This window comes from Erinaceus europaeus, chromosome 12 (genome assembly GCF_950295315.1).
Source record: "Erinaceus europaeus chromosome 12, mEriEur2.1, whole genome shotgun sequence".
In the NCBI taxonomy this organism is placed as follows: Eukaryota; Metazoa; Chordata; class Mammalia; order Eulipotyphla; family Erinaceidae; genus Erinaceus; species Erinaceus europaeus.
The window spans coordinates 41,493,850-41,564,864 of NC_080173.1; the positions used below are offsets into that span (position 1 = coordinate 41,493,850).

Consider the following 71,015-nt stretch of genomic DNA (forward strand, 5'->3'; position numbering starts at 1 on the left):
TCCTTACCACCTTCCTATCTAAAATGTCTGCTAGATTTTTAAAAATATTTATTTATTTGTTGCCTTTGGTTGCTCTTGTTGTTTTATTGTTGTTGTTGTTTATGTCATCATTGTTGGATAGGACAGAGAAATGAAGAGAGGAAGGGAAGACAGAGAAGGGGAGAGAAAGATAGACACCTGCAGACTTGCTTCACCGATTGTGAAGCAACTCCCCTGCAGGTGGGGAGCTGGGGGCTCGAACCAGGATCCTTACACTGGTCCTTGCACTTCTTGCCACCTGCGCTTAACCAGCTGCACTACCACCCAACTCCCAGATTTAAAAAAAATTCTATTCATTTATTTTTGCCAAAACCCTACTTAGCTCTGACTTATGATGGTGTGGGGCTTGAACCTGAGACCTCAGAGCCTCAGGCATGAAAGTCTTGAGATCCCTATATATTTAAAATATTTGTCTATTTTTTTCTTTTTTATTGGTGATTTAATAATGATTAATAAGATTGTAAGATAATAGGGGTACAATTCCACAGTTCCCACCACTAGAGTTCTGTGTTCCATCCCTTCCATTGGAAGCTTCCTATTTGTTATCCTTCTTGTCACTGGCACTCAGTGTCTGCACATTAGTCCACTACTCTTGGCAGTCACTTTCCCCCATTTTTCTTCCTTTTGTTGAAAGAAACAGAGAGATTAAGAGGAAAAGGGTAGATGGACAAGAGGAAAGAGCTTCACCATTCATGAAGCTTTCCCCCTGCAGGTGGGAACTGGGGGCTTGAACCCTGATCCTTACACATGTACACTAAACCTGGTGAGCTAAGAATTGAAACTGACTCTTTTCCGGTGACAGCGGTGCTAAGCACCATGAGCAGCAAAGTGTTCCGTGACACCCTGTATGAGGCAGTGCGGGAAGTCCTGTATGGGAACCAGCGCAAGCGCCGGAAGTTCTTAGAGACGGTGGAGCTACAGATCAGCTTGAAGAACTATGACCCCCAGAAGGACAAGCATTTCTCGGGCACTGTCAGGCTTAAGTCCACCCCCCGCACCAAGTTCTCTGTGTGTGTTCTGGGGGACCAGCAGCACTGCGATGAGGCCAAGTGTCGGGCTGAGCTTCACTGACGGGAGACAGACGACCAGGGACTCATGGTTGAGCTGTACGCAGTATCTCTTTATTCATGCAGGACACAGCGCAATCTATACCAAGCTAGACTAAACTAACAGCTAACTAAAATGAACAATGTTGTCTTTATATATACTTCCCAAGTAGGGTGTGAAAAGGAGGTGATGCAGAGAGGGTAGAGAGAAAAGTGACTGGTGAAAATCCGGGGTGTGACAAGGAGAGGATCAGGGTGTGACAAGGAGAGGGGGTGGAGCAGGTGAGAATTCTACCACTAAACCACCAATGCCCTGGAGGGAAGGTGGTGCTTTATGTAAATGTAAAAGTGATTTATGTAAATAGATGGCAGTGGTTATGTAAATAGAATACAGTGGTTATGTAAATAGAATGCAGTGTTAAGCAGGGGGGATTTAAACCAAATGAAACAGAAGGGTTTTTTTTTTTTTTTTAGAAGGGGTTTTTAAAAGCATACCAACAGCCAAGGCCATGGACATCCCCCACATGGACATCGAAGCACTGAAGAAACTCAACAAGAACAAGAAGCTAGTCAAGAAGCTGGCCAAGAAGTATGATGCCTTTTTGGCTTCAGAGACCTTGATCAAGCAGATCCCCAGAATCCTGGGTCCAGGCCTGAATAAGGCTGGCAAGTTTCCTTCCTTGGTGACCCACAATGAGAACATGGTGGCCAAAGTTGATGAAGTAAAGTCTATAATCAAGTTCCAAATGAAGAAGGTGCTGTGTCTGGCAGTGGCTGTTGGCCATGTGAAAATGACAGATGACAAGCTTGTGTAGAACATCCACTTAGCTGTTAATTTCCTGGTGTCATTGCTCAAGAAGGATTGGCAGAACGTGCGGGCTTTATACATCAAGAGCACCATGGGCAAACCCCAGCGTCTGTACTAAATGACAATTTAATAAAAGCGAGTACTGCCATTAAAAAAAAAAAGAATTGAAAGAATTGAAACTGAGACCTCTGGACTTGTATCTGAACCAGCCTCTTTCCAGAGCTCCACTTTCTCCTTCTCCTTCTCCTTCTCCTTATTCTTCTTCATTTATAAAATGGAAACATTGATAAGACCAATAGGATAAGAGGGGTACATTTCCATAAGTGCCCACCTTCAGAGCTCCATATCCAATTTCCTCCCTTGATAGCTTCCCTATTCTTTATCTCTCTGGGATTATGGACCCAGGATCATTGTGGGGTGCAGAAGGTTTAAGGTCTGGTTTCAGCTTCTGACATCAAGCTTGGCTGCCTCCCCCTGAGTCCTTGGTCCCACCCAGAGTGCCCTACAGTGACCTTCCTACTCTTGAGAACAGAACTAGGTAGGGCTGGTATTGTGAGATCACATAGGCCCATTTAAGATTAAACCAATAAAGGGATTTATTTAGAAAGTTACAATAATCATGAAGAAATTGTTCTAGTTAAGAGAACAGGCAAAGTCTAAAATCTGCAATCAAACCACCCAAGACCACCATGTGTGAAGATAAATCCGAAATCCAAACCAACAGGAGCGTGCTGAAGTGAAGGTAGTGAAGGTGACTGGGCCAAGCTCTGAGCCCAGGCTGCTCTGAGCCCCTCTTTTTATGCATTCCCCTCTGTGTTTCCTCCTCTGGCTGATGTCACTCGTATGCTAATAGTCCCAAACTCCTGTTGGGGTCACAACAGGCTGGGCTTGAATCTGACTGCATACTACCTGCCAGCTGTGTAATCACTGGTCACATGAGACACCTTAAAAAAAATTTAAAGGCTTTTAAAATCATTTTTATTTATTAGATAGAGACAGAACGAAATTAAGAGGAGGAGATAGAGAGGGAGACACCTTTTATGCAGCACCTCCAAGCACTAAGCATGCCACCACATGTTGAAAGAGCACAAGAGCACAAGTCCCCTGCTCTCATCACCCCTCCAAATACAGCCCTCAAGGGAGGTGGGTGGGGGTGGAGGTGGGGGAGGGTCCCTCATGACAGATGCCATTTCACCAAGTTCCACAGAAGGTGGAGACAGCAGAAGACTGGTGGGTGAGACACCCAGGGGAACAGCGAAGGCTGCAGCTGAAGGAAGGAAGTAGGAAGCCATATGCTGATCAAGTCCACTCAGAAAACGCACCAGGAAAGATGTCACTATTGTGACATCTTATACAGGAGTGTGTGGTGTGTTAAAAGGAACACAGGGAGCCAGAAGGATGAGCAAACCATTTCATAATTTAGTTGTGGTGTTAGTTGCATGAGAGTATTTGTCAAAACTCCCCACCAAGAGGGAGCATTTTTATTGCACCAATGACCCTGGTGGGGAAAAAAAAATTTCCTCAGGGGCCAGGCAGTGGCATACCTGGTTAAATGTTCACATTATAGACCCAGGTTCAAGCCTCTGGTCCCTATCTGCAGGGGGAAAGCTTCACAAGTGGTGAAGCAGGGCTGCAAGTGTCATCTGCCCAGGGAAGTCCGGTTGGCATCATGGTAGCATCTGGAGCCTGGTGGCTGAAAAAGAGTTAAGATATAAAGCAGTGTGGTCCGGGAGGTGTCACAGTGATAAAACTCTGGACTTTCAAGCATGAGGTCCTGCAACATCACCTGGCCCTTCCCTTTTGCCTTTAATACCTTCTGTGTTCTTCCTTCCAATTAGAAGCACGAGTAGAGCTCATTTAAGAACTTCAGAAAAGGCAGCAGAAGTTGTGGCTCATCTAGCAAAGCATGCGACTTTTGTGCTTGAGGTTTCTGGTTTAATCCCTGACACAATGTGTGCTAAGGTGTTGCTCTGGTTTTTTTTCTTTCTTCCTCTTTCTCCCCTCTCTCCCTTATGTGAGTCTCACTCTCTTATGTAATAAAATGAATCTTTAAAAATAATAAAAACTCAGGCTCCATCCAAGAGGAGGTGAAGAAAGAGAAATCACCATTTTAAAAATAATCTTTATTTATTTGTTGGGTAGAGACAGCCAGAAATTGAGGGGAAAACAGAGATACAGAGGAGAAGAAAGACAGACACCTGCAGCCCTGCTTCACCACTAGTGAAGCTTCCCCCTCTGCAGGTGGTGGGGACTGGGGGCTTGAACCCAGGTCCTTGCACACTGTGACGTGTGCTCAACCAGATGCATCACCACCCAACCCTGGAATCACTTTTTTTTTTAACATTTATTTTCCCTTTTGTTGCCCTTGTTTTTTATTGTAGTTATTGTTGTCATTGTTAGGACAGAAAGAAATGTAGAGAGGAGGGGAAGTCAGAGGGGGGACAGAAAGACAGACACCTGCAGACCTGCTTCATGGCTTGTGAAGTGACTCCCTTGCAGATGCATAGCCAGGGTCTCGAACTGGGACTTTACACAGGTCCTTGAGCTACTGCCTGGCTCCTGGAATCACCATTTTTAACGGAGCTTGAGAGGAATTATGTTAAGTGAAATAAGTCAGAAAGAGAAGGGTGAAAACAAGTTGAAAAATACTGTGATGACTCCAACCTGACTTCCCTGGGCAGACAACCTCACCAGTGTACCCTGGAACCATAGCCTCTGGGACCTCAGCTCTGCTAGGCCTGTGCGGAATGAGTGTGCGCTGGGGGGGGCATGTGGGCCTTGTTACCACCCAGCATTCTTCCCAGTGGCCCTTGGTCCACCTCCTGCTCCATCAGAATCCTGACCCAGAGAGCCTTCCTGTCCCTTTCACCTTTTTAAATTTTTTAAATATTTATTTATTCTCTTTTGTTGCCCTTGTGGTTTTTCATTGTTGTTGTAGTTATTGTTGTTGTTATTGATGCCGTTGTTGTTGGATAGGACAGAGAGAAACAGAGAGAGGAGGGGAAGACAGAGGGGGGAGAGAAAGATAGACACCTGAAGACCTGCTTCACTGCCTGTGAAGCGACTCCCTTGCAGGTGGGGAGCTGGGGGCTTGAACCGGGATCCTTACTTTAATACTACCATTTGTCATCAAAGCAACTTAAGATGTGAAGCATGTATAGGATTTGACACTCTCAAACCAAGTTCCCTTGCACTCTATGCCCAGATTTCCTTGTCCACTTTTCCGAAGTGTCTTCAATGAGCATTTTCCACTAAGAATAACACTTGCAAAGGCTTTTTAAAAAGCTTTTCTGTTTGTAAAGTAATACATCTCTATTGCATGAAAAAAAACCACGTGCGGCCTTTTTAAATTTTAATTTATTTATTATTGGATAGAGATAGAAATTGAGAGAAGAGGGAGATATAGAGAGGGAAAGAGACAAACACATTACAGTTGACCCATTACACATTATATTACACATTACACATTACATTGACCCAGGTTCAAGCCCCTGGTCCCTACCTGTAGGAGGAAAGCTTCACGAGTGGTGAAACAGAGCACTTTACCAGATGCAACATCATGAAAAAAAAACTCAGAATAAAGAGAAAATATGAAGAAGTCAAGTCTCTTCCCAATTTGCCACTGAGCCGCCACTGTCCACAGTGTCCAGTGGATTGACACCTCCTTGTCATAGCCTTTTGCTCATTTCCTTGCACCAGTCAGGCAGTTCATGGTATCAAAGATGGGACCTCATACTGACAACTCTGTCACTCTTTGATGGGGTCATCACAGAAGCAGTCTTTTATTTTATTTATAAAAAGGAAACACTGAAAAAACCATAGAATAAGGGGGGGGGGTACAACTCCACATATTTTCCCACCACCAGACCTCTGTATCCCATCCCCTCCCCTGATAGCTTTTCTATTCTTTAACCCTCTGGGAATATGGACCCAAGGCCATTGTGGGATGCAGAAGGTGGAAGGTTTGGCTTCTGTAATTGCTTCCCCACTGAACATGGGCATTGACAGGTTGATTCATACTACCAGTCTGCCTCTCTCTTTCCCTAGTAGGGTGGGGCTCTGAGGAATTGGAGCTCCAGGACACATTGGTGGCGTTGTCTGTCCAGAGAAGTCTGGTTGGCATCATGCTAGCATCTGGAACCTGGTGGCTGAAAAAAGAGTTAACATATAAAGCCAAATAGTTGACTAATCATGAACCTAAAGGCTAGAGTAGTGCAGATGATGAGTTGGGGGGTCTCCGTTTTGTAGATAGCTAGTAGGCATATTTTAGTTAAATTCCAAAGGGCCTGTGACTATACTAGTTGTTTTTTTCCCCTGTGCCTGAAATCTGATATGCAGGTGGATCCAAGTTATTATCTGGGGAGATGATGTCATGGCTGGACAAAGGACCAGAAAACTGGATCAGAAAAGAGAGTAGCTCCCAAATATGGGAATGGTGCATGAATATTGTTGACTTCAAACCTCATAGATTTGATGTGATCTGGGGCCCATATTCAGCTTAGGAGCCTATGTGACCTCTGCATCCCTGTAGATCTGAACTCACATTCTGTGGTCATCAGTAGGAACGTTCCAAGCTGCTCCAGTTTCAGGACCCATTTTCCTCAGGTGTAGCATAGATTATGTTGTCCAGCCTCCCTTTGGAGGATGGAACATTCTCTACTGTTGTTGATCCAAGCTAAGGGCAAGGTCCTATGGGGTCCACAAAGGGGTCTAGTGTGTTGTTCCTGATAGAGATGACCAGTAACAATAGAGAGAGGGATTTATTCAAGTCTGGTTGGGAATCTCAGAACTTCCCGAATAGGGTCCCAGCTGATAGGGTAGCCTGATAGTGACTAAAGAGTCATCGTTAAAGTATGCCAGTCTCTTGCCCTTATTCAGCTTTTGCAGTCCTTGCTTTGATAAGGATAGCTTGGGAGTGAGTGAGGGAAGTATAATAGGAAATAGGCGAAGAGGGTATCTAAGTCTAAGTAGACACTTTCCTTATGAACTTCATACTGACTCACTGCAGACTATTGTGTACTTTTGCTTTCAGGTATATATTTTGCCCTAATTTATGGATACATGTGAATATATACCCTATCTCACGGGACCTGGCGTATATCTAGGTTTTGGGACTTTGTTAGGAAGTGAACCACCTGAAATGGAATTAGAGAATCCTATGAAAGGAAAGGTCTCACCTGAGTAATGAGGCTGAAGAGTTGACATTCCATGCCTGACGTCTCTAGACACAGTCTGAAGTGAAGCATGCTGAGGTGGTACTTGTGTTGATTATGTTGGGATCAGCAGATGCGATATCATTTGGTATGAATTGAGAGAAGCATGCAGGAAAGTGAGCCCCACCCTAGAGATTCCAGCACTGGGAAATACAGGCTCTGTAGAGGAAGTGGTTTAAACCTGCTGTTTAGGTTTTAAAAAGGCAATAGATAGTTATTGCTATAATCACATTATTTGGCAATTGGGTTAACTTTGAAATATCCCTTTGTTAGGATTTGCTGTATTGTATACAACATCACCATAGTTTATGTCCTTTGATATTATTTTATATAGCTGTGCCACCAGTTGCTTCTGTTCTCCCTGGTCTAAGCTTTTATTTTATTTTATTTTTTTATTTAAAATTATTTATAGTTTTATTTCATAATAAAAAACATATTTTGTAAGATTTAAACAAGTGCTTTAGGAGGACAGGTGATGGCACATCCAGTTAAGTGCACTTATTATTATTATTATTTTTATTTAATAAAGGATTAATTAACAAAACTATAAGGTAGGAGGGGTACGACTCCACACAATTCCCACCACCCAATCTCCATAACCCACCCCCTCCCCTGATAGCTTTCCCATTCTCTAGCCCTCTGGGAGCATGGACCCAGGGTCCTTGTGGGTTGCAGAAGGTGGAAGGTCTGGCTTCTGTAATTGCTTCCCTACTGAACATGGGCGTTGACTGGTCGGTCCATGCTCCCAGTCTGCCTCTCTCTTTCCCTATTAGGGTGAGTCTCTGGGGAAGCGGAGCTCCAGGACATATTGGTGGGGTCTTCAGTCCAGGGAAGCCTGGCCAACATCCTGGTGGCATCTGGAACCTGGTGATTGAAAAGAGAGTCAACATACGAAGCCAAACAAATTGTTGAGCATGGTCTAAGTTTTTAAGAGAGTCAACATGTCAGAGACTCAGCCTATGGTCTGTGCATTAAAAAGTTTGAGACATTCAATCAATTTTCCCCCTCTCATATTAATTAAATAGTGATTTATATGACTACAAATTAATAGGAGAGTACATAAACACCATTCCCACCACCAAAGACTATGTCCAATCCCATCCTCCCCACCTACTCCACCCCCACCCCCACCCCAGCCCCATGAAGCCGAACATCCACCCTCACTCTCAACCCAGGGTTTTTACTTTGGTGCCTTACTCCAAATTCAGTCAAATCCAGAAGCAATCTTTTAAGAATATTGTTAGCAGGGCTGTGGAGATAGCAATGCATCACCATTATGCTATGTTTATGTAGAGACTCTCATGCCTGAGGCTTCAAGGTCCCAGGTTCAGTCCCTGCACCATCATAAGCCAGAGCTGAGCAGTACTATGGTAAAAATGAAACACAAACAACACACACACACACACACACACCCCTCCAGGTGGCTAAAGTATTGCACTTTCAGACATGAAGTCCTTTGTTTGATCCCCGGCATTGAAAGTACCAGAGTGATGCTATGGTTCTCCTCTCTATCATAAATACATGTCAAGCTTGAAAAATGAAAACAAGGGGTCAGCTGGTGGCTCACTTAGTAAAGCACACACATTACTATGTTTGAGGACTTGGGTTCGAGTCCCCCATGGGAACACCTGTAGGGGGAACCTCATGAGCAGTAAAGTGGTGCTGCAATGTTTCCTCTTCTGTCTGTCTTTATTTTCATTTGACAGGACAGAGAGAAATTGAGAAGGAAGGGGATATGGAGAGGGAGAAGGAAAGACACCTCCGATCTGCTTTACCACTCAAGAAGCATCCTTACTACAGGTGGGAAGTGGGGGCTTGATCCTGGATCCTTGTGCATGATGATGTGTGTGCTACTGCCTGGCCCACTTCTCTGTGTTTCTTGCCTTCTATCTAGAGGAAAGAAAAAAATGGCTTCCAGGAGCATGCAGGTACTGAGCCCCACTGGTAACCTTGGTAGCAAAATGAGTAAATAGGTGGCCTGGGAGATGGTGCAGTGGGTAAAGCACTGGACTGTCATACTTGAGGTCCTCAGCTCAATCCCTGGCATCATCATATACTGCTCTGGTTCTCTCTTTCTGCTCTTCTCTCTCATTAATAAATAAATCTTAAAAATAAATAAGGGCCGGGGAGATAGCATAATGGTGACACAAAAAGATTTTCATGCATAACGCTCTGAAGTCCTAAGTTCGATCTCCAGCATCACCATATGCCAGAGTTGAGCAGTGCTCTGGTAAATCTAATATATATATATACATATATATATATATATATATATATATACAAATGAAATGAACATGTGTACTAACCCCATGGAACCATCTGCCTTATGTTCTGCTTTCTCTCTCCCTAGGCCTCCTGATGCACCCAGGACTTACTTCTTATGAACTTGCCCACATTTTCCACACAGAACCTCAAGCCAACACAAATATCTCTGGGTATAAATAATTTCTTCCCCTTTCAACCCAGGGCTAGTATTCAATCCAGTATTCAGTGTACCACCGAACAGTGTGTCCTGGGCACAGCCTGTGCCCTTATAGGAGCAGCTGTGTTCTCTTCAGCCCTGAGCATGAGTGATGTCACCAACAGACAGCGAGACCCCAGCCATTCCCTCTGATACAGCCCTTTATTGAGGGCTCTCTGGGTCATTTCTAATTATAGATCTTCTTCTCAGCTTCAGATTCATCCATCTTCAGGCTCTAAGAATAGTCTCACCAGTTCCCTGTTGCCAGACACTCAGGCCAGTGTTTGTCTTGTCTCTGCATTGATGTTTTTGCCCATCTTTGTGACAGCCTCCTCAGAATAGTTCAATCAACAGTAAGACCAAATGAGTGCTCTGTGGTCCAGGGTGCTGAGCATGCCCCATGGGGACCAGGCTTGGAAAGGCTGAGAACTTTTGGAAATTCTCCTCTGTGGGAGGTGATAGGGGAAAGATGGGAACCTGGGTGAGGTCCCAAGCTACCAGAACCAGCCTGGCCACTGAAGGATGTGTGTGTGTGTGTGTTGGGGGGGAAGGGGGGGTTGTCACCCTGTAGCTAGGCAACATCCTCCTGAGGAGGCCTGGGGACCCTCCAGTATTGCCTGAGGGATACGGGTTACAGGTGCAAAGCCCGCACAGGGCCCCAGCAGGTGGTGTGACTCTGGGGACAGGCTGGTTGTTAGACAAGGGAGCAGAATGCATGGTGGCAAAGAAGAGATACCCCCGCTCTCACAGGGCAGCCATTGCCCACCCTTCACCTTTGGGGAGTGCCTCTGCTTTTCAATAAGATGTGAAAAATCAGGTGATCAAACAAGGTCTCCTGATGTCTGACTTAAAAACACAACTCTGTGTGTCAACTACTAGGTCTCAAATGGGTGATAGGTGGGGTGAAATAGCTTACTTGGATAGTGTACTGCTTTGCCATATGCATGACCCAGGTTCAAGTCTGACCCCCACTGCATTGAAGGAAGGTTTAGTTCTCTCTCTCTCTCTCTGTCTATCTCTATAAAATAAGATAAAATAAAATAATTGGAAAAAATTGTTTAACCAGAGCACTGCCCAGTTCTGGCTTAGAGTGGTGAGTGAGATTGAACTCAGAACTTTAGAGTCTCAGACATGAAGTTCTTTTGCATAACTTTTATGCTGTCTCCCCTCCCCCTACAAGTAAATAAACAAATAAATAACAAATGAGTGAGGGGGAGAGAAAGAGGTCTTCCTTCCAGAACAAAACATCAGCCTCATCAACCTGGCTCTGCCACCAGCTTCCCTCTGTGATCTGGATCACTCACCTGGCCTCTCTGAGTCACAGCCTGGGGTGAGACATTCCCGGAGTGATGGAGAGAAGGCCCCTGCTCCACTGCACTGAGCATGTATCCCTCTGCCCCTGTGGTCCCTAGGGGCTCCTGCAGGCTGTTGCACTGCTATGCCCTTGCAGGCTGCCCTGAGGCACTGCTCCCACAGGCTGCCCTGAACCCTGCTCTTTCCCAGGCCCCACACTTCCTGCTAGTTTTCCCCTGCAGTTTCACTGAAAGTTTGTGCATTCCTTCTGGTCAGGGTTTGTCACAAGCCTGGGGCCTACTGAGTTTCCCTTTCAGCTTTAGTGTCCAGACTGCTCAGGATCTCTCTATCTTGAATGGATTTCTTCCTGCTTAGGAAAAAAAAAAGATTTATTTATTAATGGTGGGTTGGTGGGTGGAGGAGAGGAGAACCAGAGTATCACATTGGCATATGCTATGACAGGTACTGAAATGTTCATCCACTGTGTCACCTCCTCCAGCTTTATTTTTTATTTTATTTTATTTTTTATATAGAGGTAGAGAGGTGGAGAAGGAGAGAGAGTATGTGAAAGAGACTATGGGCCAGGCACATGGCAAAGTAGTGCACTAACCACCTCCAGCTTTTATAAGTTCATGTTACATTTCAAATTCACCCTGGATCAGAGATGACTCAGTAGCTACTGGTGTGTGCTTTGCCATCTGAGTGAGACCCGGGTTCGGATGCTGAAATCACATAAGTATGTATCTGTGGTTTCTTTGCCTCTTTCTGCTTATTTATTTTCACAGAGTACTGCTCAGCTCTGGCTGATGGCAGTACTAGGGATTGAAACTGGGGCCTTGGAGCCTCAGGCATGAGTCTTTTTGCACAACCACTCTCTCATCTCCCTGGAAGTGGTGGATGTTAAATTTTCTTTTTTTTTTCTTTAAATATTTTTATTTATTTATTTATTTATTTATTTTTTCCTTCTTTTCCTCCTCCAGGGTTATTGCTGGGCTCGGTGCCTGCACCATGAATCCACCGCTCCTGGAGGCCATTTTTTCCCCCCTTTTGTTGCCCTTGTTGTAGCTTCGTTGTGGTTATTATTATTGCCCTTGGTGACGCAATTCGTTGTTGGATAGGACAGAGAGAAATGGAGAGAGGAGGGGAAGACAGAGAGCGGGAGAGAAAGACACCTGCAGACCTGCTTCACTGCTTGTGAAGCGACTCCCCTGCAGGTGGGGAACCAGGGGCTCAAACCCGGATCCTTACACCAGTCCTTTCGCTTCGCGCCACGTGTGCTTAACCCACTGCGCTACCGCTTGACCCGCCCTTATTTACTGAGAGGGATAGGAGGAGAGAGAAAGACCAGTCATCACTCTGGTAAATATGCTGCTGGGGCTGGAACGTCTTTCTTGAGAGTCCAACCCTTTATCCACTGCACCAGTTCCCAGACCATTATATTACATTTTCTTCTTTTTAATTTTTAATATTTATTTATTTTCCCTTTTGTTGTCCTTGTTTTTTTATTGTCGTTGCAGTTATTATTGTTGTTATTGATGCCGTCGTTGTTGGATAGGACAGAGAGAAATGGAGAGAGGAGGGGAAGACAGAGAGGAGGAGAGAAAGAGAGACACCTGCAGACCTGCTTCGCCGCCTGTGAAGCGACCGCCCCCCTGCAGGTGGGGAGCCCAGGACTCGAACCGGAATCCCTATGCTGGTCCTTGCGCTTCACACTATGTGCGCTTATTCCGGTGCCCTACCACCCGACTCCCCCATTATATTACATTTTTCTAAGAGATTTCCAAGCTATTTTCCAGAATGGTGGTGCAATTCCACATTCCACGTTCTGAAGATCCTGGCCAGTACTGGGTGTTGTCTGGCTCTTGCCTTGCAGCCATTCTAGTAGAGGTGTGGCTAGAGTCCACTGTGGGCTTTAATTTGCATTTCCGTGTGATTGATGGTAGTGGTTTCTTTTTTCCGGGGCTTGTTGGCCCTCTGTGTCTTTGGTGAACTGTCTGACTCTGCACATGTTTTATTGGGTTGTTTTCTTATGTTTGAGTGCTAAAACATCTTTCTGTGTTCTAGGTTACCTGCCCCCCCCCATGTTTTGTAAACATATTCTCTCAGAGTTTTTTTGAGGGTTCAACAACATCACAAACTCTCAGTAGGTGGGTATGCTTATCAGTGTTATTCTTATGACTGCTGTTGTGTTTTACTCTGTTTTTGTCATTGTGGATGGCACAAGCCTTCAGGCCTCTGGCTCAGGACTCCCAACCAAGTTCCTGGGTGCCCAAACCAGGTCTCCTTTGCATGGAACCCACTCCCAGCCCCACACCCAGAAAGACACACAGCCTCCCTTGGGCCCCAAGCAGTACTGACTTGTTTGCATGTTACATTCATTTATCAAAACCAACCAGCTGGCTCACTCCTGGGAGGGGAAAGTGTCCAGAGAAGCCAAGAGCTGGCTTCACCCTCCCTGCCTGGCCCAGCCCTGCCCTGCCCAGCCCAGCCCAGGGCAAATCCACACCCTCTTCAGCACAAACTTGTACCCTGTCCCAGACTCACCACCCTCCCCCACTCCAATTTGACTCCCAATGCCAGGTTAGAGATGGAAATTAATTAATTTTTATTGCCACCAGGCTTATTGCTGGGGCTTGGTGCTGGCACTATGAATCTTGTGGCTATTTTTCCTTTTTTTTAGATAGGACAGAGAGAAATTGAGAGAGAGGGAAAGATAGACACCTGCAGACCTGCTTTACTGCTAGTGAAGTGGACTCCCTGAAGGTGGAGAGTAGGGGCTTGAACCTGGGTCCTTTTGACTGGTAATATGTGTGCTTCATCAGGGGAGCCACCGCCCAGCCTCCTATTTTGAATTATTTTGTTATCACCAGGATGTTGCTGCTCTGGGATAATTTTTTCAGATAGACACAAAGACAAAAAGGCAAGTGAAAGAGACCACAGCACCAAATCTTCATTCAATGCAATGAGGGCTAAATTTGAACCTGGGCTTTGAACAGAGCCAAGCAGCATACTGTCCAAATGAGTTGTTTCACTAGTCCTGAGACGTGGAGATTTAGAGAAGCAACATGGCTGCCCAAGCCCTATGCTGGAGCAGGCTCCCTCACTGAGCTGTCATTCACCCCCCATCTCCATTCAGCCAGCATTCCCAATTCACACACATTTCCAGGCTAGCAGAGAACTAGAGATAAACAAAATGACTGTTTACTCAGTCCCTAGTCACCAGCAAGCACCTGGCTTGTGTGCATAAACTCACTCAAGGGAGTAGCCATTATAGCTCCTTTTTACCTATCAGGAACTGAAGACTCCAAACTTAGGAGTGATTTTATTCCTTCAGTTAGTGGGAGAGCTCACTTGAACCCTGGCAGACCAACTCCTCAGCCTGGGTGCTCCATTATTGGGATAAAATGACCCTGGCCTGACATGTGGGGCCAAACAGTTTTGAAGGTGCCCAGGCATAGTTTGTGAACCTCCACTGACCCTGCTGATGAGGTGCTTTAGAAGCCAGTCCTGCCACCCCCATTTTGCTGATGGTGCCCTGATCAAGCTCAGGATGATGTCCCAGCTCTGCTAACCACTCCCTCCCACAGCAGTACCATGTCCAGTACAGTCCACTCTGTGGACACAGGAATCTCACACACTGTCCCTGGACCCTGTTAGGAGACCATGTGTCAGGAGCTGCTGATCTGAAGACATGGTGCCCTAAGGCTGCCAGGTCCCTTGAGACACACCTATGGGCAATGCTGTTTGCACAAGGGTGTTAACTGCAAAGGCAGTAGACCAGACACAATGAGTACCTGCCAGCTGGATAGATGCAGAGTGATAGGGTCCCTCAAGGGAGCCCAGGAAGCTGAAAATGACGCTGTGCTGTGCATGGGCAGCCCTGGAGCTTCTGGCATGGTCTCAGCTTGGTGGGGAGTCACAGAGAGATGTGCCAGCAGATGGGACCTTGTCCTTTCCAGGACACACAGGAAGCTGAATCCTGGGAGACTGGCCCCAGGACAGAGGTGGAGACACTTTGTACTCTACATTTTAACTTTTGACATTTTCAACTGAAATGTCCCCTCTTCACTTTTCTCTGACCTGAGGACCCCAAAGTGGGATTATTCTGAATAAGCAATAGATAGGTGACAGACTCACCCTTCCCTCCTTCCCTTCCCTTCCTCCTTCCTTCCTTCCTTCCTTCCTGCTTCCTTCCTTCCTTCCTTTCTTCAATCTTCCTTCACTTAATCTTCCTTTCTTTTTAAAAATTTTTTATTTATAAAAAGGAAACATTGACAAAACCATAGGAAAAGAGGGGTACAACTTTGCACAATTCCCACCACCAGAACTCTGTATACCATTCCCTCCCCTGATAGCTTTCCTGTTCTTTAACCCTCTGGGAGTATGGACCCAAGGTCATTGTGGGATGCAGAAGGTTGAAGGTCTGGCTTCTGTAATTGCTTCCCCACTGAACATGGGTGTTGACAGGTCAATCCATACTCCCAGCCTGTCTCTCTTTCCCTAGTGGGCAAGGCTTCTGGGGAAGTGGAGCTCCAAGGCACATTGGTGGGGTCATCTGTCCAGGGAAATCTGGTCACATCCTGCTGGCATCTGGGACCTGGTGGCTGAAAAGACAGTTAACATACAAAGCCAAATAAATTGTTGAACAATCATGGACCTAGAGGCTGGAATAGTGCAGATGAAGTGTTGGGGGGTCGTCCATTTTGTAGATAGCTAGTAGGCATATTTCAGTTATATTTCAAAAGGCCTATAGCTATACTAGTGTTTTTTTTTTTTTTTTTGACTGAGCCTGAAATTCGATATGCAAGTGGATCCTAATTATTGTCTGGGGAGATGATGTCATGGCTGGACAAAGGACCAGAAAACTGGATCAGAGAAGAGAGTAGCTCCCAAATATGGGAAAGGTACATAAATATTGTTGACTGTAAACCCCATCGATTTGATGTGATCTGGGGCCCATATTCAGCTTAGGAGCCTATGTGACCTCTGCATCCCTATAGATCTGAGCTCACATTCTGTGGTCATGAGTAAGAACATTCCAAGCTGCCCCAATTTCAGGACCCATTTTCCTTAGGTGTAGCATAGAGTATGTTGTCCAGCATCCCTTCAGAGGATGGAATATTCTCTACCATTGTTGATCCAAGTTATGGGCAAGGTCCTATGGGGGCCCACAAAGGGGTCTATTTTGTTGTTCCTGTCACTGTTAATGCAAATAAAGACAACATTGAGATACCACCTCACTCCTGTGAGAATGGCATACATCAAAAAGGACAGCAGCAACAAATGTTGGAGAGGCTGTGGGGACAGAAGAACCCTTCTGCACTGCTGGTGGGAATGTAAATTGGTCCAGCCTCTGTGGAGAGCAGTCTGGAGAACTCTCACAAGGCTAGAAATAAACCTTCCATATGACCCAATAACTCCTCTCCTGGGGATGTACCCCAAGGATTCCATAATGCCCAATCAAAAAGATATGTGTACACAAATGTTCATAGCAGCACAATTCATAATAGCTAAAACCTGGAAGCAACCCAGGTGCCCAACAACAGATGAGTGGCTGAGAAAGCTGTGGTATATATACACTATGCAGCTATTAAGAACAATGAACCCACCTTATCTGACCCATCTTGGTCGGAGCTAGAAGGAATTATGTTAAGTGAACTAAGTCAGAAAGACAAAGATGAGTATGGGATGATCCCACTCATCAACATAAGTTGAGAAAGAAGAACAGAAAGGGAAAATAAACAGGATCTGATTAAATCGAGAGTAGGGCAACAAAGTAAAAACCCTGTGGTGAGGGGGAGGGTGGACATTCAGCTTCCTGGGTGGTGGTGGGGGGTGGGGTGGGGAAGTGGGATGGGACACAGTCTTTTGGTGGTGGGAATGGTGTTTATGTACACTCCTATCAAAGTGTAATCATATAAGCCACTATTCAATTAATAAAAGAGGGGAAAAATTGATCATATGTCTAGAACTTCTTAAAACTGGACTGAGTCTTTTTAATACATAGGCTGAGTCTTTGATATGTTGACTCTTTCAAAAGCCTAGACCAGGGAGAACAGAAGCAACTGGTGGCACCGCTATATACAAGATGCTGGGTATTATACAGCAAACCCTAACAAAGGGACTTTTCAAAGTTAACCCAATTACCAAATAATGTGATGATAACAATAACTATCCATTGTCTTCTTGAACCCTAAGACAGCAGGAACCTCACATTTCCACTATAGAGCCTATATTTCCCCCAGTCCTGGAACCTTAGGGTGGGGCCCACTTTTGTGCATGCTACTTTCAATTCATATCAAATAATATTGCATCCACCGATAGCAACCTAATCAATACAATGAGTGCCACCCCAGCATGCTTCACTTCAGACTGTGTCCAGAGACTTCAGGTGTGGAAATGACAACCCTTCAGCTTCATCACTTGGGTGAGACCTTTCCTTTCATAGGATTCTCTAATTCCATTCCAGGACGTTCACTTCCTAACAAAGTCCCCAAACCTAGATATAGACCAGGTGCCCTGACATAAAGCATATGTTCACACGTGTCCATAAACCAGGGAAAAATATATACCTGAAAGCAGAAGTACACAAAAAGTCTGCAGAGACTCCCCTCTCCCCTGCCCAACACTTCATCTGCACTATTCCAGCCTTTAGGTCCATGATTGTTCAACAATTTGTTTGGCTTTGTATGTTAACTCTCTTTTTAGCCACCAGGTTCTGGATGTCAGCATGATGCCGACCAGACTTCCCTGGACTGACCTCACCAATGTGTCCTGGAGCTCCGCTTCCCCAGAGACCCACCCTACCAGGGAAAGACAGAGGCAGACTGGGAGTATGGATTGACCAGTCAATGCCCATGTTCAGCAGGGAAGCAATTACAGAAGCCAGACCTTCTACCTTCTGCAACATGCAATGACCCTGGGTCCATAATCCCAGGGGGATAGAGAATGGGAAAGCTATCAGGGGAGGGCATGGGATATGGAGACCGGGTGGTGGGAATTGTGTGGAGTTGTACCCCTCCTACCCTACGATTTTGTTAATGTCTCCTTTCTTAAATAAATAAATAAATAAATACATAAATAAAAGAAATCACTGTTAACAATGAAGAGAGGGATTTATTCGAGTTCTAGGCCCATCAAGTCTATTTGGGAATCTCAGGACTCCCCGATTAGGGCCTCAGCTGGTCTAATCTTCCTTTCTTTGTCTTTTTTCTTTCTTCTCTCTTCTTTACTCTTTCTCTCTTTATCCCTCTCTTTTGCTTGCTCCCTGCCTCCTTTTCTTTCCTCCTTCTCCTCTTCTTTTTTGCCTCCAGGGTTATTGCTGGGGCTCAGTGCCTGCACTATGAGTCTACTGCTCCTGGAGGCTATTTTTTCCCTTTTGTTGCCCTTGTTGTTTATCATTGTTCTTGTTATTGCTGTTGTTGTTGTTGGATAGGACAGAAAGAAGTTGAGAGAGGAGGGGAAAAAAGAGAGGGGGAGAGAAAGATAGACACCTGAAGACCTGCTTCACCACTTGTGAAGTGAACCCCCTGTAGGTGGGGAGCCAGGGACCCAATTTAGGGTCCTTACAACCTGGTCCTTGTGCTTTGTGCCATGTGTACTTAACTAACTGTGCTACTGCCTGACCCCCTGCTTCTCTCTTTCTTTCACAAATAAATAAGTAAATATTTTAAAATAAGTGGTGTAAAGGAGTTATCATTAGAACTTCATAAATTCCAGTTGATAAATGATTAACTCGGGGCTGCTAAGGAGTTCTAGAATGTAGCCTGGGTCACACAGGAGTACATAGAATGGCTAGGATTTCATCCCAGAGCCTCTCACCTGCTCTCTGAGGGGATTTTGACATCCTGGTCATGCTTCCCACTTGGATATGCCTCAGCCTGGAGGAGCCTTCCTCTTGCCCTGGATGTCCAAAGATGCACACCCCACACACACACACACCATGAGGCCAGTCTAGAGATTTCAGGAACAATAATAGTTCCATCTAGTGAAGTATGGAAGACTTCCTTGGGGAGGTGGTGCTGTCATTTGGCCTAGAAAGATGACATAGCCATCAGACCTCTCCAGCAAACTCAGTATCTTCTCCCGCATACCTCCAGCTTATCTTTGTGATTGCCACCCTGCTCCTTAGGCTGGAGGCAGCTGCAAGGCGTATGTCTCACCCTGGCCTCCTCTTGGGGAGCCACCCCTTTCCAACAGCCTCTGAATCCTTCTCATATTCTGCCTCTCCACACCCACACCTGTCTTATGGAGACTACAGTCTCCCTGCTACCCTAGGAGACAATGCAGACACACTGGGAAATGCTTCATGTGGCTCTGTGAATGGACATTGTTCATGACAGATCATAGAAGGAGTGTGGAGGACCTATAAAAGGGTGGGGGGATTCTCTATTCTTTACATTGTAGGACAGTGTCTGTGTGTCCTTTCTTTAAACATGATGAGAAGACAGCATAATGACACAAAAAGACTTTTCTGCCTGAGGCTCTGAGGTCCCAGGTCCAGTCCCTAGCACCACCATGAGCCAGAGCTGAGCAGTGCTCTAGGCTTTCTCTGTATCACTATCTCTCATTAAAATAAAATATAAAAAATCCTGTTGCTTTCAAACCTCCTACACAAGTGTCTTTCTTGACCCCTTTTATTTTTTATTTATTGGGTAGAAACAGAGAGAAATCAAGAGGGAAGGGGGAGACAGAGAGAGTGAGAGACAGAGAGACACCTGCAGCATTGTTTCACTGCTAAGGAAGCTTTCCCCCTCAGGTGGGGACTGGGGGTTTGAATCAAGGTTTTTGTGCATGGTAACATACACACTCAACCAAATGTGTCATTGCCCCCTTTAAAGGTTTTCATGACTCTATGCTATGCTACAAGGTTGATCTATTTCTTGTCCCCCAATGCAAATAACTTCTGCAGCTCCTCTCTAGCAGAGAGCAGAACTTTCTCAGATAAAGAGAGAAAGGAGACAGATTATTTATCTGGATAGAAAGAGTGGAACAGAGCAGCCCAGGAGGTGGCACAGTGGATTTAGCATTGGACCCTCAAGAATGAGGTCCATCCCTTGCATCAAACCCTCAACTACTGTTGGTATGCTTCTAAAAACCCCTTCTGTTTCATTAGTTTAATCCCCCCTGCTTAACACTATTCTATTTACATAGCCACTTCATTCTATTTACATAACCGCTGTTAACAAGCACCACCCTCCCTCCAGGGCATTGGTGGTTCAGTGATAGAATTCTTGCCTGCTCCGCCCCCTCTCCTTGTCATACCCTGATTTTCACCAGTCACTTTTCTCTCCACCCTCTCTGCGTCGCATCCTGTTCCCACCCTACTGGGCTAGTATATTTATAAGGACAAGATTGTAGTTTTTAGTTTAGCTTAGCTTGGTATAGATTGCGCTGCGTCCTGCATGAATAAAGAGATACTGCGTACAACCCAGCCATGAGTCCCCGAGTCTCTGTTACCCACCCGTGAAGCCAGCCCGTTGAAAACAACAAACTACCACATGAAAGCACCTGCAGGGAGGAGGTTCCTGAGAGGTGCTGCAGGTGTCTCTCCTCTCTCTAGCTCTCTTTCCTTCTGTATCTCTCTCTGTCTCTCATCTTCTATCTAGAGAAGAGAAAAAAATGGCTACCAGAAGTAGTGGTATTGTGTAGGCACCAAACGCCAGTGGTTACCCTAGAGGCAAAAAATTTTTTAAATAGGGGACTGGGTGGTAGCACAGTGGGTTAAGCACACATGGTACAAAGTGCAAGGACCAGTGTGTAAGGGTCCCTGTTCAAGCTCCTGGCTCCCCACCTGCAGGGGGGTCGCTTCATAAGTGGTGAAGCAGATCTGCAGGTGTCTGTCTTTCTCTGTCTTCCCCATCTCTCTTGATTTCTGTCTGTCCTATCCAACAATAATGGCAGCAATAACAACAATAATGACAACAATGATAAACAACAAGGGCAACAAAAGGGAAAAAAAAGCCTCCAAGAAGTTGAAAAACAAGATCAGAAGAGAAAACACAAGTAGAACCTGAACTGGAGTTGGTGTATTGCATCAAAGCAAAAGACTCTGGGGTGGTGGGGCGGGGTGTGGGGGGAGTACAGGTCCAAAAAGGATGACAGAGGACCTAGTGGGGGTTGTATTGTTATGTGGAAAACTGAGAAGTGTTATGCATGTACAAACTATTATCTTTATTGTTGAATATAAAACATTAATCCCCTAATAAATAAAAATATATTTTTAAAAATCCTTCAGGAGTAGCGGATTTGTAGTGCAGGCACCAAGCCCCAGCAATAACTCTGGAGGCAAAAAAAAATTTAAATATACAGTATTTTTTTGTATTAACCAAATCAATTAATATGATCCATGCATATATTTTTCCCACCAAATATCTTCAATGGAGTCTTTGCCTACATAACTCCACTACTCCTGGTGGACTTTTTTTTTCTCATCAAATAGAATGTAAAAGAGAAGAAGAGAGAGACAGAAAGAAGGAGAGAGATCACAGCATCCTTTCTGTGTATCCCTCCTGTCTTGGGCCTGGGCCTCCTCCACCTGTTTAGCTCTGGGCCAGAACTTCAGAGCTGTATGTCATGTGGCTGGGATCACATGGCCTCCCTAGACTTGAATAGACACCGGCTGTGAGACAAATGGTGTCACCAGCCCTAGAGCATGCACTGGGTTGGTGGGTACCTGTGCAGGGGGACATGATGGCAGTCTCAGTAATATTTTTGTCTTTACTGCTCTGGAGGATTTATGGTTGTTTCCCTGCCTGTGGGCCAGTGAAATAGCTCACTTGGATAGTGTGCTGCTTTGCCATGTGAACAACCCAGGTTTGAGCCTGGCCCTATGGCACTGAAGAAAGCTTTACTACTGTGGTATTTTTCATTCTCTTTCTCTGCCTCTCTGTCTCCTTCTGAAGAGAAAAAGAAAAAAGAGAAGAGGAAGAGGGGGAGAAGGTGAAGATGGAAGAAGAAGAGAAAAGGAAAACTCCACTTTACCCGCTAGAATCTTCTTCTTTGACCTGGACCTTCTTATACTATGTATATTCTAGGTGCACTATTTTTATTTATTTATTTTTTTAACTGAAAGTTAATTTTTTCATTTTAGTTAAAACAGTTTATGCAAACAGTGTTAATGCCAAACAGATCTACAAGGTTTATAAGAACTGTTACAATACAGGCTGGGGAAATAGCTCAGTTGGTAGAGCATGGATTTGTAAATGTGTGAGGCTCTGGATTCGATCCCTGGTGACACACCTGCCGAAACAGTGCTATGGTTTCTCTCATGTTAAACTCTCCCAGTCACCTATGAAATGAACAAAAGAAGTCTGTTATTTGAAATAAGAATAAGACAGCAGACCTTATCTTTCATCAATAGCCAAATGGGAATGTACTGGGGTCTGTTCTTTGTGCTATGACAGACCAAGTCTCTTCTCTCTCACAGATGACCTTCTAATGTAACTGCCTCTAGCCCTCTGAGCTCTTCCTTCTTTATTTCTCAACCACATACTTAAATTGCAATTTCTCTCTTTTCCAGTTGAGACAGTATCTGATGGCTTCCCATGACAGATAAGGAGAATTTGATTTTTTTAAAAAAAATTTTAATTAGCTAATTAATTAATACAAAAAATGTGAGACAGAGAAGCCTGGGAGATGGCACAATGGATTAAGCATTGGATCATCAAGCACGAGGTTCCAAATTCTGTCCCTGGTATCCTGTGTGCCAGAGTGGTGCTCTGGTCCATTCTCTCTCTTTCTCTCTTTCTCTCTCTCTCTCTTTTCTCCTTACCCTCTACTTTCTCTCATAGACAAACACTGAAGAATAAAAAGGAGAGAGGCAGAGTGAGAGAGAGAGAGAGAGAGGCAGCAATGCAGTGGGAACTAGTTTTAAACTTGAGTCATACACATGACAAAGCAGCACGTTATCCATGTACATCTTACTAGTCCTTGACATACTTTAATATATATATATATATATATATATATATATATATATATATATATATATATATATATATATACCAGAACACTGCTCAGCTCCGGCTTATGGTGGTGCAGGGGATTGAACCTGGGACTTTGAGCTCCAGGCATGAGAGTCTGTTTGCATAACCATTATGCTACCTACTCCTGCCCTAAAAGATATTTTAATTTACTTTTTAATGAGAGAGAGAGAGAAAGAGATTGAGAGAGAATGAAGGAGAACTTGGAAACTCATGAGTCCAGAAGTTCTGTGCACCACTTCCAGAACCACTACAGATTCTTTAATTGTTTTATATTTATGTATTTATTGCATAAGATAGAGAAATTAAGAGGGGCAAGGGAGAAAGGGGAGAGACACCTGCAGCACTGCTCTACTGCTTGTGAAGCCTCTGCATGTGGGGCTTGGGGCCATGAACCCAGGTCCTGAAGCATTCTAACATGTGAGCCACTGCCCAGCTGCAATGCTACAAATTCTTTTTTAAAAAATAAGTTTTCATTTTTATTTATTTTTTGACCAGAGTCTAGATCCTCATTATGAGAGGGGGCTTGGGGATGGATGAAAGGGAGCAGAGCACTGATGAGAATGGGTGCAGTGACCTTGAAGACCTGGTTGAGATAGTGACTCAAGGTCGTGCAACCCTGCAAACTGCAAGATGGTCCTTAGTAGGCAGATGCTGGGCTGCTCCTGAGCTGTAACAGCAGCCTGACCCAGGAACAACCTCGATTCTCCCACTCACGTGACCATGGGCAAGACAGTGTTTGCATAGTGCTCTGCCCCAGGACCCTGGTGATAAGAGCAACCATGAGGGCCTGGGTTCTAGATAACAAGCTGGAATCTTTTTACAGACTGACACACACAGCAGGCTGATGAGCTGGGTGAATGGCCTGTGTAACCCCCTTCCTGGAAGTGGGACTTGGGCAAGCTGCTCAGACCTGTTTCCTTTTCTGTGAGATGAAGGGTTTGCCATTTTGGCCTCACCAGGTCCACAACCCAGTCATGGGCTTGGGGTGCAGCAGCTGTTTCTTAATACCTGGCCCTACCTGCAGGCCAGGCAGTGTCCTATGTGAGTACTTGGGGACAGATACCTTAGGCTGGGCTCCAGAGGCACTCAGAGCTGCTGGGCTCCTGGACAGAGGCCCAAGGTGGTCAGGGCATGCCTGGATCACCCCACAGGGTGTTAAGTGGGACAGAGTGTGTCTCCACCAGTAGCAAAGATCATCTTTCTAGAAAGCACAGTAAGTGTGCAGGGTGACTGGTTTTTATTAGAAAGATGTTACAAAACACTTGAATGAAGTTTGGACTGGAAAAGGCAGGGGATGGGGCCAGGTGGTGGTGTATCTGGTTGAGCACATATGTCACAATGTGAAAAGACCCAGGTTTGAGCTCCCAGTCCCCACCTGCAAGGGGAAAGCTTTGCAAGTGGTGAAGCAGGGCTGCAGGTGTCTCTTAGTCTCTCTCCCACTCTATCTCCACCTTCCTTTTCAATTTCTGGCTGTCTCTGTCCAATAAATAAAGATAATAAAAAGTAAATCATTTATTTAAATAAATTGTTATTTCTTTAAAAAAGAAAGGCAGAGGAAACTTTCTATTCCACAGTGATGCAAGGCTCCTTACCTCTCTGAGCCTTAGTTGTCTCCTCCATTAGAGATGATAGAGCCTATGAACAAGCTCTTTTAGATAGTGGGCTGCTTTGCTATGTGCGCAACCCAGGTTCCAGCCTGACTCTCCACTGCATTAAAGGAAACTTTGGTGCTGTCAGCTCTAGCTTATGGTGATGCAGGGGACTGAACCTGGGACTTTGGGGCCTCAGCTATGACAGTCTCTTTGCATAACCATTATGCTATCTACTCCTGCTCGTTAAATTTTTTATTATCTCTATTTATTAGAAATGGGGAGGGGAAAACACCTAGAATTGCCAAAACCATCTATCTTAAGGAAAAGAAACAGAAATGGAGGCATCACACTCCCAGACCTTAAACTATATTATAAAGCCATCATCATCAAAACAGCATGGTACTGGAACAAAAATAGGCACACAGACCAGTGGAACAGAATTGAAAGCCCAGAAGTAAATCCCAACACCTATGGGCATCTAATCTTTGATAAGGGGGCCCAAAGTATTAAATGGAAAAAGGAGGCTCTCTTCAATAAATGGTGCTGGGAAAACTGGGTTGAAACATGCAGAAGAATGAAATTGAACCACTTTATCTCACCAGAAACAAAAATCAACTGCAAATGGATCAAAGACCTAGATGTCAGACCAGAAACAATCAAATACTTAGAGGAAAACATTGGTAAAACACTTTCCCACATACACCTCAAGGACATCTTTGATGAATCAAACCCAATTGCAAGGAAGACCAAAGCAGAAACAAACCAATGGGACTACATCAAATTGAAAAGCTTCTGCACATCCAAAGAAACTATTAAACAAACAGAGAGACCCCTCACAGAATGGGAGAAGATCTTCACATGCCAGACATCAGACAAGAAACTAATCACCAAAATATATAAAGAGCTCAGCAAACTTAGCCGCAAAAAAGCAAATGACCCCATCCAAAAATGGGCAGAGGAAATAAACAAAACATTCACCACAGAGGAGATCCAAAAGACTAACAAACATATGAAAAACTGCTCTAGGTCACTGATTGTCAGAGAAATGCAAATTAAGACAACACTAAGATACCACCTCACTCCTGTAAGAATGGCATACATCAAATAGGACAGCAGCAACAAATGCTGGAGAGGATGTGGGGACAGAGGAACCCTTTTACATTGCTGGTGGGTAAATTGGTACAGCCTCTGTGGAGAGCAGTCTGGAAAACTCTCAGAAGGCTAGACATGGGCCTTCCATATGACCCAATAATTCCTCTCCTGGGGTTATACCCCAAGGACTCCATAACACCCAACCAAAAAGAGGTGTGTACTCCTATGTTCATAGCAGCACAATCCATAATAGCTAAAACCTGGAAGCAACCCAGGTGCCCAACAACAGATGAGTGGCTGAGAAAGCTGTGGTATATATACACAATGGAATACTATGCAGCTATCAAGAACAATGAACCCACCTTCTCTGACCCATCTTAGACAGAGCTAGAAGGAATTATGTTAAGTGAACTAAGTCAGAAAGATAAAGATGAGTATGGGATGATCCCACTCATCAACAGAAGCTGAAAGGGAAACTAAAAGCAGGACCTGATCAAATTGTAAGTAGGGCACCAAAGTAAAAACCCAGTGGTGAGGGGTAGACATGTAGCTTCCTGGGCCAGTGGGGGGTGGGAGTGGGCAGGAGGGATGGGTCACAGTCCTTTGGTGGTGGGAATGGTGTTTATGTACACTCCTAGCAAAATGTAGACATATAAATCAGTAGTTAATTAATATGAGAGGGGGAAGTCAATTGTATGTCTCAAAGTTTCTCAAAAGACAAACTGAATCTTTTTAATATATAGGCTACGTATTTGATATGCGGACTCTCTCAAAAGCCTAGACCAAGTAGATTAGAAGCTTCCAATAGCAGCTATATACAAGATACTGGGTACTGTACAGCAAACCATAACAAAGGGACTTTTCAAAGTTAACCTAACTAACAAATAATGTGATAATAATATTAACTATTGATTGTCTTTTTGAACCCTAAGACAGCAGGAACCTCACATCTTCACTATAGAGCCCCTACTTCCCCCAGTCCTGGCACCCTTGGATAGGGCCCACTTTCCCGTATGCATCTCCCAATCCAAACCAAATAATATTGCATCCGCCGATCACAACCTAACCAAAGCAACGATTGCCATCTCAACATGCTTCACCTCAGACTGTATCCAGAGACTTCACGTGTGGAATGACAACCCTTCAGCTTCATTACTCAGGTGAGACCTTTCCTTTAATAGTACACTCTAATTTCATCTCAGGTAGTTCACTTTCTAACAAAGTCCCATAACCTAGATATACACCAGTTTCTGTGAGAGAGAGCTTATGTGCACACGTATCCATAAACTACTGCAAAATATATACCTGAAAGCAGAAGTACACTAGAGTTTGCAGTGAGTACCTCCCTAACACTTCCTCTCCACTATTCCAAGCTTGGGATCCATGATTGCTCAACAAATTGTTTGGCTTCATATGTTAACTCTCTTTTCAATCACCAGGTTCCAGATGCCACCAGGATGCTGGCTAGGCTTCCCTGGATTGAAGACCCCACCAATGTGTCCTGGAGCTCAGCTTCCCCAGAGACACACCATACTAGGGAAAGAGAGAGGCAGACTGGGGGTATGGACCGACCAGTCAACGCCCATGTTCAGCGAGGAAGCAATTACAGAAGCCAGACCTTCTACCTTCTGCAACCCTCAATGACCCTGGGTCCATGCTCCCAGAGGGATAGAGAATGGGAAAGCTACCATGGGAGGGGGTGGGTTATGGGGATTGGGTGGTGGGAATTGTGTGGAGTTGTACCCCTCCTACCTTATGCTTTTGTTCACTAATCCTTTCTTAAATAAAAAATTAAAAAAAAAAGAAATAGGGAGGGGAGAGGTAGAGAGACAACTGTAGACCTGCTTCACCACTCGTGAATCTTTCCCCCTACAGGGGCTTAAACCCAGGTCCTTGCAAGTGGTAATGTGTGCACTCTCTCTCTCTCCATCCCTTCCTCCTTCCTTCTCTCCCTCCTTCTCTGTCTCTATCAAATATATATATATATATATATATATATATATATATTTGAAAGCACCTTGCTGGGATATGACAAGCATCTTCTATTCCTCCACTGTTCAGTGAGCACCTGCTGTGGGGACACAATGATCAAAATGGTATCACTGCCCTCTGAAGTTTGCAACTGCAAGATGAGGTGCTTCAAGGGATTAACACATTGTAGGTGCTTCAGTAATGGGCTGGTACAGCCTGGGAGGTGATGCAGTGGGTTAGCATTAGACTTTCAAGCACAAGATCCTGAGTTTGCTCTCCAGCATTGTATGTGCTAAAATGATGGACTTATTTTCTCTTCCTTTCTCTCCCCCCCATAACTAAATCTTTAAAAAATGGGACTTGAAGGGGGTGAGTGGTGGCACACCTAGTTCAGTGCACATGTTACCATGTGCAAGGACCCGGGTTTGACCTCCTGCTTTCCACTTGCAGGGGGAAGTTTCATGAGTAGTGAAGCAGGTCTGGAGGTGCTTTTCTTTCTCTCACCCTCTCTATCTCCCTCTCCCCTCTTAATTTCTCTCTGTCCTATCAAGAAAAAGAAAAAAGAAAAAAATGGCCACCAGGAGTGGTAGATTTGTAATGCTGGCACTGAGTCCTTGATATAACTCAGGTGGCAATAAAAAATGGGACTTGATGCTTTTCTAGTGACCACTTAACTTGTTGGAATCCATCCTTTGACACTGGAGAATGATAACAATGCAACCAAATCACCCTCCTGCACCCTAGTCTCCTCTGTTCACTGTACCTTCAGAGCCTGATCAAGTTAAGGGAGGCCTTGTCATCCTCCAGGCTTCCCAAGGGGGACTCTACTATTCTCAATATGCCACCTCAAACCGACCCAAAGCTGAACCAGAAGAAGGCAGGCCTGCTCTTGCTAAGAATCCGTGTGAGTCTGGTGGGAAGGCAGGTAGAGTGTTGGAAGGTTGGGGGAATTGTCAAGGAGAGCCTCCCTCCTAGTGTCAGATTTGGGTTTTGAGAAGCTGGGAATAAATCAGGTGGAGAAGGCAGGAATGACATCCCTGGTAAGGGACCAGTCTTTGCACAGAAAGGTCCAGAAAGCAAACCTTGAAACAGAAGAGGCTGTGCTGGGATGATGTCTGCAGAAGTCCCTGATAGGGGAGCCCTGAGAGGACTTGGGGATGGCCAGCCTGTATTTTGGAAGAGTCTGGGGCAGGAAACACAGAAGAGGAGCAGAGGGCGTGGGGCATTGCACACACACAGGACCTTGGAGGGACCTTACCAGTTTACGTCCGGCTGCCATTCTAGGTCTGGCCACCAGAGGGAGACACAACTGAGCAAGCTTTGGAGGTCCTTGCTGTGGCCAGGGCTGGCCAGTCTTCTTCTTCTAGCGTTTGCCCTTCTTCGGTAGCCAGTCAACAGCGTCAGGTTGAAAGCTGTCAGGAGCTGCTTGTTGCTGGCTTTGAAAGTGACTGGGATCCATGTGGATTCAGTTGGCTAGGAAGGATCGTCAGTTTCCCCAATGAATGGGTACTCACGGGGCCAGTGTGTGGGCACAGCTCAGAGCTTGGGCACCTGCGAGGTCACCCCACGTTTGCATGTGTTGACGATCATCACTGTGTGTGTAAGTGTGTGCATGTACGTTCTGGAGATGCTGGCAGAAAGAGCTTCTGGGGCCACAGTTTGTGAATAAGGACAATTGAGGTGGAGGTAGGTGGAGTCTCTCATCCCTCAAGACCCCAGCCAGCCCTTTGGTGGTTACTCATCAGTTAGTTATCCATCTCACAGCCCTTCTTTTTTATTTTTAATTTCTTTATTGGGGAATTAATGTTTTACATTCAACAGTAAATACAATAGTTTGTACATGCATAGCATTTCCCAGTTTTCCATATAACAATACAACCCCCACTAGGTCTTCTGTCATCCTTCATGGATCTGTATTCTCTCACCCCCACCCCAGAGTCTTTTACTTTGGTGCAATATGCCAATTTCAGTTCAGGTTCTACTTGTGTTTTCTCTTCTGATCTTGTTTTTCCACTTCTGCTCAGGGCCTTTCAATGTGCTGTCCCCTTTGCCTAGTGTGTTCCTCCCCCAGACATCCTGGTGATACTCTGATCCCAGTTTACAGGTCACCTTCCCTAAAGGGTTTTCCCTACTGCAGTGTCAAGTTACAGCCCCCATCTCACCTTGTCCCTTTACCTCTCCCTGTGGCATTTGTTATCTGTCCTCTGATGGACTATAATTTGATGCAGGTATTTTGCTTATCTGGGTGGCTCAGGGGAGCATCATCTCCCCGAAGGCAAGGAGTGGTGGCTCTTAGTGACAGACACCCACCGAGTGCTCAATAAATAGTTGTTGGATGAGTGAATGAAGAATGAGCTCCCCAACTTGGGTTCAACCTAGGGTCCACTCAGCCTCAGCCCACACTCACATTCTGACTACATCATACCTCCTTCCTCCCCATGCCTCAGTTTCCTTGAGTGGATAGGGGAGGTCGGCCTTTATTTATTTATTTATTAGTAGCCAGAGTAAGAAGAGCCTTCTGTGAACCAGTCAAATGCCTCTTCTGGTTATTTAGCAATGGTGGTGTTCTCCCTGATCCCCTTACTGTACTCAATAAAAAAATTATTTGTTAACATGAGAGAAAGAAAGGAGAAAGAGAGAACCAAAGCATCACTCTGGTATGTACAATGCCAGGGATCAAACTTGGGACCTCTTGCTCCCAAGTCCAGTCTTTTAACACCATTCTATGTCCTTGGGCTGCCCCTTACTATACTTCTTAGAGTCAGAGGGAGCAGCAACTGGCCAGCTGGGAGGAGGAACTGCAGCTGCCTTATGGTATCTCTACCCTGGCAGCAGCACAGCTCAGCAGCTCAGCCCATTCCACACATGGTTCTTTTTGCACCTCAATCTTTTCCAGGGACTCTCACTTCTCTGCCTGGAAAGGTCCTTCCTACTGGACTTTCAAAATTCAGTCTCTGGGGCTGGCTCACCCAGTAGGGCACATATGTTGTCATGTTTGAGGGCCCAGCTTTGAACTCCTGACCACCACATGGGAGCACTTTCAGGGAGGGAGCTTCATGAATGGTAGAGCAGTGCTGTGGTGTCTCTTTCTGTTGTATCTCAAGCTCTAAAGAAAAAAAATGTTGCCAGGAATGGTGAGGTTGTATAGACATGGAGCCCCAGTGATAACCCTGGTGGCAAATAAATAAATCTATAAATATGTAAATTTAGTCTCTATCTCATCTTCCCCCGCCTCTCCCAGGTAGAGTCTGGAACCTGCTCAGGACTCTCACTCCTCTCTATTTATAGCACTGCACATGGAATGTTGTGGTTCCCAGGTGGCCTGTGAAGCTCCCTGACTACCTGTCGGCCCTTTCAACTGGAGGGCCTTGTCTGAGTCATGGGGTGCCTGGAGAACTGGGATGCAGCCAGAGGCACTTCTCCCCTGCTGGCAGCATGGCCTTCTTGTACTCATTCCTCAAATATTTAGCAGGTGCCTACTATGTGTCAGATCCTGTGCATCAGGAATGCAGCAGGGAATGAGCTGGGCTGGATTCCTGGTTCAGGATAGGTTGACAATCTAGAGAGAGAAGACTAAAAACAGGAAAAGAGTCAGGTGGTAGTGTACCTGGTAGAACACACATGGTACCATGTGAGAGAGAACACAGGTTCAAGCTGCCAGACCCCACCTACAGGGTGGAAACTTCGTGAGCAATGGAGAAGTGTTGCTGTTATCCCTTAATTTCTTTTCTTTCCCTTTTATTTTATTGTTGTAGTTATTATTGTTGTTGTTATTGATGCTGTTGTAGATAGGGCAGAGAGAAGTGGAGAGAGGAGGGGAAGACAGAGGGGGAGAGAAATATAGACACCTGCAGACCTGCTTTACTGCCTGTGAAGGGACTCCCCTGCAGGTGGGGATCCGGGGGCTCGAACCAGGATCCTTGCACCGGTCCTTGCGCTTTGTGCTCTCTCTCTCTCTCCTATGATCTGTCCTGTCAGTAGAAAAAAATTTTAAAAAAGTAAATAATAGTTGCTGAGAGCAGTAGATTCACAGTGTAGGCAATAAGCACTAGTGATAACCTTTTAGGCACTAAGCACTAGTGATAGCCCTAGTGGCAACAAAACAAATGACTACAAGCAGAGGAAAAGCACTATTCAGAGAATGAAAACCAATTTGGGGACATGATCAAAGGTTCTTAGAAGAGAGGATTTAAGAGGAGACCTGGAGGATGAAAAGGAAGTAATCCTGAGCATAATGGTGGGAGGTGGGTGGAAAGACCTAGGCAGAGGGATCAGAGAGGGCAAAGGCCCTGACACGGGACTAACTTTGGCATGTTTATCAGTAACACTCTTGAACAAGGAGCAGAGAGGATGAGAGTGTACATGGAGAGAAGCAAAAATCTAAGTGGCCAGTAGAGGCCTGAAGCCTGAGCAGGGGCTTACAGTCATGAGAGGAAGCTAGCCATTGCTGGTGCCTATTTTACAGGTGGCTGAACAACAGCTCCCCAAGCAAAATGACTAGCTCAGTTTTGGAGTAGTAAGATCACAAGTGCTTTCTGTAGGGTCTGGTGCACACTGTATTTAGAAGTACTTCTTGAATGAGCTGGGAAGTGGCACAGTACAAAGCTTTGGATTCTCAAACATGAGGTCCTGAATTTGATCCTTGGCATTCCATGGATTCGAGTGATGTTTTGGCTCTCTCCCCATATTTTATTAATAAAATAAATAAATAACAACACAACTTAAAAAAATGTCTTGGGTACCTAGGTACTTTGTAGCCTCATAGTTAGGGATGCATAGATAAGGAAAATGAGGCATGGAGCTACTTGGTAACTTATAGTGTGCTGTCATTTGAATCTGTGTGTGAGTCCAGAGCTCATGACTTTCCACCTACTGCCTGGGAAGGGTGAAGAAGAGATACAGGAAGAGAATGATGGTAATTATAAGATGTCTTCGTCCCACCCCTTATCTCCTCTGGCCCTCTCTGCTACCCTGTGGATAGGGCCCTGTGAGGATCAGGGACCAGTCTAGACTTTATGAATGGGCAGGCAGAGGTCAGCTCTTGCCCCAAGCACCTCCAACAGGTGTGGAATCCACTCCACTCACTGAGATTTCCGGCAGGCCACACACTCAGGTCTGTGTGGAGGTGATGACAGTTGCTAGGTGCTTTCTGCCCTTAATAGCCAGCAGCTCACCATCACATCACAGACCAGTCACCTGATCCAGCATGAGATTGCCCAGTACTTTCCAAATCCCAAGCTCCAGATGGAGCAGAAGAGAGGAATGGTCCTCTAATCATTACACAGAGGAATAGTGGAGGCCCCAGGAAAAGGTGACAAAAGGCCTGGGTCAGAGCCCAGGGGAGAGTGAGGATGAGATCTGGCTGTAGGAGTCCAGTGAAATACCAATCACCACATAACCATTAAAGCCACTTGTGGGTCGTGCAAGAGACTCTCATACCTGAGGCTCCAAAGTCCCAGGTTCAATACCCCACACCACCATAAATCAGAGCTAAACAGTGCTCTGGTAAAAAGAAGAGGGAGGAGGAAGAGGAGGAGGAGGAGGAGAGGAAGAGTAGTGAGAAAAAAAAAACATTCCATGTGCTTATGCAGAGCTACCAGGGAGGTAGGTGGCGCAGTGGATAAGGCATTGAATTCTCAAGCATGTGGTCCAGAGTTTGATCCCCTGCCTTCCCATGTACCAGAGTGATATTTTGGCTCTCTCTCTCTCTCTCTCAAATCTTAAAGAGAAAAAAAAAAGCTACAAATACAGACTTCTCACTAGGCGTAAGCAAATTTGTCCCGAAGTTCTCCCTGTGTGTAAATGCCCTCCTTGCAAGGCGCGCAGCGGGTGTGTGTGGAAGCCTAGCATACACCCGCGCATCACCGGCAGGGTGCCAAGTCTGTAGCATTCAGTCAACAAACATTTCCTGAGTGTCCCGAAAGCTCAGGCTTGGTTCTCACCAGCAGTGCCAGGAGGCAGGGCAGGACCCAAGTCTCGGGTGTAACCTGATATGCCTCAGGTGACCCCTCAGCTCACTCTCCCTGGAAAGCAATGGTGTCAGGATTTGAACCCAGAACCTGACCTCAGGGGCCTTGTAGCCCTTCTGCACCACTGCCTTCTTGATTCCCCTGGTCTCAGGGACCCCTAAGGGATGTGGAGGTTTTCCAGAGTATGCACGCGGGGCGCGCCCACAGAAGCACAGACTGAGGTGGGAGATACTGGACCGAGCACAGATGAGCTGGGGCGGGTGGGGGGAGGAAGGGGGGGACTACAGTGCAGCTGAGCTGGAGCGCCCGGGTGCAGGCAGGCGGTGCGGGGCCTGACAGACATGGGCGGGGGGGGCCAGATACTGGGGGGCGTGGTCTGTCAAGGAGCTGCGGTGATTGGCGGGATGAACAAGAAGGGGGCGGATCCTTGAGTGGAGGAGCGGAGCCCAGCGGAGCCCGGGCTTCCCCGCGGCAGGCGGATTTACAGGCAATGGGAGGAGCCAGGTTTTAGGCGGTCTGGGCGGGCGAGACTGCGCTTGACAGACGAGGCCAGGCCTCGTTTGATAGCCAGGGGGCGGGCCCAATAGGCGTGCGGGGCGGGGCCTACGTCGGCGCCGTCTGGCCGGCCCGTAGGGCTGCTCACTCTGGCCCCTCCGGCGCCGACCGTTCGGACCCGTCCCCTCCGCGGCAGCTTGTGTCGTCGCCGCTGCTCTGCACCCGCCGCCCGGCTGCTTGCCGCGCCATGACCTCGCTGGGCCCCGGGCGAGCCCGCCGCCCTCTGGACTAGCCCCCTGCCGCCCGGACCCGCCTGCACCATGGAGTCGCCTGCAGCCGGCCAGCCCGCGGGCTTGCCCCCGCCCAAAGGTAGGAGAGCAGGGTCGGGACTTGGCTTCCCCCAGGCACCCGGCCCGGAGCCCCACGTCTGCCCCGCCCCGCCCTGAGCCGCCGAGACCCGGCCTGCGCCGCAGCCCCCAAATCCTCCCTCTTCGAGTCCCAGACCCGGGCCTATGGGACCTCACCTGCACTCTCACTTTAGGCCTTGGGACTGGATCCAGACCCGAACTCAGGCTGCAACCTCGTCCCGATCACCCCTCTTGGGCCGGGGACCTTGCTCTGACTTCATTTAGGCCCAGCTTGCAACCTGGACTGGAATTTCCGAGCCGCACGTCCTCGTCTGCACCTATTGGGGTCCAGACCCTGCGCCCGGCACCCCTTCCCGGACTGCGGGGTCCCGGGGCGGCCTGCAGCCTGGCGTTGAGCTGACTTCCCCATGGCCCGTAGCAGTGTTCCCCAGCGGGACCTCACGGCAGCCGCCCTCCCCCACCCAAAGGTGCCCTGGCTGCACTCCAGGCCGGAACTCCCTGTCATGCTCTCCCAACTCCTTCCGTCACTGCGGACCCTGATTTCCCCCCTCCTTGTCCCGCTAGCACCTCACAGTCCTGACCCAGGGGACCCCCGCAATGCCCCAGCGCAGCGCCTTCTCCATCAGCGACTCTGTCTTGAGTTGCAAACTTCCCTCCTGAATTGGGGAGCTTGGCCCTGCTGCCCGTGGGTTCCGGGCCTGCTGCCAGCTCAGAGTGCTGTCTGTGCACTGTACTTGCTCTTCTTGTCTTATCCCAGTGGCTGATCTTCCTGGAAATTTTTGTGAGGTGGTGATTCCAGTGGCGGCAGCAGGATTTGTCATGTGGAATATGAGGCATGGAGGCTGGATTTTTTTTTTTTTTTTTCTTTTTTACGGGAATAGGAAGAGATGCTTTCGGCATGTGGGCTTTTCAGCAAGCTGAGGTCTGTGGAAGATTTCCAAACAGGCTTAGCTCTGCCTAAGCCTATTGCTTGCATTACCCCCCAGCAAGAGTGCTCCTGGGCCTCAGTTTCCTTATCTTGAAAATACAGTATTCAAACCTGACCTGTGTGGGTAATGGGGTGGAAGCCCCAGTGTGACGCCTGGCACACAGTAGGTGCTGTGTGGACATTGTCTTATTGTCACTATTTTGGAAGGCCCTTAGCCATGTGGGAATACAGCTATGCCCCTCGGTTGCAGTTGTGGAGTAGGGAGGAGGAAGGTGACAGACAGCTGTCACTCAGTCCGGCCCTAACCATGGATTGTCTCCACTTCTCCTTTTCCAGAGGGGTCTGGGCAGCAGGAGGGCATGTGGGTTCCAGGGAGTGTGTGGGCCCTAGGCCTCATTGCCAGTGGCTGTGTGTTGGAACCCAGCTGGCCAGGAGGGCAGGGTACTCACTTACATCTTTCAGAAGTGGGCGGCAAGCTCTCTGACCATTGCCTAACCACTGTGAGTAACAGGGGAGGCACTCAAGGGGGGAGGTGATGGGGAGTTCTTGCTCAGCACAGACCTCATGGAGCTCAGGGACCCAGAAATCAGGCATCTCTTCCCCTTTTCCAACCTGGGAGCTAGCTTTGGGCTTAGCCGGTGCTGTGAGATTTAGGGCAGGTGTCTTTCAACTTCTCTGGGTCCCAGCATTTCCTGAGTTGGAAGGGAGAGGTTGGAAGCAGTGTTTGTTTTTGAAAGCCCTTCTAACTTTTCCAGGCAGAGCACGCCTCGTCAGAATGAAAGTTAAAGTTGCAGGGTTGCAAAAGGAGGGGGGATGTGGTTTGTAGGAAGGAAATACTATGAGGCAGGTCCTCTTGTTTTCTGCATTCCAGGGGTATTGGCAGTGCCCTCTTTGAGTCTCTCTGGAGAGAGAGAGGACAAGGACAGTTTCAGATTGTGACTCCTGGGGAAAGAAGATACTGGTAGGGCAGGGGTAGATAGCATAGTGGTTATGCAAAGAGACTCTCATGCCTGAAGCTGCAAAGCCCCAGGTTCAATCCCCTGCACCACCATAAACCAGAGCTGATCAGTGCACTGGTAAATACAAATAATAATAATAATAATAAAAAGGAGGAGTAGGAGAAGGAGAAGAAGAAGAAAAAGAAAAAGATGATGATGATACTGGTAGATTGAATAGAGGGTCAAGGCCCAGGCACTCTCACTAGATTTGCTAGGGGCACCACAATGCATCTTCACCCCAAATCTCCCTTTTACCAATTACTTTTTTCCCTACCCTCTTGTGCCATGTATTCCCCACATCCTTATTTACGTGTGAGGAAACCGACTCAGAGGTGTAGCTGCCCTGACTGAGGTCACACGTATATGACAGATGGTGCTGCAGTGTACTGCTCAGGGCCGAATGTTTCCAGAAATCTTGCCAGTGCTTCTCTTTATCCCATTCCTGTGCCGAGCTGCTGGGACATTCCCCGCAACCCCCCAGCTTTACCCATGTCCTGTGGGTGTCTCCTTCTGGTCATCCACCTGGAGGATGGACTGAGCCAGAGGTGTGTGTACACTCACTACATACCTACCCATTTGGCCAAACCATGATCAGATAGGGCTAATGGCTGGATCTGGTTCAGGGAGAGGGTTGCTCCCCTGTGCCCTTCCCACCTCCCCCATCTTGCTACAAGACCTAGTGTTGTGGTCACCTCTCACTTCTCAGAGACTTTGAACAAATCAGGGTGTGGTTGGTGCATGACCTCACAGGAGCTTTACTGGGGAGCTTCCTGCCTTGCTTTGCTGCCTGGGTGCCCTGCCTCATCCTCCCTGTCATAGGCCTGGGGATGGTGGTGGTGGTTTCCTGAGTGCAATGGGCCCCTAACCCTGCTGGGTTCTCCTTGTCCATGGGGACAGTGGCTGGGGCCCATGGGTAGGGATGGGCTTCTTTGATTGGCATGGTCCAGGTCTGTTGTCTGAACCCACTCTTGTCCTTGAGAGACCTCAGTGCCCCAGGCTCACCTTGTGTGGGCTCTTTAAGGTTGAGCTCCACGTGACTGCAGGCTGCCTGGTGTGGACCCCGAGGCTTCAGGGGTACTATGTGTGTCCTGGCCATGACTGTTACCTTCTGCTCCTCCATGCCACAGCGCCGCCCCCCCCCAACTCCTGCTATTGGAAAGACCAGAGGGTGCCACCTTGTGGACTTCCCCCACCCCTGGTGTGACGCACAGGAAACTCTCTATCAGCCAGCTTGTGGCTCCAGGCCCGAAGGGAGCAAAGTTCTCAGTTGCTGTCTGGGGAGAGGGCTGGGGCAGCAGGAGGCTTCCGGGGGGTGAGTCAGCGGGCACTGGGTGCTGACTCACCTATGAGGCATGCTAGCCAACCGGCTGCTGTTTATAGGGGTGAGGCCTTGGACCGGGTGGGTGTGGGGGGTCTGTGAGCTTTGGTCCTGCCCTGAACAGGGCACTGGAGGAGGCTGGTCTCTTCCTAGATCTGAAGCTGGACTGGGCCCCCCTAAGCTGGTCCTTCTGGCCTTGTGCCTGCCCTGCCCAAGAACTTCCTCCTTAGGCAAGCACCCTGCTTCCTCTCACTTACCAGATGGGTGGCAGGGGGCTTCCTGTCTCCTCCACTCACGGGTGTGTGGCCTCAGTTTTCTAATCTACAATATGGATGTGATGCTGGGACCTAAATTATAGGGTTAGGATGAGGATTCAGTGTTGCTAATTTATGAAGTTGCTACGTGTAAGGCTTGGCTTAACAAAAATGATTTATATAGAGACAGAGAGACGAAGAGAGTGAAGGTGTGTGGTCTCACAGCACCAAAATATCTACCAGTTTGGTGGGTTCTGCGCTCCAACGTGGGTCATGTACATGGTGAAGCATCACACTATCCAAGAGAGCTATTTCAAACTCGTTTGTTTGTTTAATGAAAGAGGGGAAGAGAGAGAGAGAGAATCAGAATATCTTTCTGGCACATACAGTGTTGCAAAGTAAACTTGAGAGTCCAGAGCTTTATACATCATTGTACCAACTCCTGGGCTCCAAGTTAGTGTTTGTGTTTATTTGCTGCTGTTTTACTTTTTATTTTTGCCACCAGGGTTGTTGCTGGGGCTCGGTATTGGCACTATGAATTCACTACTCCTGGTGCCCCCCCTCCCCATTTTTTGTTAGATAGAACAGAGAGAAATTGAGAGGGGATGGGAGAATAGAGAAGAAGAGGAAAAGATAGACATGTGCAGATCTGTTTCACCACTTGTGATGTTTCTCCCCTGTAGGTGGATAGTGGTGACTAGAACCTGGGTCTTTGCACATGATGACATTTGTGTTCAACTGAGTGCCCACAGTGTTTGCTGCTACTGTTGATTGGGGTGAATCTCAAATTCCTGGCCCCAAATTGTGCAGTGTTCGGCTCATGCCGCTGTGTTTAGAGCCCCAATTTTCCTCATCTGCATCACTACACTATGCCGTCAGCTCTGTGAATGTTTGCGCTCAGGATCACATGAATCAGTGGGTATGAGGGGACAGGTATCGGGCCTGGGATAACAGTGGAGGTGTCACTTGGGAGCTGAGTCTCATGCATCCAGGAAGCGGCATTTTGCTAGTAGCCAGTGACTGTGGAGGCTGGGCTAGGAGCCTGCCCAAGACAACTTTGGTTGTGAGAGTTGGAGAATACCCCCTACCCTTCTTGCCCTTCTGTGTCTGTGCCTTGGCTTTCTCATCTACTATGCATGTGCCTGGTATCACTGGCATCACCTGCTTGGAGTAGACCCCAGCTATGGTAACTTGTAGAAACGAGAGAGGGCTGACATCCAGCTTTGCTCACAATGCTTTTGTGACCTGCTAGGCCTTGGTACTCTCATCTCAACAAGGGGAACAAAAAAACATTCACCTTCCAGGACTTCTGCTGAGGGTGAGAAGGGAGGAGCCTGTTAAGTCCAGGGACAGGTGCAGGGTTTGAACTTGAGCCATGTGTCAGCATTAGTCTCATCAGAAGTAGTTTTTTTTTTTTTTTTAATGGTATTTAGCTTTATTTTATTTTTGATTAATTAGTTTATTTGTGAGAAAGAGGAGAAGGGAGGGAGAGAGAGAAGCAGAATATCATTCTGACACATGGAATTCCCATAATTGAATTCAGGATCTCATGCTGGAAGGTCCAGTGCTTATCCTGCTGTACCACCTCCCTAATCAACAGAAATACCTTTTAAGGTCTTTCTTTTTAGGATCTCATGTTTTTTGTTTTTTTTTTTTATCAAAGTTTTTAAAAATTATATATTTTCTTTATTATTAGAAATTGAGAAGATGGGGAGATAGAGAAGGGAAGAGGCAGAGAGACACCTGCAGCCCTGCTTCACCACTCATGAAGCTTTCCTCCTGCAGGTAGGGACCAGGGGCTTAAATTTGGGTCCTTGTGCACTGTAATGTGAGCATTTAACTAGGTGTGCCACTGTCTGGCCCCTAGGATCTCATGTTTTCTAAGATTTTATTTTATTTAGTTTTGCCTGACCACCTCTATGGTCCGGTTTATGGTGGTGCTAGGGATTGAACCTGGGACCTTTGGGGCATTAAGCATGAAAGACATTTTATATAATCTTTACACTATCTCCAAGCCCTCTAAGATTTTGTTTTAATGCTAATGATGATGAAAGCAGAAGTGGCATTTGTTATGAAAAGTTATTTCTACCATTTTGCAGAAGCTAGAGCAGAAATGTGGAGGTGGTGGTGGTGCGGCTGGTATTGCTGTGGCTGGCCTGGGATGGCTTGGTGATGGCATGCTGGCCCCAAGGAGAGATCCATGAATGCTGAGCCCATTGAGGCAAACCTAGGCAGTGCCTGCTTCCCAAGGCTCCAGGAGACTAGGGTGTTACTCATGGGACATCCTCCCTAGTCATGACTTCTTGAAGGCTTGAGCCTGGGCACCATTGTCCAGAGCCCACCTCAGTTACTTGGGCCATCAAATCAGGTCCTGGGGCAGCCCTCCGTTAGTGATTTTGTGCCAGACATTTCATGTGCACACTGTCCTTTAGCCCTTGACTGCCCAGTGGTGGGCTGCCATCCTGGAGTACCATGAACCTTGAATGGAAAGTGATTTCCCCAGGGTCACACAGGTCTGTCCTGGGGGCACCGCTGTATCTCTGACTCTTGCTTGTCCTTTCCTGGTGATCAAGACCATTGTGCTTGGAAATGGGGCTCAGAGAGGGGGGATTGTTTGAAGTTACACAGCAATTCTGGCTGCTCCTGCTCAAGCCCATTGTCCCCCACAATGTTCTCTGTGGCCTTTGCAGAGTGGCCTGGGGAGGGGGACACCTTGTGACTCTACTCAAGGGACAGGGAAGTCAGGATCTAGCCTCAGGGAGAAGCACAGGCTTAGGGAGTTGTGGCTCTGCTGCCAACCAGTGTGTGACCTTGGGGAGTCCCCAGGCTTAAGGGTGTATCACCAGGCCATCTGTGTGGCACCATCCAGTTCTGAGCCGACTCACTCAGAGGAGCCCCTGGGAGTGAGGCCAAGGAGCTGCATGGCCCCTGAATGAGGACAGCACTGACAAGTTTGCCCCCTGCAGGTGGGGTCTGGGGGCTTAAACCCGGGTCCTCATTTATGGTAACATGTACACTCTACCAAGTGCACTACTGCCTGACAGTTTTTTGCTTTTGGAGCTTGGAATCCTCTGTGGTTGGACCAGCACATTCTCTCACAGATCCTGCTCTCCCATTCTTTCTAGGCTTGGGCCTTGGCTCATTTTTTGTCTCTGCAGGCTCACCCTCTCAGGCTTCCTGGGTTATTCTTGATTTTACACACCTCTGCCCTCTATGCATGTCTGCACAGCTCCCACCCAGGCCTGTCTATGGTGGCTTAGAGACTGGCAAGATGCAGCCAGCACAGAGTGGCACTGTCCCATTGTGCTTGGGGCTGCCCCATGCTGTTGGAGCTAACACATGGATATCTATCTATGGTTGGGGAGGGCAGGTCCTGGTCTGCTTATGGCAGAGGCCCTGGGACAGTCTGAGGCTATTCTGCCCCATCTGCCTCCTTCATGTACCAACAAGAGAGAGAGAAAGAGAGAGAGAGAGAGAGACACTGCGAGCTGGGGGCAGTGATGGAGCCATGGTGAAGGACCTCTCTCTAAGGCTCTCTCAGTATCTAGTTAGGAACCAACAGTTCTATCTTCATGCCCACTGCCAACCAGACCCCTGCTGTGTGACTGTGATGAAGTCACCAACCCCCACTACCCCCATCCCCCAGCTCTCCAGGAACCTGTGAAAACCCTTTCTGGACAGGAGTCTCAGGGGCTGTGTGGGCTGCAGGGCTTGATGTGTCCTTGAGGCTGTGGTTTTCCAGAAGACTGTGTCTGGCGGCCCATAAGGTGTGGCACTGAGTATCTGGAGGGGGTACAGATTCTGGGGTGCACCTGGGAGCCCTGGGAGATCTGCCACCTCCAATTGTTCTTGGCAGGGGTGGGAGCTAGAGGCTAGGATTCTGGAAGGGATGGTCAGAAAGGTAACCAAGGGGCAGAAGAGGGGTGATTTACTTGGTCATGGTCACATGGGTGGCCAGGAAGCCTGGCTTTGGAGTCAGTGCTGGTAGCCAAGATGAAAATGCAGGGAAGGGCAGTCTTGACAGAGGGAACAGAATGTGCAAAGGCACTGAAGTAAGAAAGGAAGAGGCTTACTGGAGAACCAGAGAGTAGGAGTTGAGCTGAGTATGGGGTAGACTCACAGTTTGGAGTCCTGTGGAGTCTGGGCTGCTCCCTCCTGTCGCATGGCCTTGGGTCAGCAGCTGAATTTCTGTTCCCTGCCTGCTGGGAGTTCCAGGTGGAGTGAGGACACACAGATGCCTGGCTTGGTGCCCACCTGCTCTGGGGCCCTGCAAGCTGAGACTGGTGGCTTGTGGTTTGCAGCCACTGGCCAGTGCCTTTGTTTGTTGTGGTGACAGTCGCCAAAGTGGGCCTGTACCTGGGCAGCACATGCAGCCTGGCCACCTGGGCCCTGGTCTGACATCTATTGCCTGTTGCTCCTGTGGCCTGCTGCTGGGCTGTCTCCATGGCAGCTTCGCCCACTCCCAGCAGCTGGTGTGGCTGCCCCATGGAACCTGTATTACTCCAGCCCAGCAGAACTGACACAGGTAGGCCATGCTCCACCCATCCTGCTGTGGGAGGAGGGTGCACAGGAGCAGCCATCCTCTCTCTCCACATGGTCTTCCCTCACCAACCCAACTGCAGACCTGCAGGTTCTTTGGCTGAGGTAGAAACTGAGGCTCAGAGGGAGCCCATCTGATGATGCTCCCTTGTCAGGGCAGTGTTGAGCTTGCAAAGACAGAAGGGCTTGGAGTCGTGGACTGGGCATTGCAGGGAGGCCACACAGGATTCCCTTCAGACAGTCAGTTTCTATACTGAGAAAATGGTGATAAGATCATTGTTGTCACAGGGGTATGGTTTCACATCTCCCCAAGACAGCTGTTTGCATGCTTTACCCTCCTCCAAATTGTCCCCCCAACCCCTTCCTACTTCCCTTCTTTCCTTGCTTCCTTCTGGATTTATTGACATGAGAGAGGAGGAGCAAGTGAGCAAGAATTGGGAGCATCACTCTAGCATATGTGATGCTGGGAATTTAATTCAGGTCCTCATTTCACCACCTCCTGCGCACACCCAATCTTATCTCTCCCTGGACGGGTAACATTTAACTTAAGAAGCTTTACTTTCTGCTCACAAAAAGCCTCATGTCAAACAAACTCTTGTAACTCTCGTTAGGATGGATCTTTCCACTTCTGAGGAGAGGCTGTGGTGACTGTGGTGATTATTTCTGGCCTGCTGCAGGGCCATTTTTTTTTTTTTCTTACCAGAGCACTGCTCAGCTCTGGTTTATGGTGGTGTGGGGGATTGAACCTGGGACTTGGGAGCCTCAGGCATGAGAGTCTGTTTGCATAATCATTATGCTGTCTACCCCTGCCTGCCCCCTCTTTTAAAAAGATTTATTTATTTTTATCTAGGAGAGAAAGGAAAGTGTCAGAGCATCACTATGACACATGTAATGCCAGGGATCAAACTGGGGACCCTATTCTTGATAGATGAATGCCTTGTCACTTTACCACCTGCTGGGCTGCCTGGCTGCTCTTCTGCCATGTGGAGCCTGGTTGCTGAGAGAAAGGCCTTGCCAGATCCCGGCTGGGGCATCCACTAGGGGCTGCCTCATGCCCAGTGCAGTGCCTGAAATTCTGTCCTCACCGGTATAGGGCCTTGGTGCCTGCAGGAAATTCCTACCATCTCTGTCTCAGCCTCTGTGTCAGCCTAGGGCTTGGTGTGACACTCTGACCCAGAAGTGGGCTTAGAAACTGGTGTTCCTGCCTGCCTTGGATTTCCTGTTCTCTGCTGTGTAGAGTGATCTGAGAAACTTGGGTTTCAGCAGGAGACACTATACCACTTTGGTTGGGGTGGTCATAGACTTGGTTTTTAACCTGGAGGAGTGTTTGCTGCTGGAGAGATGCTCTGAGGAGCAGTGCTCCAATGAGTCTCAATTTTCCAAGTAGGTGAGGCTAGGCATTCCTGCCTGTGGAATTGCTGGAGCACCCAGGATAGAGGCTGGCCTGTGACCCCTAGCCATGATAACCCATCTTTGAAATAGAGGAAAGCACTTCCCACACTGAACCTGGTGGGGTGGCTGGTACCCCCTCACCCCAGTCCTGTAGAGAGAATGTGGGAGCCCAGCAATTCCTGCAGATGCTGTAACGTCTATGAAAATGTTTTCTGAATGGCCTGGGCTGTAGTGCATATGATAAAGGATTGGACTCTCAAGCATAAGGTCCCAAGTTCAATCTTTAGCATTGCATGTGCCAGAATGATGTTCTGGTTCTCTCTCAATGAATAAATAGATCTTAACAAAAAGAAACAAAACCCCTTGTTTATCTGAGGTCTGTTTAACTTAGGTCTGGGTTACCCAGCTGGTAACTTCAAAAGGGAGGTGCTTAGATTGGGGGAAGATGACTAGATGGCTTTGAACTCCAATTCCATCAGGACCCAAGAGAGAAGAGGAAAAAAGGAAAGACATTTGGAAGTAGTAACAGGTGTAGGTCTGACTAAAAAGGAAGAGAAGGTAGGACCATAGGGAAAAAAAAAAGGCAAATATATCTATATCTATCTGTATCTATCTGTCTATCTATCTATCTATCTATCTATCTATCTATCTATCTATCTATCTATCTACCTATCTATCTACCTATCTATCTACCTATCTATGTATCTACCTGTCTATGTTAGAAATAATAGTCATCCCATATCTGTGATCTTGGAAGAACCACTGCAGTTTCTAATGGAGAGAATGGAGACATAGAACTCTGATGGTAGGAATGATGTGGAATTGTGCTTCTGCTGCTTTGTAATTTTGTAAATCACTAATAAAAATATTTTTTTTAAAAAAGGAAGAAAAGAAAAAAAAGATAGTAGAGAGTCAGTGTTTACAAAGGTGTTAGTGTATTAGAAGAAGAGAATATTCATCAGTGTTAGTTTTCATAGACCCTAAGTGAAGGAGACCTCGGAAGTAAAGTTTAACTCCTTTATTTTATTCAATAAGAAGCACAAGGCCAGGGAGTCAACGGTAGTGCAGCGTACTGTCTTTCTCCCTCTGTCTTCCCCTCCTTTCTCCATTTCTTTTTTTCTTTTACTTTTTTTATTATTTATTTATTCCCTTTTGTTGCCGTTGTAGTTATTATTGTTGTCATCGTTGTTGGATAGGACAGAAAGAAATCAAGAGGAGGGGAGACAGAGAGGGGTAGAGAAAGATAGACACCTGTAGACCTACTTCACCGCTTGTGAAGTGACTCCCCTGCAGGTGGGGAGCCAGGGATTCGAACTGGGATCCTTACGCCAGTCCTTGCGCCTTGTGTTACCTGCGCTTAACCCACTGCGCTACTGCCTGACTCCCTCCTTTCTCCATTTCTCTCTGTCCTATCTAACAACAACAATGACGTCAATAATAACAACAATAATAACCACAACATCAATAAAAAAAACAAGGGCAACAAAAGGGAAAATAAATAAATATAAAAAAATTTAAAAAAAAGAAGCGCAAGACCTATATAACATTTCTGTCTGACCATTTCCTTCCTCAAATAATAGAATAGGTGATGCTATAAATATTGTATACAATATTGTTATATTACATAAATTATTATATTAGAAGTATTTATTAAAATTTCCAGTTTATGTAATTTCATTACATAAAACTATTCATTTAAGAGTGAAAACTTGACAAGAAATAATGGGAAGAAGAAGCAGTCTATATACAGTTAATAAATAGATGGGAATGTTTGTCATCAGAATATTTGATCTGGTGATCTGGGAGGTGGTGCAGTAGATAAAGCATTTGACTCAAGCATGAGACCCTGAGTTTAATTCCCAGCAGCACATGTACCAGAGTGGTGCTCTGGTGCTCTTTCTCTCTCCTCTCCTACCTCTCTCACTAATAAATAAGATAAGAAAAAGAACATTTGGGGAAAAAAAGAAAGAAAGAAAGAAAGAAAGAAAGAAAGAAAGGGAGGTGCTGGTTTCACCCCATTTTGTGGGTGAAGATATCAAGGGTAAGGGAGGGCTTACCCAAGGTAACTCAGTCTCTGAAGGTAGGGTTTGAACTTGGGGAAAAGAGACTTAACTTTTGGTTATAGAGTTGCATCAAGGGCTGAGGTGTACCCCAACCACCTCAGGAGCCATGGACTGTGCTTTGGAGGTGCTGGAATGACAGTGAGCACAAGGATTGTGGCTCTGCCACTGGTGACCAGGGTACACCTAGGGTGGCCTCTGAGGGGAAGCTGCGGGTATCTGCCTGCACTGCCCCTGACAATGTCTCCCCACCTCCTGCCCCCTGCTTGTGCCTATGCTGGGACCCTACCCAACAGACGGGTCACCTAGCTACAGGACATGGGGGTCTGGCCTTACCTTCCCAATGCTAGTGACCACTCTTTGCATTGAGGAGGCTCAGGGGCAGAGGTTGGGCACCTCAATTCTTCCTGCATGCCCAGGGCAAGTGACACAGGGCTGAGGGTAGTCTCTTGCTTCCAAAGTGTGTCAGCAGTCTGTGTGGGGAAGGCAGATCAGTTGCCTGGACTGTGCTTAGGAGGCAGGAGGGATGCCCCCTGCAAGGACAGGCTCATGTGTATATGTGTGGGGGAGGGGCGGTGGCACCATTTCTGCTCTGTTTATTTTGGGAAGTCCCAGCTTTGCCACCTGTGAAGCAGGCAATGAAGGCAAGTTCCTTCCCTCCTGTGGAACTTGGAGCCATCGTTGGGTGTCTGGCAGTTGCAGAGCCAGGCTCAGGCCTGCCTCTTCCTGGCCAAGGGGGCTCTCTGCTATGTTGAGACCTTGTTTTCCCTCTTGTGAAGTGACACTGTACATCCTTTTCTTCTTCCTCCTCCTCCTTCTCTCTTTCTCCCACTGTCTTTTTTGTTTATTCATCACTTCAGGATAATTTCTTTTTTAGATAGACAGATAGGCAGAGACAGAGAGACAGAAAGATACCACCACCACACTAAAGCTTCCCTCAGTGCAGTGGGGGCCAGGCTTGAACCTTGGTTTTGCCCATGACAAAGCAAGCACACTACCCAAGTGAACTCTTTTGCTAGTCCTCCTTCTCCTTTTAAAGATTTATTTATTAATGGGGGGAGGGATATGAATCTCCAGAATATCTTTCAACACATGCAATGCTGGGAATTGAACTTGAATCCTGAGTTCAACCCCATGGCTACAGATACTGTACCTTCTTAAAGGGGTGGCCCTACTGCCCCCTCCCTCTGTTGTGGCAGCACTAGCCACACCCAGGCTCCATAAATGCTGATTCTGCTTTAGCCCTGGGTGCATGCTGAGTATGGGGCCAAAAGCGTGTCAAAAGGGAGGTAGGCCCCTATTTGGAGCAATACATGGCCACATCCTCTGGGAGCCTATGCATTGACCATACTAAACTCCAGGCTTTTGTGTTTGGAGCCTCTCAGGGACAGGAGGGCCCAAGTCATGTTAGTTCCAGCTTTGTCCTGCCGGAGGCAGCCCAGGGAACTCTGAGCACAGACTTGATGTCTCTGCTTCTCTCCCTTTCAGGAAAATCTAAGAGGAAGAAGGACTTACGAATCTCCTGTGTGTCCAAGCCACCTGTCCCCAACCCCACGTAAGTCTGCCTCCATTGTTCCTCTGGCTCAGCCTGGAGAGGCTTCTGGAAAAGTGCCCAAAGGAAGAGAGCAAGCAGGAGGTGGCAGACCCTATGAGGATGTATAGCTGCTCTCTGGCCGTCTTTTCCCTGTCTTGATGGTGGGTGGGCCATGTCTGTGTGATGCCCAGTGTCTGTGGCCTGGTTGGGCAGAGAGGTGGCGGGGGGAATGGGGAGACAGGCAGGCACAGCTTTCTCTGATGCTCATGGGATCTGCTTTCTCCTTGCAGACCTCCTCGGAACCTGGACTCCCGAACTTTCATTACCATTGGAGATAAGGTAGGCACTGGCTAATGCCCCTGAGGGGCCACTGGTATGGGTGGTGACAGAGCTGGGCTCTTGAGAGCAGAGCTGTTCCCCAGATGCTGCTGTGACCCCCATCCCTCTAGGCAGGAAGTGATCAAGTAGCCTGCCTGGGGCCCTGCTGAATCAGAGCTGGTGTGATCCCCATCCCTCCTGGCGGGGAAGGGAACAGTGACCTTCCTGGGGTTCTGCAGAGCCAGAGCTGGTGTTGAGCTGGTTCTGAAGCCCAGACTTCAGGTCTTGGGCACCCTGTAGTCCTGGCTCTGCAGGAACCATGTATTGAATGAAATGACTCCCAGCTCAACCCAGATCCATCCATTCCTCAGGGTCAGTGCTGAGAGTTTGTGTAGCACATTCTCCTCCTGGTGGTGGCTTAGCAGCAGCCACTGGGAGTCCTGCTCAGACACTAAGCCCTCTGTGGGCAGAGACCCCACTCTGGGGCCTCTCCTCTCCTGCATGCTTTCTTCCCTACCCCAGCTAATATCTGTGTGAGTTTACTGTATGAATTCCTATTTGTCTGCTTGCTCATTTCTCTGTTTTCTGCCTTTCACAGGAAAGGAGGAAGCTCCAGGTTATACTGTTTCTTGTGATAGCAGAAACTTTGTTCTGTTGTTTATAGCAGGGACTTATGCATAGTAGGTGCTTAGCAAACTGGTAGAATGAATGACAGTCAGCCATTCTAGTGAGTTGGGTGGGAGGAGGTACAGGACATGTTGGGAGCTTCCCACGCTGCCTAGGGCATTTCCAGGTCCTCAGGTCTGTGATTTGCAGTAGACACTGGAGGGTGATGCTGTCTATTGTAGAAGGTGATGAGAGGCTCAGAGAGGTGGAGTAACAGGACTCAGGTCACAGCAGGAACAGTCTGGGTCTAATTGACCTGCTGTTGTCTATTTCCCACCCCAGCTGTCTCCACTGGGTTGATTCCTGACTTGGCTGCCACCAGCACTCTCATGTTTTCTCTTTTCTGTCCCTGAGAACTTCGAGGTGGAGGCCGATGACCTGGTAACCATCTCAGAGCTGGGCCGTGGGGCCTACGGGGTGGTAGAGAAGGTGCGGCATGCCCAGAGTGGCACCATTATGGCTGTCAAGGTGAGTGAGTGCCCCCTTGTACCAGATCCTGCCTGCCAGGGAGGTCTGGGTGGGGGTGACACCTCGGAGTTTGCCTGGAGGAGGTGTGAGGACCAAGCCTGTTTGCAGGTGCCCTCCTCAGTCTCATTTGAGGGCTGTGCTGTGCTGGGGCTGTGCTGTGCTGGGGTTGTGCTGGGGCTGTGCCAGGGTTGTGCTGGGGCTGTGCTGGGGCTATGCTGAGGCTATGCTGGGGCTGTGCTAAGGCAGTGCTGTGCTGGGGTTGTGCTGGGCCTATGCTCTGCCGGGGCTGTGCTGTGCTGGGGCTGTGCTGGGGCTGTGCTGGGGCTGTGCTGGGGCTTTGCTGGGGCTGTACTGTGCTGGGGTTGTGCTGGGGTTGTGCTGGGGTTGTGCTGGGGCTGTGCCGGCTGTGCTGGGGCTGTGCTGGGGCTGTGCTGGGGCTGTGCTGGGGCTGTACTTGGGCTGTGCTGGGGCTGTACTTGGGCTGTGCTGGGGCTGTGCTGGGGCTGTGCTGGGGCTGTGCTGGGGCTGTGCTGGGGTTGTTCTGGGACTGTGCTGTGCTGTGGCTGTTTTGGGGTTGTACGGGGCTGTGCGGGGCTGTGCCAGGCTTGTTCTGGGGTTGTGCTGGGGTTGTGCCAGGACTTTGCTGTGCTGGGGCTATGCCAGGGCTGTTTCGGGGTTGTGCTGGGGCTGGGCCCTGCCGGGGGCTGGGCTGTGCCGGGGTGGCTGTGTTGGAATTGTGTTGGGGCTGTGCTGTGCTGCGGCTGTTGTGGGGCTGTGCTGTGGCTTTTCCAGGGTTTTGCTGGGGTTGTGCTGGGGCTGGACTGTGCTGGAGTTGTGCCGGGGCTGGACTGTGCGGGGGCTGTGCTGTGGCTGTGTTGTGCTGGGGTTGTGCTGGGGCTGTGCTGTGCTGGGGTTGTATTGAGGCTGTGCTGGGGTTGTGTTGTGGCTGTGCTGTCCTGGGGCTGTGCTGGATCTGTGCTGTGCTGCGGCTGTGCTGGGGCTGTGCTGTGCTGGTGCTGGGTTGTGTTGGGGCTGTGCTGGGGCTGTGCTGTGCTGGGGCTAGGCTGGGGCTGTTCTGGTGCTGTGCTGTGCTGGGTTGTGCTGCTGCTGGGCTGTGCTGGGGCTAGGCTGGGGCTGTGCTATGCTGGGTTGTGCTGGGATTGTGCTCAGGTTGTGCTGGAGCTGTCTGTGCTGGGGCTGGGCTGTGCTGAGGTTGTGTTGAGGCTGTGCTGGACTTGTGCTGTGGCTGTGCTGTCCTGGGGTTGTGCTGGGGCTATGCTGTGCTGGGGCTGTGCTGGGGCTGTGCTGTGCTGGTGCTAGGTTGTGTTGGGGCTGTGCTATGGCTGTGCTGTGCTGGGGCTGTACTGTGGCTGGGCTGTGCTGGAGCTGGGCTGTTCTGGGGCTAGGCTGTGGCTGTTCTGGGGCTGTGCTATGCTGGTGCTGTGCTGTGCTGTGCTGGGTTGTGCTGCGGCTGGGCTGGGGCTGTGCTATGTTGGGTTGTGCTGGGGCTGGGCTGTGCTGGGGCTGTGCTGGTGCTGTTTTGGGCTGTGCTATACTGGGGCTGTGCTGTGCTGGGTTGTGCTGGGGCTGTGCTGGGGCTGTGCTGGGGCTGTGTTGGGTCTGTGCTGAGGCTGGGCTGTGTCTGTGCTGGGGCTGGGTTCATCTAGGGCTGAGCTAGGATAGTACTAGGGCCTTGGTGGAGTTGGGGGGGGCTCTTTGGTGCTGACGTTCACTCCTCTTCCCCACAGCGGATTCGGGCCACCGTGAACTCACAGGAGCAGAAGCGTCTGCTCATGGACTTGGATGTCAACATGCGCACGGTTGACTGCTTCTACACTGTCACATTCTATGGGGCCCTCTTTAGAGAGGTGTGTCCCTGGTGTGAGGGTGGGTGGCAGTTGTTGTGCTGAGTGCCATCTTCTGCCCAGCCTGCAGCCTGTGCGACTCATTTTCACCCTCTGCAGACATCCCCTGGTCTCAGGAGTGATAAGGTTGTCCACCTGTCCACCTGCCATAGGAAGGGGCCAGGCTCCTGAGTGCTCCTGCCCTGTGCAGGCCTGCCTGTCTCCTGCTCTCACAGCCCTGCTTAGTGCTTCAGTTTTCTTGCCTGTACCCACTCACCTCAAATAGTTGTGAATAGGGGAGACTTGGCCTCAGGACTGGCACTGTGTGCCCACCTGCTTCTTGATGTCCAGGCCAGTGGGAGGGGCTCCAGGGGTACTGTGTGAGGGGCAACTCAGTCTATGTGGAGGAGTCCATGTGGGGTCCATGAGTGTATTTGGACCTCAGGGGCTGTCAGGACAGGTGTGGAAGGAGACTAGGGGGGCCTAGGCTTGTAGTGATGATTCACTTCCTAGCAAGACTGGGCCCCTCACCTGCCCTCACCCCCTGAGCATTGACCAGAGCTGTGAGCTTGCTGTGTGTGGTGACCCTGGCAATAGGTCAGCTCCTTGTCTGCTTGACCAACAACCTGCTGTCCCTGTACTGCTGGAGTGACAATGGCATTCCCAGGCCTTGGCACATGCCATTCAGGATGGACAGAGTCTCAGGAGCCTGCAGGTGTTCTAAAGAGGCATCACATCTAGTCTTCAGACCATCACAAAGGCTACTCAGTAGCTTTCTAGTGAAGGTGGGCCAGGGAGGGAACCCCTCTCCATGGTGAGAATTGTGATGAGCTCTGTGTGGTGGGTTATGGGGCCTGAGGTAGAGGCTGTGCAAGGTTGTCACTGATAAGCTGGTGTGGCCAGATTTGAAAGTTTATTAAAGGGACACAACAAGACAGGCATTTTGGTTACTTCTTCATGGAGGCTGCCTTAAAACTAGGGATTGTAGGTGATAGCTTGGAGAGACTGGTATGTGGACCCAGCATTGTAGACGAGCTTGGATAGCATCCAGTGGAGGTGAGCTTAGATGGTGGAGAGACTTGGGGGACAGCATGTGAGGAATTGGGAGCTCAGAAAAATCTCGAGATCGCCCAGGAGGTGATGCAATGGATCAAATATTAGACTCAAACATGAAGTTCTGAGTTCAGTCCTTGGCATCAAGTGTGCCAGCATGATACTCTGTGTCCCCCTCTCTTCCTTTCCCTCTCATAGATAAATATATGTATTTTTTAAAGGGAGGAAAAGTCCCTGCAGGGCAGACTGACTGTGGTATGTGTACGTGTGTGTGTATGTGTGTGTGTACCTGGCTGTGGGTGGTGGGGTGCAGGAGGTGCAGTCACGTAAGCATCACCTACCGGGGTATGTCCCCCACAGGGTGATGTGTGGATCTGCATGGAACTCATGGACACGTCCCTGGACAAGTTCTACCGGAAGGTGCTGGAGAAGAACATGACAATCCCAGAGGACATTCTAGGGGAGATTGCTGTGTCTGTAAGTGGCCACAGACTAGGTGGGGTTGGGCTTTTAGGTGTGGAGTGTGGGCCCAAGCCCGGTGTTGGATGGCTCTGCACCTGGCCTGATGTGAGTGTAGTGAGCACAACTTGGTGTGGCCCTGATCCCTGGCAGCCCCTGAGATGCAGCTCTTCTTGCTGGGGACACTGTGGGCCATATGTGCCGGGCAGACACAGCTGCTCTTAGCCTCATGTGCAGAGCATGGCTTCACTACTGGGTGATGTTCTCAGTCCCCTGGGTCATTTTACAGCAAGAACTTTGTCTACAGCTTCTTCTGCTCAAATGCACCAAGGTAGCTCAGAGAGGTACCAGCTAAGGGGGCCAAATCTTATACCTGCAGTGTCTGCCGTTTGAGCTTGGGCATCCCTAGCAGAAGGCAGTGACCTTGGGCTCAGACCTTGGGCTCAGCAGCCAGGCAGAAAAGGAAAGGGATTACATTGGTTCTCAGCTTTATGCTGAGATCATTTTAAATGGACTCACACGAGGAGATTAAGCCAGTATCTTGGGTATAATTGTCCAGCCTCCTGAAGGGAATAGTTCTAAGCATGTTCATCAGTGACTTTTTGAGAAGGCTGCAGAAGGGCTGGGTTTTACCCAAGAGCTTGGTGACATGCACACACATGTGTGTTTTGCCATGGAGGTGTGTGTTACAAGCTTGGGATCCCTTGAGGTCTCAGATACATGAAAACATCCCTGCAAAAAGCTTAGTCCTCAGATCCTGACCATTCAGGTGTATGTGTATATGGAACTGCAGCAATTGAGCCTACACAGGTCTGCTGGACTTTGGGTGTGAGTGGGAGCCTGGGATGTGAGGTGCTAGGTCATGGTATATGTGGGAGAGGAAGACAGGTGGGTAGGGTGGGGGGGGAGGGATTCTTATTGTTCTGTCATTGAAACAAGGAGATAACAGCCCACCCACCTTCTCTTTTTCTCTTCCCCAATGCCAGGTTGTGAGGGCGTTGGAACACCTGCACAGCAAGCTGTCTGTGATCCACCGAGGTCAGTGCTGGCTCAGGGCTGGAGGGACCCTCATACAGAGTGGTGATGAGCTGTGATGTGGCCATGAGGTCCTGAGCCAAATTTTCTTTCCAGTCCACCCACTTCCCATTTCTCCAGGTCACTTTGCTGAGTCTCTGCCACCCACTCCCCAAGACTGGATTAGCCTTTGGCTCCGGGTGGTTGACTTTTTTGTGTGTGTGGTTTGCATACCATGCAATGCTGAATGAAGCTTGCTCTTCCTGGCAGATGTGAAGCCATCTAATGTTCTCATCAACAAGGAGGGCCATGTAAAGATGTGTGACTTTGGGATCAGTGGCTACTTGGTGGACTCTGTGGCTAAGACAATGGATGCTGGCTGCAAGCCCTACATGGCTGTAAGTGGTCCCTGAGTCTCCCCAAGTCCCAGGCTGGGTGAAGCCTGGGTGAAGGAGGCAGTCCTTGGTCACTGCAGCCATGCCCTGTGTCTAGGAAGGCTTCCCCACTGCACATCTCCTGAGCTCATTTCCCCTCAGATACTTAGATAACACAATGGACAGTCATGTGGAAGTGACTCTTGGGATTTGTGCAGATCCAGCCCTTCTCCAGTGTCTTGACTTTTTAGAACTCCCCCCCTTCCCTCTACTGAGTGGGAGCAGCTGCTGGACCTGGTTTGGGTCTTCACTGCAGGTCCTGACCATACCCCCTTGTTTTTATGTCTTGAGAATGGAAGACAGGATGATCACTGGCCTTTCAATTTTGGGGATGGGGGTGACAAGATCTGACTGACAGATGGCTTTTCTGGGGCACTGACACCTCCCTGGTCCCTCTTACAGCCTGAGAGGATCAACCCGGAGCTGAACCAGAAAGGCTACAATGTCAAGTCGGATGTCTGGAGCCTGGGCATTACCATGGTAACTGCCAGGGCAGGTTGGCCTAGCTGGTGGGTTGGGCTACAATGACGCCCTGTCTGGCAGGGTACTATCAGATAATTCAGTCCATGGAAAAGGTTGTGATGTCAAGATGTGCCCTCAACCATGATGGCCTCAACATGAAGTGTGCCCCATAGGAACTTAGCACACAGTGGTAGCTTGTCAGCTGGCAGGCTCATGGTGTTTGTTGGAAAGTCACTGCCATTTGCCACTGAAAGTGAGCACTATGTGCAAATGACTCCAAAAGCAAAGTGATATGAGTCTCTAGTTCTCCCTCCCCCCCAAAAAAACTTTATTAATGAGAGAGAGAAGGAGGCAGAGAATCTGAATCACTCTGGCACATGTATTGCCAGGAATCAAACTCAGGGCCTCATGCTTAAGGATCCAACACTTTATCCACTTTGCCACCTCTATTCTTTGTAGCAGGAAGTGCATTGTGGGATTCTGGCATCTTTGCATAGGTGGCGGCAGGGGCAGCGACTTATACTCCTCATTAGGGCTGGGCACATGTGCTTCTAGAACTGCCTAGCAAGACCCCCCCCCCCCCCGCCCTGCCTATGCAAGTGCTGGAGGTGTGGGTCAGGGTGCAGTTAGTCATTTGGAATGCATACACTGGTGTCAAGTGAGGGTGGGAACTACTTAGGTGCCAGCCCCCCAGTGTCATAGGACTGGGGTATATGGGAAGCTCTGAGGGGGAGTGTGGGCTCTGTCTGTCCTTGATGTTTTGCACTCTTATCTCCTCTTTGCCTTGGTCTCTCTGGCTTCTTGGTGATGGCAGGCCAGGTCAGTAATCCCAGCAGTGAAGGAAATGGTGGGAAGGAATGGGGTGACTGGGGCGGTATAACAGTACAGGCCTGAGGGCACCCAGGAGGGCTTCGGGGTGTAGGGGCTGAGGCCTGGGGTTTCCTTGTGTGTTCTAGGGGTCATTCTGAGGGACAGTCAGAGAAGTGTGGGGTGGAGGTTCAGGACTAGTGGGGTTTGCATTTGACTGGTGACTGTTGTCACAGTCTTCCTTGTGTGACTGTAACTTGATGAGGGTGTTTGCACACTGACTGCGAAAGGATCAGAATTAAAACATTTCATCAAATGTGTGAAGTTGGTGATGTCTTCAGTTTCCCTTTATCATTTTCCAGTGAAATTTGTTTTTCCTCTCTGAAGCAGATGAGGATATTCAGTGTGAAGGTGACTGCCCTAAGCTTTCTAATTCTCAATTTCACAGTGTAGCTAGTTCTTGTGGGATTTACAGACCACATAGGACCAGGTGGTTGGTAGATTTACTTCACACATACACGACCTGCTCTCCTCTTTCCCTTCACTCCTCCCTTCCACCTGTTGCCACTGTTGACTCACTGTATCCCTGCAACCCTCTAATGTCTCTGATGGTATCCAGATTGCAGTCTCATTCACCAGATGCTGAGTGGCAGCTGTTAAGAACCTTGTGGCCTAAACCAGCCATGGAGTATTGTCTCTCACATTTGTAATCTGGGCTTCTCTTGGCTGGGTGGTTCTTTTGCCCTGCCTGGTGCTGGCTGGAGTCATGGTTAGGGTCATGAGTGGGGGTCAGGACAGGGCTGGGCTGGAAGCTCCAAGAAGTCTCTCAACATGATGATATCAGAGCATGGGGGCTTCTTGGAGGAAGAGCTCTGATGTGCTGGGCCCTGGACTGTGTCACTTCTGTCTCACTGTATTGGTCAAAGCAAGATACAGGCAAGCCCAGGTTTAAGGGGAAGGCTCACGTCTTTTGGATGGGGCGTTAGCGAGTGCACAAAGTGGGGAGAAGTCATGCCTCACCATGTATCTTTGTGTCCAGAGGCTGGTTTTTTTTTTTTTTTTTTTTTTTTTTAGCTCTTTAGGAAAAAACAATGTCTTGGAGATGACTGCTGGGCTAAGGGTTTGGATACTTTTCTGTTCTCGTAACTATACATTCTCATGGCTCTTGGATTCTTCTCTAGATTCCCTGCAGCACCCTTACTTTTGTATGTTGGCCTCCTGAACATTCTGGGGAAAAGCCCCATAAGTTTATTCTGTGCAGATACATACATGATGATGCCCGCTCCCTGTGTTATGTTGATGTCTTGGTTGGAGAACAGCCTTTAGCCTAATGGGACAGCCCTGCCCAGCACAGTAATTAGTGATCTGTTCACGTGATGGTTGCCAGCATGAAACATTTGTTTAAATGGAGGTCTCTTCTGTTCATTATGGTGATTATGGCCTGTCAGAGAAAGGCCTCTATGCTATTCCAGGCAGGGGCTTGGGATGACCCAATTTAGCTTTTTCTTTTCATCTGACCAATCACAACTGGAACCCAGGGTTTGTCCTCAGCTTGCCAGTCTCAACACAAGTGACTTCTTGCCAAGTGCAGGCAAGGTGCCTGGAGTGGGTGGGGAGACAAGGTGACCCCAATGCCATTTGCAGGGAGCCCCAGACCTGGAGACAGAAGACCATGTGTCCAGCAGCCAGGGTGACACCTTGAGGGGCCAGAGCTGGGTAGATGTCCTCTAGGGAGAGGCACCAAGGAGGAGCCTGCCAGAGAGGGACCTTCTGTGAAGCTGGTGGGCAAGTGGTCAGAGCTGTGTGAAGGAGGGGCTGCAGATTCATGATCCCTCAAACATGGGATCCTTGAGGGGAGAGAAGCTTTGGGAGTCATTTCACCCCCAGCTGCCTCCTCTGATGGTCACAGTACCCACATGCATATGGAAAGCTGTGGGACATGGGGCAGGAGTGGCCTGTGATAAGCAGATGTGTCGCTGCTTTGCTGACAGCTGCCTGTGGGAAGGCAGCCACTTTATTGATGAGCTGGGACCTGGGCTTTTAAGTTCAGTTGTTTTATTTTGTCATTGCTGGGGCTTAATCACTCCAAGCTGAGTTTTTCAAAGAGTGACAGAGACAAAGAGACAGGGATTAAGGAAAAGACAACAAAGCAATGAGCACCAGAGCTTCCTCCAGAGTGTTGAACCTGGGTCTTGCTTATGACACAAAGTAGGTGCACTATCCAGGTGAGCTGTCTTGCTGGCCCAGAACCTGAGTTTGTATGTCAAGAATTTCTGAATTCAGATTGTTTGCAAATGTCAAACCCATCAGTGTCAAGTGCTGGCTGGTTCTCAGGGGCTAATGGACCAGTAGGTGTCCCCCTGGCTTTTGTCTTCGGTCTAGTGTCACATGCCAGCCCTCTGGGCCTGCCTTCAGCCAACTCTGAGCCCTGGGCCAGAACTGGGAGCTTCCCCAAGTGCTCGGTTGCCAGGTGCAGAGCGTGGTGTCTGGCAGCTGAGGTCATCTGATCAATGCCTCTGTCCACATCACAGATTGAGATGGCTATTCTCCGGTTTCCGTATGAGTCCTGGGGGACTCCATTTCAGCAGCTGAAGCAGGTGGTAGAAGAGCCATCTCCACAGCTCCCAGCTGACCGCTTCTCCCCTGAGTTTGTGGATTTTACTGCACAGTGGTGAGTCAAATGCCATTGAGACTTATACCAGCCCTGACCACCATTTCACCTCCCAGCTCTTTCCTGGTCCAGTCTCCTCCTTGAGCACACAACCCCCAAATGGCACAACATTCAAGTTAGTAAGGCTGAATGGAACACTAGTGACATCTGACAAGTGGTGATCTGGGGGAGATTTTAATATAGTGCATCTAGAAATAAACAAGAGCAGGCAGACCAGGAAAGAAAGCAAGAAGCATGTGGAGGATTTGAATAGCATAGCAAATAATTTTTGATGTTTAGAACTCTGTAGCAGATTAAAGAATACTCATGGATATTTTATAACAATTGTGTTTGAAGTTGCAGTGGCAAAAGGAAAGAAAGAGTAGGTTCATTCAGACCATATTCTCTGACCATAATTAAATAAAATTCAGTCAGTAGCTAAAGAGCACCAAGTAATATGGAAGTACTATGTAAGTCCTTTTAACTAACCTGTGGATGATGAGTGAAATTTAAAAAATAAAATTACAAACTATTCAGCTGCAAAAGGCAATAAGAACATAATGTGTCACCAGTTCTGTGTTGTGGGCAAAGGGATACTCAGAGGAAATTTTGTAACCTTTGTTTCTATTAGAAGATAAGAGGGGGCAGGGGTCAGACTGTATGTAGCACAGCGGGTTAAGCGCACATGGTGTGAAACTCGAGGACTGGCGTAAGGATCCCGGCTGAAGTGGTTCCCCACCTGCAGGGGTGTTGCTTCACAAGCAGTGAAGCGTCTGCAGGTGTCTATCTTTCTTTCCCCATCTCTGTCTTCCTTGCCTTTCTCCATTTCTCTCTGTCCTATCTGGCAGTAACAACATCAATAACAACAATAATAATAACCACAACAATGATAAAAACAAGGGCAACAAAAAGGGAAAATAAATAAAATATTTAAAAAAATTTAAAAAAGAAAATAAGAGGGGTACTAGGCAAGGCACATGCCTTACTATGTATGTGACCCTGATTTGAGCCCTGAGTCCTGGCATTATATGGGAGGTGCTATGAGCATCAGGAAAGCCCCCCGCCCCACCAATTGCCACCAGGGTTATTGATGGGGCTCTGCTGGCACTACAAACCCATGCCATTCTATCCACCTCCTTCTCCTTTTCTTCTCTCCTTCTCTTCCTCTTCCTCCTTCCTCTTCCCCTCCTCCTCCTCCTCGTTTTCCTTTTGACAGGACAGAGGAATTTATGGGGGAGAGGGAGATAAAGGGAGAGAGTGAAAGACACCTGACGACCTGTTTCACTGCCCCTGAAGGGGAAGCTCTCTCTTTATCAGAACAAAAAATGTTGGCTTGGGGCCAGTGAAATCTTGTATGCATGGCAATCTCTGCTGTTTGCATCCATGATCCCCCTCCTCCCTCAGGAGTGTTCCAGAAAAGAGTAGTCCTCTTGCTCCTTCTTCCTGAGCTCCAGTAGCACTGTGTTACCCCCCAGTGCCTGGCCATGGTGAGCACCCCTGAGGGGTGACACTCACCCTCTGTTCCAGCCTTCCCCCAGCCTACCTTGTTCTCTTCCAGCCTGAGGAAGAACCCCGTGGAACGCATGAGTTACTTGGAGCTGATGGTGAGTGTAGGAGCTTGTGGTGGGGATGCGGCTGGGAGGATGTGCTCATCCATGGGAGGATGTGGCTCAGTCATGCCACCACACACCCAGGCTCCTTTCTGTACTCCTGGTCCTGTGGAGGGGTGCACAGGCAGTGCTGTGAAAGAAGGCCCTAGGTGGGAAGGGTGGCAGGTGTGCCACTTTATCTAGCATCATCAGGGAAGGCTTTATAGAGGAGGCGTCTTTTGAACTGATGTGGAAGAATGCATGAGGGTTTACCCACTAACGGAGAGGGTGGGAAGGACACCAGTGTGGAAGGCCCAGCCTGGACAAAGTCTTGGCATCAGTGGGAACCTGTGAGATGAGTGTCACCAGACAAAGCCATGAAGGATGGCTTCCTGTGGGCTTGGGTCCTGGAAGGGTGGTTCACCAGGTAGGATAGAGGTGTCTTGGACAAGAGAAGCATGCAGGGGCTGAGCTGGTTTGGAGAGGTGTGTGTGGAGGAGCACCTATACCTCGACCCTCACCCACCCAAGGTGACTCCCTTTACCTGTCTCCCTCCCCCAGGAACACCCTTTCTTCACCTTGCACAAAACCAAGAAGACAGACATTGCTGCCTTTGTGAAGGAGATTCTGGGAGAAGACTCCTAGGGGTCCAGGCCAGGACCCCCACAGCCCTCTGGAGTCCCCAGCCCCATCTGCTGGGCTAGTGCTCACTCACAGCCATAAGCTACTGCCACCCTGCCTCGGGCATCCAGAAGAAGAGGGGCTGCCCCATCTGGCTTTGCAGCAGGATGTTGGTCCCAAGTACCAAAGAACCAGACCACCGCACATCCCCTGCTAGGCCCACGGGGGCCTTCCTAGTGCCTATACCCCTGCTGGGCTGAGTCTCCAGACCCTGGACTTGGAGGCACCTAGACGCCCTGACAGATGCCGCTGCTCCTGGTAGAAAAGGCAGCCACAGCCTCCACCCAGTCCTAGATTCTCTACAAGTTGTATATTTTTTTTATCTTTCGACTGAATGAACTCTGCCTACATTGGCCCAAGGTGGCCATACCTCTTTCCCAGCGTGGAGGGGGACACAGATGGGGATGAGCCACATGAATCCCTTGGCATCCCCGTGAAGGTCATACCAGGAGCCCCCTGAGGCCTTCACTTACACTGCAGATAGGGCTTCTAAAGGGTCACAGCCCTACCAGGGGTATCTTCACATTTTTTTTTCTCTTTAATTTATCCTCCTCCTTCTTGCTTTGTGGGTTTGTGGGTTTTTGCATGGTTTGGAGCTAGTCACTTTTCTGCCAACTCCTTAGGGGACAAATGGCACCCCCTTTCTACTCAGGCTGTGGTCTGAGAGTCAGTCTCTGCTTGGAGAGGTGCTAGGGGAACAGGATAGCCTCTTCTGTTTTGGAGTCCTGTTTGACAGGAACTAGATTTTCTTCTGGTGTTGTTTCTTTGCCACCCAAAGTATAATTTTCAAAGAAAGGACTGCCCATCCTCAGTCCTGTCCCTGATATGTTGTGGCAGTTATCTGATTGCTATTTTAATTTTAAAAAGTTGTATATATACATATATATATATATATACACACATACACACACACACAAACACACATATACACAACAAAAGGTCTTGTGAAACTGTGTTTTGGTGACAAGCACCACTTCTAGAAGGATATATTGGGCAGGTAGGGGTCCTGCATATGACAGGCCCTTTTGTAAATGAGGACACGAGGGTCCTGGAGGGTCATGGCAGGATGCCAATTCTGTGCTGGACACTTTCTAAGTGGGGACAAAGGCCCAGCCTGGTGGGATGTCTATCAGACACAGAGTGGTGGACACCTTGCCAGCCGTGGTGCCTCCATCACCTCACTGCCAGTGTCATCCAGGTTACTGTTGTCCCCAGTTTCCAGATGAAAACACAGGCCCAGTGAGCTGAGGCAACTGGCTCAAAGCCACACAACTCTAAGATGGAGAAGTTGAATCTTGGAGATGCTTTGAGGTAGTGACCTCTGGAGAGGACTGGGGTGGGGGGCTGGGGTGTGGCTGTAGTGCAGCTGGGGGGAGGCCTCCCTGTCCCACAGGCTTTGAACTTCAGGGCTGGGCTGGTGCAGGAGCCATTCCCATCTCTATCCCCACCCCCTACCCTACCACAGGAGCATAAAGGAGTTCATTTGTTTTTGTGGGTAGAACTGATGTATCAGTTGGATTCTGGAGCCCAGCAAATATCCCAAAGCACTTAAGTCCACTGTGTGCTCATTGTCAAACTGAGAATAGAGCAGGAACCAGTGGCTCCCACCAGCTGAGAAATGGGGTCTGAGTTCTGTATCCAGTTACTCACAGGCCCACCCAGCTCAAGGTCTGAAAGCAGGCCTAGCTAGTCTTCCAGGGGAAACTGAGGCAGAGTCCCAGAAGGAAGGCAGAGATACTCTTTGGGCCCATCTGACCTCAGCCTGTCCACCGCCTCTCCCAACCACTTCCTGTGCCTGCCCCCCCCCCCCCCCCCAGTACCCTCAGACTGGGACAGGTTCCTCCCTTCATTGAGGTCTTCCCTGGCAGCGCAGGGCAGCTCCCTCTCGGACACCTTTTCTCACCCAGTCTTCACTGACTACGCCCTCTGTCCGGCTCCAACCATGCCTGGCCTCCCCGATCACCACCGCAGGAGCGCCCTCTCCACGTTGTGGAGGTGATGGGCCCCACACTTGTCCAGCCTCTGTTGGACAAAACTTCAGTGTTCGAACAAATGTGCCACAGACTGGATGAGGGAGCAGCGACGGGACAGGGTCTGTGCACCTGGTCCTAAGGGCGCGGCCTCAATTGCGCCTTTTACAGCCACCAGGGGGCAGCAGAGCCCCGCTGCCCGCGGGCTGCAGCTCTGGAGGGCAGGGCGGGAGGCCCCAACTCATCCCCAGATTGGCCTGGCACATGCATTTGCTCTACAGAGCTGAGATCCCTACGGTTAGCAGAGCTCTAGCGTTTACAGAACTCACCATCTATAGGGCTTAGCTCAGTTTCACCCACAGTTTGCAAAGCTTGCCACCAGGTCACAAAGTGCTTTACAGTTTGCCATGGCCTGGCCAGATGCCTTTCTAGATGTGGCTACATATTCATGCAGACACCACTAGTGACAGATTCGGTTCCTTTTACAAGACCCTGCAGCTTTTACTAAGGGGACCTGGGGTCCAAGTTGGGAAGTCAGTGTGCTGGTCATGGTGACATTTACAAGGTTTCCATTTCCCTCTGGGTTGTAGGTGCATAGCCCTGGCCAGAGGCTCATGGGCTGATGGTGCAAACTATGTGGACTTTAGGGTGTGATTACAGCTTTACAGCATGCAACATTAAAAGCCCAGCATTCATGCTTGGTCTGGAGTTGGGAAGTGGTCTAGAGGGAGGGTTTAGGGGGTTTCTTTCTGGGAGCCAAGAGAAGGCAATCTCCCTCATTAAATACTAGTCCAGTCTCTCCTCAGAACCCTGCTGGAGCTCCCATCTCCCTACATAGTTCACTGCCTGCCCACCCCAACCTACCCTCCGTCACTCCCCAACTTCAGTCACAAGTTGCTCAATCTTACCAAGCCTGAACCTGCCTCGGGGCCTCTCCACCAGCTGTTCTCTCTGTCCTGAATGGCCCCCCACCCTTGTACCATCCTGACTGACTCAGGATGTCTCTGTCACTGCCCCCTTGCTGTGCTTATTTACATTTTTGGCCAGAGACTCATGAACCCGGAGCTTTCCTAGGGCAAGTCCTGCTCAGGCTGACATGGTCTGAGGGGAGGGGGAGGGTAGTGATGGCAAAGGGGCAGGTAGGAGCTGCCTTCTGAGTCCAAGACCCAGGATTGGTGCTCAGGGAATGCCAAGCATTGTGGTGGAGTGGGAGTGGGGTACAGTTCTGATAATTGGAAGGGCTTTTCAGGGACAAGGCAGTGCCCTCTTTATATTCTCTAAAAGTACTGTGTGTAAGAAAAGGGAAATGATTAACTTCTTGACTTTCAGAAAGGAACCCGCCAAGTTGACTGGCAGGACTGAGATGCTCATGATGGGGTCTCCCCCACACCAGCTGCCTCCCTCTACACCAGCGGGCAGAGACTCCTGGTATCAGTGAGGACTTCAACACACGAATCCTAGAACTGATAAACTTTCATTCCTCTGCTTGTTTTTTTTTTTTTTTTTCATTCTATATACTTAGAGGAGTGGCGTTCCCTTTGGTGTTGTCCATGGTGCTTCCCTGGTGGTGCTGGGAATTAAACCCAGGATCTCACACATGGACCAGAATATTCTCTACCCACTGAGCTATCTCCTGTTTAGAGAACTCTGGCTTTGGGAGAAGGGGAGCAGTCAGCAGATGCCTGCCCCTGCCAGCCCTGCCTGGGCTGCGACCCAGCTTCTTTGTAGGCAGGGGTGGCAGCTGAACCAGCTGAGTGGTGTCTGCTCCTCTCCCAGCATAGCCTTTGCTTCCTTCTACAGTACAGCTACCCATACCCACCTCTGCTTGCACCCCAGGGCTCATCCCTGCTCAGATGTGCTCCTTGGAGGGAGCAGCTTCTTGTCCTGGTTCTACTCCCTGAAGCCTGTGACGTGAGGGCTCATGTGTACACTCTGGCACACTCTAAATGCTCATTTCTTTGCCTCATGAAAGCTGTTGCAAATCCTTTTGGAAACCAGGTGGGAGGGTCTATATATATATCAGCTGTGCTATGTTTATCATGGCTCATTTATTCCCAGGCCTAGGACAGTTGGGTTCTCCTGGAGGTAACAGAACCATAGGGCGGGCTGGCCCTGGCCCCATTCCTCCCCAGGGAGGCGTAGCTGGGTGAACTCAGAGACCCAGGAACTCTGCCCACCCCAGCCTCTGCCCTACCCGGGTGAGTCACCCTACCAAAACTGGCTTTGCTATTCCCCCCCACCCTCCCTCCCAGCCTCACTTGGTTCTGTCCTGGGCCTGCCTTGTGGCAACAGCTGTGATTTCTGCTAGAGGGGGTGGGAGGGCCAGTGCAGAAAGTTCTTCCCTTCCTGGCTCCCAAGCCTTCCATGGTTCTCAATGCCTGTAGTACCCAGGAAAAGGAGATTTAGCATGAACACTAGAGTGAAGCCTTGTCTGCTTGTTCTCAGCAGGTCTTGCAACAAGGAAAGTGTTATTTGAGTGCCTACCACAAGCCAGGCAGGGGCTGGAACTGAAGCTAAAGCAGGACTCAGGGGGACTTGGAGCTTCCCCAGGGTGAACTCATGTAGGGAGGCCCTCAGGCTCAGCATAAAACTCACAAATGCTTGAGTAGTTTCCCACTGAAAAATTTAAATATTACTACTACTACTATTGGGGCTTGGAGCCTGTATGATGAATGCACTGCTGGGAGCCAATTTTCCCCTCCCTCCCTATATCCCTCCCTCCCTCCCTCCCTTTCTCTCTTTTTATTTTTTTAAATTGCCATCAGGTTTATCACTGTGGTTATTTTTCTCTTTTTTAATTTCTATTTTATTTGACAAGACAGAGAGAAATTGAGAGGGGAGAGGAGACAGGAAGGGAGAGAAATCTGCTTCACCACTCATGAAATGTCCCCCCTGCAGTTGGGGAGCAAGGGCTCGAACTGGGTTCCTTCAGCACGGTGATTTGCGTGTCTAACTGGGTGGGCCACACAATCCCCCTTTCTTTTATTCCCTCCATTTCATTTGATAAAGACAGAAATTGAGAGGGCAAGGCGAGATAGATAGGCAGTCACCTGCTTCACTGCTCATGAAGCTTCCCCCGTGTATGGACTGGAGACTAGAATCTGGGTGCTTCTGCCTGGCAATATGTGTGCTTAATCGGGTGCAACATCACCTGGCCCCCACTTTTTACAATCACCACTCCCTCAGGAGAAGCAGCCAATAAAATTTAACTGAATTAATTACACCATATAAATAAATTAGGCTTAATTTTAATTAAAGTCATCCAGTTTGATTAATTAAATTGTCTGGAGTTGATTTCTCCGTAATGAGAGAGATGATGCTAAGGATTCAAACTTTGTTGTGTGGGCCCACAAAGATTTTTTTCTCCCATTTGCATATCTTAGGAGCTTATGAAAATGAGAAGAGGGTGAATGGGACCCTTACTGGGTGCTGGTTGTATGAGACAGCACAGAGTCTCAGAAGATCCCCTCCCACCATGAGCAGTAGAAGAGGAAGTGAAGCAGGAATAGCTGTGCAAAGGCCCTGTGGTACAAGAGGACTAGGTGTAACGCAGAGAATCAGAAACTGCGGACAGAGAGAGCAGGTCATATAGGGCCCCTATAACCTTGCAGAGACTGGACACTTGATTTCCTAGAGTCATAAGGGATGTCATGGAAGTTTTTTAAGCAAGGGTAGATAAGATCAGATTTATACTACAAACAATAATAGGATCACCCTTTCTGAAATGCCAGTCCATGCTAGTCTTTTTGCATTTAAATTCCTGCCTTGTGAACTCCCTCACTCCCTGACACCCCTGCACCTCTAGTGGACAGTCTCCTACCTTCATCCCTAGCTCTTGGGTCACAAGCCCTCGTCTGACTCTATTGCTCCAAGCTGTGTGGCCTCAAAAATGTCCCCAACACACCTCTGAGACTCAAATTTGGGGGTGCCAGTGGTGCTTTGTTTCCTTGCAACCCTGAAGGGCATAAGGACCCTCTTTGGGCCTGGCATACAGTAAGTGGTCAGTGAACACACCTGACTTCTGTGCCTCCACTCAACCTCCAGACCCACAGAGTTCTCTGAGCTTCATTTTTCCTTCCCACAGTGGCTATTAAGCCCACACTGCCAGGGGTTCAGGACTCATCTGCATGGTGGTGTCTTATTTTTTTCCATACAACCAGGGTTACTGCTGGGTTTCAGTGCCTGCATAACTCCTCCATTCCAACATCCATTTTTTAAATTTATTTTTTAATTAGCCATTATGTTTTAAACAGAGGGTGAGATACACACACACACACACAGAGAGAGAGAATGAGTAAGATACCTGCAGCATTGCTCTAGCACTCATGAAGCCTCCCCTATGTAGGTAGGTAGGGGTCAGGGACTTGAACCCAGGTCAACAGACCTATGGCTCAATCTCTAGACTTAGAGAGTACCTGGAGCTTCTGGGGCCTACGGAGGTGGCAGGGGCTGGGACATCTGAATTAGTCTGGACAGAACTCTGTGGTGGCCTTTGCTCCAGACAGATGCTTCTGAGTCCTAAGTAGGGTAGATCTGGCTCTTTCAGCTTCTACACTGGAAAATAGTGTCCATCTGAGACTACTCAGGGAGCTCCTGTCCAAAAGAGAAGAAGTTTGAGGCCAGAGAGACAGGTGTGGCCTTTGCTATGTGCAGCCCACATTTGAGTACCAGTGCTACAGGGGGAGGTGTTATGGCATCAGAGGAAGCTCTAGTGCTGTGGTGTCCCTCTCTCTGAATGAAAAAGTGGCCCAGAGCAGTGGAATTGCACATGTGAGAGGACTCAGCTCTGCAAAAAAAAAAAAAAAAAAAAAAAACCACACAAACAAAACCAAAAAAATCGGAGCACACTCCCTTCAGTTCTTTCTGCCTGCAAACTCCGACTCATCCCTTAAACTTCACTGCTACTGGTTTGCCTTTGAGAGATCTTTGCTGACCCTACCTCTAGATATTAGTTATCCTTCTCAGGGTCCCCTTAGATTCTCCTTGCCTCTATGCAGTCCCAGTTTGTGTGAGAGCCACTTTTTATTTATTTATTTATTTAAGAAAGACAACAAAATCATAGGATGGGGCCCTTCTTGTCCAGCCTTCGCTCCATTGGAACTTTGTGTGGGCCATCACAACAGCCTTGAGAACTGGCTACCTTTCCCATTTTACAGGTGACAAAGCCTAGGAACAGAGAAACTGGGAAACCTGCTCATGGTCACACAGCTGTTGAGGGCCAGACCCGAGGTCCAAACCTAGGTCAGTTGGCTGCAAGGGGGTGTTGAGGACCCACAGTCAACTCCATTATGGTGGGGACCAGCAAGTGCATTGACTTGCACTTGCCCCCTCAGTTGCTGGCCTTGCTCCTTCAGCTTGGGAGAATCAGGCTGAAACAGACGTGATGTCACTGTCTCTGTGAAGAGCTCCACAGCATTCAGACCTTAAGTTGTTAGATCAAAGAGAGCACCTGGGTCTCCCAGCACGAGTGCTATTTTCTTTTTTTTTTTTTTTTTTTAATTTCTTTATTGGGGAATTAATGTTTTACATTCAACAGTACATACAATAGTTTGTACATGCATAACATTCCCCAGTTTCCCATATAACATTACAACCCCTATAGGTCCTCTGTCATCTGTCTCCCCACCCACCCACACCTCTTAGTGCGATACGCCAATTCCATTTCAGGTTCTACTTGTGTGTGTGTGTGTGTGTGTGTGTGTGTTTTTTCTTCTGATCTTGTTTTTCAACTTCTGCCTGAGAGTGAGAGCATCCCATATTCATCCTTTTGTTTCTGACTTATTTCACTTAACATGAATTTTTCAAGGTCCATCCAAGATCGGATGAAAACGGTGAAGTCACCATTTTTTTTTAATTGGGGAATTAATGTTTTACATTCAACACTAAGTACAATAGTTTGTACATGCATAACATTCTCCAGCTTCCCATATAATACAACCCCCACTAGGTCCTCTGTCATCCTTCTTGGACCTGTATTCTCCCCACCCACCCACCCCCACCCCAGAGTCTTTTACTTTGGTGCGATACGCCAATTTCATTTCAGGTTCTAGTTGTGTTTTTTTTTTTTCTTTCTTTCTGATCTTATTTTTCAACTTCTGCCTGAGAGTGAGTCATCTCATATTCATCCTTCTGTTTCTGGCTTATTTCACTTAACATGAATTTTTCAAGGTCCATCCAAGATCAGCTGAAAATGGTGAAGTCACCATTTTTTACAGCTGAGTAGTATTCCATTGTGTATATATACCACAACTTGCTCAGCCACTCATGTCTGTGCTATTTTCATAACAGAGCGGGAGTGAGAGCAGTCAGGAGTGGAGTGATTTTTTTTGCCCTGGGTCCAACAGATGGGGAAGCTCAGGCAGTAGCTCTGCTGATACGAGGCTGGTTTCTTCCTGTACAAAATGAGGGGCTGGGTGGGCAGTTCAAGAGATGTGCATGTCTGAGGCTTGGAGGTTCCAGGTTCAATTCCACCACCACCATAAGGCAGAGCCCAACAGGACTGTAGTAAAAATAAATAAATAAATCATGAAAGGAAATGAGACAGAAGTCTTTGCCTCTGCCTGGGAGCTCTCTGGCTAGTGTTAGGAGGATCAGTTTCCTCAGGAGTTCCCACAGCAGGGAGTGGCCCAGAAGCAGTCTCTCTCTCTCTTTGAACTGGTGACTTCCACCAATACCTCACCCCCAACCCTGGTCTCTTCTGTGGGATAGGCTAAGAAGCCATGCACGGGGGCCAGTTGGTAGTGCACCAGGTTAAGCACAGATAGTGCAAAGTGCAAGTACTGATGCAAGGATCCCCATTCAAGCCCCTGGATCCCCACCTGCAGGGAGTCGCTTCACAAGTGGTGAAGCAGGTCTGCAGGTGTCCTAAGAAACCATGCAGGGGGGCCAGGCAGTAATGCACTGGGATAAGCACAGATAGTGCGAAGTGCAAGGACTGGTGCAAGGATCCCGGTTCGAACCCCTGGTTCTCCACCTGCAGGGGAGTCGCTTTGTAAGTGGTGAAGCAGGTCTGCAGGTGTCTGTCTTTCTCTCCCCCCTCTGTCTTCCCCTACTCTCTCAATTTCTCTCTGTCCTGTACAACAACAATAACAGCAACAACAACAACAATGGAAAAAATGGCCTCTAGGAACAGTGGATTCATAGTGCAGGTGAGAACCAGCTATAACCCTGGAAGCAAAAAAAAAAAAAAAAAAAGCCACAAACAGGACCTGGGTTCAAGCCCTTGGCTATCGCATGGGAGAACCATCCAAAGGAAAAGCAGTGCTTCCTCCCCTTCCCCCTTAATTTAACCAGAGCACTGCACAGTTTTGGCTTATGGTGGTGTGGGTGATTGAACCTGGGATACTGGAGCCTCAGAAAAGAGTCTCTTCACATAACCTTTATGCTATCTACCCCTGCCCCACTGTCTCTTTTTCCTCCTCTCTGTCTTTCCCTCTCTGTCTTTCACCCCCTTTCTCTGACAAAAAGAAAAAAGCCTGGTAAGAATGGTGGAGTTGTGCAGGCATGGAGGCCCATCAATAACGTGGTGGCAAATAAAATAAAATGGAAGCGCTTTTTGGAGAGGGAATTCAGATCATATTTTTATTTTGTTTATGTTTAAAGATGTATTTATGTGGTCTAGGAGGTGCATAAGTTAATCATGAGGTCCTGAGTTTGATCCCTGGCAGCATACGTACCAAAGTAATCCTCTGGTTCACTTTCCCTCTTCTCCTATCCCTTCCATTAATACATAAATAAAATCTTAAAAAAAAAAGATTTGTTTAATTGCATGAGTGAGAGAGAGTGAGGAAGAGAGAGACCTGAGTGCTTGCTTCTCAACTTTGACTTAAGGTGAAGCTGGGGATTAAACCATCCTGTGCAGCAGAGTGACTACTTGAGAGTTACACCCAGGGGCTCCACAACTCCCAGCCAGCCTGTGCAGCAGGAACTCAGGGCTTGCCTACACTCTGGGACTCTCTGGAGTCAATGGCTATAGCCAGGTAAAAGGTCTCTTTGCCTGGCTTCTGTGTGCTCCATTCCTTTGCTGTTTTATAGGGTTCTGCCAGAAGAATGTTCCCCAGGAAATACCTCTAAATCCTCACCTCAGGCTCTGTTTGCTGATTAGAAGAACCCATTTAGATAAGCTGCAGGCACATACTGATTGAATTTATTGGTTAGGACCTTGGTTTCATTCATATCTAGAGTCTAGAGAATTAAAACACAGGAACTTTCAAAAAAAAAAAAAAAGTAACCAAACTGCAAACAGTCTCTAAGACTGGTGAACTGTGATAGTTTTTGGGGAGAGTGTGTGTATGTGTGTGTGTGTGGGGGGGTCAGGGCACAGAACTTTGATAGTAGGTGTGGTGTGAAACTATATTCCTTTAATTTTATAATATTATTATCTCTAAACTTTTTTCCAAGTTAGATTTTTGTTTATGATTAATATTGCTTTAAAAAATTAGATTTTAGGGTATTGTTCTACATTGTACTCATCACCAAAGTTCTGTGTCCCCAGCTTCTCAAGGATAACCAATATAGTTCTCAAGTCTTAGAGACAGTTTATTTACCTTTTATTTTTACTTTTTGCAAGTCTATGTGTTTCAATTCTCTAGGTTCCATATATAAGTGAAGCCATTCAGTAGTTATCTTTCACCTCTTCACTTATTTTGCTAAGTATAATCATCTTCACTTCCATTCCTTTTGTCCAGAAGGACACACTATTGATTGTGAACCACTGTTAAATCACTAGAAGGAATATTAAAAGTAACATATAGTTAACCCTAGGTAGCACTTGTGAAACATGGCCAAAAATATTTATGCCATTGAGATCTGTGGTCTATGTACCGCCTCCTGGGTCTGGGGGACTAGTGACTGCAGAGTGTGAGGGAATTGATGCCAGGGACCTCTGAGCTGAGCTTTCAATGCTACAGAACCTCCACTTGACTCTCTCAAGGCACTGGTGCTTCAATCCCTGCCCTACTCAGAGAGTCCTCTGTGTGAAGGCCACATGTGGACATGCTGGTTCATAGTCCCCAGGGAGTGCAGCCTTCTAGCTGCCCCACTTGACACCAGCTATGTGAGTGAAGCCACCCTATTCAGTGACCTCCATCAGTGACGTGTAGGCAAAAAGACTGTCTGGCCAGCCATGCCTGAATCTTGACCACAGAACCACTGATATAATAAAATGATTGTCTAAGCTGATTTGAGCAGTTAATCATGCTCTAACAGATAATCAGAACATTCTTCCTTTCTTATTTCTAATAC

General features: G+C 48.2%; 1 protein-coding gene and 1 pseudogene across 2 annotated transcripts; both read left to right on the forward strand.

Moving 5' to 3' along the window:
- Positions 1 to 825: 825 nt before the first annotated feature.
- On the forward strand, positions 826 to 2,026 carry LOC103119395 (large ribosomal subunit protein uL1-like; annotated as a pseudogene).
- Positions 2,027 to 33,984: 31,958 nt separating this feature from the next.
- Positions 33,985 to 60,626, forward strand: MAP2K3 (mitogen-activated protein kinase kinase 3). 2 transcript variants are annotated; one of them, XM_060203265.1, is made up of 12 exons: positions 33,985 to 34,335; positions 47,312 to 47,378; positions 47,648 to 47,696; positions 48,696 to 48,809; positions 50,558 to 50,677; positions 52,067 to 52,183; positions 53,152 to 53,203; positions 53,450 to 53,577; positions 54,016 to 54,093; positions 57,414 to 57,553; positions 59,060 to 59,136; positions 59,683 to 60,626. In XM_060203265.1, exons 1-12 carry the CDS (start codon positions 34,287 to 34,289, stop codon positions 59,823 to 59,825), a joined length of 1,134 nt encoding a protein of 377 aa, XP_060059248.1. In that variant the 5' UTR covers positions 33,985 to 34,286; the 3' UTR covers positions 59,826 to 60,626. The 2 variants fall into 2 exon arrangements, with proteins under 2 accessions (XP_060059248.1, XP_007529728.1); XM_007529666.3 differs by having other exon boundaries at positions 33,990 to 34,335; positions 59,091 to 59,136.
- Positions 60,627 to 71,015: the final 10,389 nt, after the last annotated feature.

Bases quoted from the DNA above. Each gene is read 5' to 3' on its own strand.
- MAP2K3 (XM_060203265.1), top strand. From the start codon at position 34,287: ATGGAGTCGCCTGCAGCCGGCCAGCCCGCGGGCTTGCCCCCGCCCAAA. The intron at 47,379-47,647 runs GTAAGTCTGCCT...TTCTCCTTGCAG, and splicing joins CCACCTGTCCCCAACCCCAC to ACCTCCTCGGAACCTGGACT. The intron at 59,137-59,682 runs GTGAGTGTAGGA...TCCCTCCCCCAG, and splicing joins TGAGTTACTTGGAGCTGATG to GAACACCCTTTCTTCACCTT.